The 72,089-nt window shown below is 42.4% G+C and overlaps 1 protein-coding gene across 1 annotated transcript; it reads right to left on the bottom strand.

Moving 5' to 3' along the window:
• Positions 1-19,044: 19,044 nt before the first annotated feature.
• On the bottom strand, positions 19,045-71,854 carry SAMD5 (sterile alpha motif domain containing 5). Its single transcript, XM_029943870.1, has 2 exons — positions 71,399-71,854; positions 19,045-19,350 (listed from the first exon to the last, which is right to left on the bottom strand). Exons 1-2 carry the CDS (start codon positions 71,852-71,854, stop codon positions 19,288-19,290), a joined length of 519 nt encoding a protein of 172 aa, XP_029799730.1. The 3' UTR covers positions 19,045-19,287.
• Between the last annotated feature and the right edge of the window lie 235 nt (positions 71,855-72,089).

Genomic DNA, 72,089 nt, shown 5'->3' with positions numbered 1-72,089 from the left:
TTCTCAAATTTTTTTCTAAGTTTATTTATTTATTTTGAAGAGAGACAGAGAGAGAGAGAGACAGAGAGAGAGGGACAGAGAGAAAGAGCGAGCATGTGTAGGGAAGGGGCCGAGAAAGAGGGAGAGAGACAGAATCCCAAGCAGGCTCCTCATTGTCAGCTCAGAGCCCTAAGCAGGACTCAAACTCACAAATCGTGAGCCAAAATCAAGAGTCAGATGCTTAATCGAACAAGCCACCCAGGCATTTCGTACTTTAGAGTATTTTGAAGACTTTTTTAATTTGGCGACATAATGGAACATTTTTTATTTATATTTTAGAAAGGGAAGAACAGTCAAGAGACTTATCTTCCATTTGTCAAAAGAATCAACTAATTTTTTTTCTCTAATTTTTTACTTCTTCCAAGTAAATGGCTAATTTTTTGTGCTTTTTGGTTCCACATTTTTTACATAATTATCAGGTAATTCATTCTAGAGCAAGAGAACCTTCCATAAATTTCTCCTGCTCTTCACTGTACCACTCAGTGGTGCAGAATGGCGGTAGGTTACGAACTAGTTTACGAGCAGTTTTTCATTTCAGTATTGAGCTGATGGTTCCTGCATAAAAATTACCTGTAACCTTCTGGATCTATCTTTCAAGTAGTTATGCATTTGATTTAATATGCTGGCCCAGGCATATTAGAGTCAGCTAAATATATGGATTGTGTGTGTCAGCTCTTTCTCATAAATAATAATGCTGTACTTTCTCTCTCAAAACAATTGGCTGTCACAGTGACAACTGATTGCATGAAAAACAAAGAGTCTCTTGTCATAGATCCTTAATAAGTTTTCAATAATAAAAACTAGAACTTGGTAAGCTCAAAAGCATAACAATTACATTTCTGTTGTTGTGATTATAGTCTGAATTCTCACATTAATTCCATGCTGTGTGTTTAAATTCTCTCATTCACTGAGGATTGTTGATGAGACCAGAGACGTCTTGTAGTATTTCCTTCGATATCTAGCTAACTATTGTATTGGATTTAGCAACTATTCCCTTCAGAGCCCTGATACGGCATCTGGAGAAACAGCTGTGCAGTTTCATATCGGGGAAATAGGCATGTAATGAAATGTTTATGTTTAAAACTAGATATGGATTTTATATATCCTGTTCCTGTTTAATGAATATGTTACTTTAAGAAATCATTAAGTATTTTAATGTTTAGTCATATTTTCATTTTGCATAACAAGATTTTCACAGAGGCCTATGCCACCCAGATCCCAACACACCCTGAAGACTCAAGGCAAGTGTGTTTTCTAGCACCTGCGAAGATGCTGTTTCCACAGCTCACTGGGGCAGGCAGGATCCGTGGACCCTGTTTCACACAAACAGGTGCCTCTGGACAGAGCCCTGATCCAGCCTGAAGCCTCACTCTCAGTGTAGGGCTTTGGCACCCTAGAGGTTCAAGGACGTGTTTTCACGGATTCTTAAAAAATTAAAACTTGCCATGCAAACCACAGAGAGCAAAAGCCAAAACAACTACTGTGCTTGTGTCCTGCTTTTAATTTAGCCAAGAGGGATACCCAAAACTCCTCTCCCTTCCAGAGTTTCAAAACTACTGGTTGCTGGAGATCCTCCAAGTGACAGCGGACCAGGCAGCTGTCCCAGAGTCCCACACCAACTTCGGGAGCACAGCCGATCTGGATTGGGACTCTTCCTATGAGCATATTTGTGTTGTTAGCTCTATCAAGGTCACTTTAGGAAAACATAGAACTTTAGACATAAAACTAGTTTTGTCAAAACCAGCACTGAGGACCTGTCTCAAACCATGTGCTGAGCCCATTTACTTCCCTGTGGGCACCTGAGTCCTTTCCACCTGAAATTGAACGTTGTCCCTCCCACTGCCTAGGGTTGATGTCTCCCCTCCACCTGTTCCTGGACCCCAACCTCCCCCTTCTCAGGAGCCCCGTCCCTGGATGATCTCCTCACTCTCCTTCTTGCATCAGATCTCCAACCACGCTCTGCGGATTCCTCACAACTTGATCTACCCCGGGGTGCCTGGTGGCTCAGTTGATTAAGCATCCGACTCTCGATTTCAATCAGGTCATGATCTCACAGTTCATAGATTCAAGCCCCATATCAGGCTCCATACCCCTCCTCTGCTTGTGCATGCTCTCTCTCTCTCTCGCTGTCGCTCAAAAAGAAATAAGCTTTAAAAAAAAAACTAACCAACTTTCAAAATAAAATCCACAAACCTCTCCACCCATCTCTCACCTTCTCTAGCTCTAGCTACCCCTGCATCCTCCCCATCCACAACCAGCATTTTCTAAGAGGTCGACAACAATTGCTGTCTCTTTTCTCACCTCCCACCCAGCCCTCGTAGCCATGTCACTTCTCCCCAGAGTCTGTGCTTTCCATGTCATGAGGCTGAATCTAACAGATACTCTTCATTCTTACTTTGACCCTTCTGCAGGATGTGACACTGCTAAATATTCTTTTTCACAGAATTTTCTCTTCTTTTGGTTTTGGTGAATGTCTTCTTTTGGATTTTTTCCTCTTACCTTATTCAAAGCTTCCATTCCTCACCCATTGCATAAATGTTGATGCAATGGCTATGTTCTTTCACTCATGTCCTTCTCTCTTTTTCCTCTGCACGCTATCCCTGGACCATCTTATCCAGTTCTGTGGCTTTGGTTAGTACATGCCAATTACTCCCAACTATTTCTCTCCAGAAGAGCTCATTCTCCAAAGGTGCAGACTTATGGCCCACTTCCAACCACCTACCTCACCATCATGACCTCAAACTCAATGTGTCCAAAATGGAGCTCATCACCTTTCTTGCCCTGAAAACAGACCCCATCTCTGGTGTCCCATTCATGAATGAATGCACCATTCATAGACTTGCCTGCAAGGTCATACACAATCCCTCCCTCTCCTCTCCCCCCCAACCATTAACACCTAGGAGTCATGACAAGGACCCATGTTTTTTTTCAGGGCACACTTTTGTCTAAGCAGAGCTACCTCTTCTCTCTTGCAGTTCTTAGCCTCAGGTAGCCTGTTTGGAGAGGGAGAGTGGGGGAAGAACTGGTCTTTTCCTTGACTAGAGAATGGCACGAGGCGGATGAAAATAAAAAGCCAAATTGGAGCTTTACCCCTGAGGCAGCATCTCTTTCTTGCCTGCCACTGTGACTACAAAGCCACACGTAGACCAAGCATGACCAGCATGCCAGGATGCCACTTTCCTGCTCCTACTCACCTAGATCCAGGTTAGTATTTAAAAAAATCATAGAGGCGCCTGGGTGGCTCAGTCGGTTAAGGGTCCAGCTCCGGCTCAGGTCATAATCTCATGGTTCGTTGGTTCAAGCTCCATGTTGAGCTCAGTGTTGACAGCTCAGAGCCTGGAGCCTGCTTATTTTCTGTATCTCCCTCTCTCTCTGACCCTCCCCTGCTTGCACTGTCTCTGTCTCTCAAAAATAAATTTTTTAAAAACCCATTAAAACAAATCATAGATTTGCTGCAAAAAAAATAATTCCAGGTACTTTAAAAAGTGGAGAAAATGGAAGACTTTGCTCAATATATGATTGTCAAAGAAAAAAAAGGATACAGAATTGGATATTTTTTATGAATATCCAGACCTATACTAATGTATTACCACTAGCTACAAAAATCTATTTAAATTAAAATTAATTTAATTAAATGTGATTTAAAATTGCATTTCTCAGGGCTCCTGCATGGCTCAGTTGGTTAAGCGTACAACTTCAGCTCAGGTCATGATCTCATGGTTCCTGGGTTCGAGCCCGGGCTCTGTGCTGAAAGCTCAGAGCCTGGAGTCAGCTTCAGATTCTGTGTGTGTGTGTCTCTCTCTGCCCTTCTCCTGCTCACACTCTGTTTGTATCTTTTTCTTTCAAAAATAAATAATCATTAAAATTTAAAAAATAAAATAAAATTGTGTTTCTCGGTTGTATAAGTCACATCCCAAATGCTCAGGAGTCACATATGTTATGGCTACTATATTGTACAGTGCAGAATAAAACACTTCCATCACTACGGGAAGTGCTACATGATGGTGCTGGCCTGGAGTAATAGAATTAGACAAATAAGAACGCTATATAAAGTAAAGGGAGGGAGGATATAATGGATATAATGAGAGGAGAAGGCCAGTGGTGGATCTGCAGTGAAAACAGCCTTACATTTGGCCTTAATGGTCTCAGGAGAGCGTCTCACAACAAGGAGGTCTTGGGGACGCCCAGGGAAGGACTGCTCATGAAGGCACAGGATGACAGCATTCAGAAGAGCTTGAATGATACTAGCCCTAATACTACCACCCACTGGGTTGTCCTCAGAGGACCCCACTGCCCTCTTCAACGGCCTGGGCCACAGGTATCACTGCTGAAGTCCAGGCTTTCAGAAGAGGCTGTTGGTTCTGAGCATACCAAGATGCTGCTAACAAGTATACCTAAAGTGGCCGTTTGTACATGATTGGCAATTTTATGCATTCAGCTCTCCTACTGTAACCAGAATCTTGTGTATTTGCATTCTGCTGTGCCTCATTGAGTGAAAGTGAAAGCAGTAGCCAGCACGTCAGCAGGATGCAGGTCCTAGCACTTCGAACAGTACCTGGCACACGGAAGGATTCAACACACATTTGTCACATGGAAAATACGTTGAGCATGCAAATACCATCAGTCATATACCTCAAAAAAAAAGTTTAATAATATCCAGCCTATAAAGAAAAGTATATCCTCTTAGTAAATTTAAGAATTGGAGGCCTGCTTCCAAGCTATGAAAGCTGTATCTGCCCTCTTACTCACCTTTTCAATCCTAGACTCCAGAGCCACTGGCCAATGTCCATTCTATCTACCACCAAACACCATGGAATTTTAACCCTTTAGGCATTTGCTCATGCAGCTCCCCGATCTGGGAATCCCTCCCTCCCTCAATAGTCCCAATGCGATCCATCTTTGAAGACCAATCACCTACATGATACACATCTTCTCTTTACTTCTGCTGTTAAGTACTAGGAATTTGTCTGGCACTAATGGCACTGTGTTTTCATAGAGCTTGAGTCCTATGCACATCCACTTCCTCCTACACATGGCAAATCCTTTGTTCATTCCTCCTTGGGTGCCCTTGGAGCCCAGTACAGTACTTGCCAGGCACACTGCCTAGTACTTTCTTCTCGAACCTGGGCACCTAGGAGTTGGCTGGGCCTCTGTCCATTACACAGTCTTAATAACATCTTTGTCAAACATGAAAATGAATTATGATGATGAATGCAACCAGTTATTGGTCTTTACTGCATGCAAAGCACTACAGAAATAGTTCATATAATCCCCACAGAGGTGAGGGAACTGACCCATGGCCACATGATTTAGGTGGCAGAAAGCAATTCAAATCCATGTCCAACCCCTTCCTTACCACTGATACACTGCCTTATCATCTGTAGTAGTATGGACTCATTTATTTGTTTTCACTTTGTAAACATTATTTTGGATACTATGTGAAAGATATGAATGATTATTACCCACAAATAACTTTCAATATCTGCCATATGCTTTACCATGATTATTAACTTCCAAAATTTTAGAAGCATTTTTACTACAAAGTGTAGGCCACAACCTGTTAATATTTTGTCATTTGCCAACCAGCATTTCCATCAAGAGAAATATTGGACTAAATTTTTTCTACAACTAGATAATTCCTCGGGATTATTTTTGAATAATGCAAAGAATAAACTCATCCATTCTTATACAGGTATATTTATTCTCATATAATTTTTTAGAACTGATATGATTTCACAGCTTCCTCGGTACTCCAAAGTGAGAAAGAGGAACATTGCCCAGAGCAAGTTACCCTCCTAACTTAAAGAACATTCTCTGGAAAACTGGGGATGGAAATGAACACAATATATTTGTTGCTCGGTATTATGTCCTATTTATGAAGCCACATAAATTAAATAGACACAAACTTGTCTACTAAAAACCCAACTAAGTGGTATAGTATCAAAATAATTAAACCTTAAGCAACTATTAATTTGAGTCAAAAGATCCAATGAAAAGATTAAAAAAAACTCGGGGCTTATGGGTGGCTCAGTCAATAGAGCATGAGACTCTTGATCTTGGGGTTTCAAGTTCAGCTCCACTTTGAGTACAAAGATTACTTAAAAATAAAATAATATGGGGGGCACCTGGGTGGCTCAGTTGGTTAAGCATCTGACTTTGGCTCAAGTCATGATCTTGCGGTTCTTGAGGTTCTTGAGTTTGAGCCGCATGTCAGGCTCTGTGCTGACAGCTCAGAGCCTGTAGGCTGCTTCAGATTCTGTATCTCTCTCTCTCTCTCTCTGCCTCTTCCCTGCTCATGCTCTTTCCCTCTCTCAAAAATAAATACACTTTAAAAATATTTTATATTTTTTATATTTATATTTTTTATTTTAAATATATTTTAAAAGTTTTTAAAGTGTATTTATTTTTGAGAGAGAGAGAGAGAAAGAAAGAAAGCATGAGCAGGGGTGGGTAGAGAGAGGGAGACAGAGGACCTATAGCAAGCTCTACCCTGATAGCAGAGAGCTCGATGCAGGGCTCAAACTCACAAACCGTGATCTCATGACCTGAGCTGAAGACAGACGCTTAACTGACTGAGCCACTCAGGTCCCCCAAAGATCTTTTAAAAAATTATAAAATAGTGGGGTAATAAACATCTGACAGGCAATAAACTAAATGCATGGCTCTTTCTTGTCCCTTCTTATTATCTCAGTTGTATATAAATTTACTCGATGAAGCAGGCTTTGTACAAGTGTTTTAACTTCTCCCAATGGTATGACAGAGTCAGAGGCTTTGCCTCATTCCTAATACTGCATTTAACAGGTCTATTAAATTCATAGATTGGACCTTTGTAATAGGGCACTTGATGCCAGAATATAGCCCTGGTTGGCTTCTTTTTTTTCTAATTATTAGTTGAGATTACACTATGGCTTATGATAGAAAAACACTAAACACTAGATTTACATATACATATATATTCAGTCGTTACATGCTTGTTTTGTTAACTCATTCATCAAAATTACATACAGCCGGGCTATTTTTTTTTTTTACTGAAAATGGCTACTTTGGTTTATATCAGTATTCTCTCTGGGGATTTTAAGTGTAAGTACAGATTTAATTTTTCATTCAAAAAGCACTTTTGTGCCAACCCTTTCCTCACACCTCCCAAATTCAGAAAATTGCCAAGATTTTCAGAAATATATTTACTCATTCTTGAAATGTACTTGGAAGGAGATTAAAGTATGGAAAAATAAAAGCAGATAAATAGGACTTGTGGGCTAAAAGAGATATCTGTAATTCATTTTGTTGTCAATTCCAAGAAAGAGAGAGAAAAAATAGGAAGGAGGGAGGGAGGGAGGAAGAAAGGAAGGAAGGGAGCGAGGGAGGTAGGTTTCCATAATTTGAGGCAGCAATTCTCAAAGCCATACTTTAATCAATTACATCCATCAATTATTAAAGAAACTTCTTTGTCTTAACATGTACATAAATATTACCCTGTTTTGTATTTGGTGGAGGCAATGAAATAATTTTCCAAAAGGAGTATTTCTCATGCAGACAATGGAATTTTATTCAGATAAGACTATTGGAAGTTATGGTTTGTTATGTATCCAACTGGATGGGTATGATTCTTTAAAATACAGAAGATATTAGGCAGTCTCACCCAGAGGCCCAGTAAAACTTATCTGGCCACGAAATTCCTTCCATTTAGTCATCATGGAGAATATTTCCAGGCAGTAGAAAGTACTGAGCATTGGTATAAAGCTACCTACTCTTTTTCTAATTTAAAAAGAAAAAAAGGGGAAAAAAACCCCAACTTTTAAACATTGTTACTTAAGACAAAACAGGGAGAATCAATTTGTGTAACTGAAATGCATGCAGGGGGGTTAAAAATTCCAAAATGTTAATTTTCTTCTCAGAATCCATAAGGCGATTTCAAATGACAGTTTAATACTCTTTAGGGAATGAGAGAAGAGAAAGCAATGTAAAATCAGTGTGGTAAAAATTAGTTTCCCTTTCAAGCACCTAATATATGCAATATGCTGTATCCATTAAGATCACTGGTGGCCACGGCAAGTTTTCCTCTTACAATTATAAGGACAATAGGATAACAGATGAAGTGAACTTCCTAAGGTATTTAACTCTGAGCCTTAGTTTCTTATCTGTAGAATGGAGCCATAACACTAATTACTTTACTGGGTGATTATGAGGCTTCAATGGAATTTGTATGGAACTTGATCTGACTTGTGAGTGGACTTGTGTTCTTTTTGTTTGTTTGTTTGTTTTTGTTTTTTGTTGTTTTAATAATGCCACCCAGTAGTGACTCTAGAGTTTCTTTCCTCCTGGTCTCAAGGCCCCGCCCCCTTTCCACTGTACCACACAAACACCGAGCACAAGGAATGGAGGCCTAAACTCCCGGAGACATTGAGAAACTTCAAATACTTTAACAGGATCCCGATATGTAGAGGCCAAATAATAAATTTTTAGCAGTCGCTTGGAATTCTAATTACAATATAGAGTTTCTCTTACCCTAAATGATTAGTGAGAACAAACTCCTACTTCCAACAGTAGGCAGGTATACTGTGCTCTATCCACAGCCATTATTATTCAAAATTAAAATACCCAGTGCACACACACACACACACACACACACACACACACACACAGAATATTACACAGCCAGAAAATGAGACCTTGCCATTTGCCACAGTATGGATAGACCAAGAGGATATTATACTAAATGAAATAAGTCATACGAAGAAAGACAAATACCATATGATTTCACTCATATGTAGAATCTAAAAAACAAAACAAATGAATAAACAAATTAAAGGCAGACTCAGGCCTATAAATACGGAGAACAAACTGATGATTGCCAGAGGGAAGGGGGCACAGGGATGGGGAAAACTGCTGGAGGAGAGTGGGAGATACAGGCTTCCATTTATGGAATGGATAAGTCATGAGAATAAAGGCACAGGAAAAGAATATAGTCCATGATACTGTAATACCACTGGGTGGGGACAGATGGTAGCTACACTTGCAGCAAATGCTGTGTACATAAGAGAAATTGAACCACTATGTTGAATCACCTGAAACTAATGCAACATTGTGTGTCAGCTCTACTCAAAGGTAACATTTTTTTAAATTAAAACACCCAAATAAATTATTATCATTTCCTGAGGCAAGGTACTAAATTCTATAAAACAAATAAATTTTAAATCATTGTTTAAAAACTTCCCACCAACCAGGGGTCTCCATGAAATACACATTTCAGTAAGCCAAGTGTTATCAATATGTAATAGGTGTCTACGGAATAAATCACGTAAGAGACCCACCGGAAAATAATGCTAGCACAGACTCAACTACAAGAAGAAACAAAAGACATTTTTATTCTGAGCCTGAGGCGTTCAAATTTTGTTTGAGATAAAATTACTGCTACATAATTATCAACAAGGCAGGAGGGTGGAAGGCAAAACGAGATGGGTGGGCAACACTCCCTTGGAACTTGATAGACAAGCAAGTTTCACGGATTTGAATGCACATGTCTTCACAGACATGTATGAAACCAGGCCAGAGAACAGGACGTGGAGAACTACAGCAGCGAGTGATGTAGTGGCCATGTCTGCACGTGTGCAAATGTGACGGCCAAGCCACAAAAGCCCATGACATTTCAGCTAACCATTTAATAACCATTTGAAGGAAGAATGAACTCCTGTCTGAAAACCTGCAGACAACTTCGGGTAAGATCAAGAAAGTGCCAGCATTCAAGCTCATAGACTGATTTGGATGAGATCCAAAGATGACAAGGTCCTCTGGGACTGCTACCTTGACAGTGCACCTGCTGGCCAGATGGTGACACTGTGGAGACAACAGGAGCAGGGACTTGAGGGACCTGAGCTGAAAGCGATTCAGAAGATTTGGTCTTTAAAAAAAATCATAGGATTACCTCCCATGTACTTAGTGTTCTTTTATTTTTATGTATGTCTGAATGATAAATCATAAACATCTGTGTATAAATATACCTAAGATAGTTCTTTTGAGAAGTTGAAAATAAAAGTCCTAATTGAGGGGCATCTGGGTGGCTCCGTCGGTTAAGCGTCCGACTCTTGATTTCAGTTCAGGTCATGATCTCACAATCTTGGGATTGAGTCCTGCATCAGGCTCTGGTGCCTGCTTGGGATTTTCCCTCTCCCTCTCTCTGCCCCTCCCCTGCTGGTGATCTCTCTCTCTCTCTCTCTCTCTCTTTCTTTCTCTCTCTCTCTCTCTCAAAATAAGTAAGTAAACATTTTTTGAAAAAGAAGAAAAAAACTCCTAATTGAAAACCATCCAGAAGCATTCCTTTTTGCCCATGGGCACACATTGGTGGTCTTGTCCTCTAGGGCGTCTCAGACTTGATGAAATGCAATATATTTCATACCTTCCTCACCTAGTCTAATGACCTTTCAAACACCTTCTTGTAGGACAGACCCTGCTCTTTTCAATCTGCCCTCTCCTTCTTATTTGTGATCCTTATGTTTGGTCTCATCCTAAATTTGGCCCCATTAAATACAGGTTGAGAGGACAGGCTTAAAGTTATACTGTTGAGATTCAAACTCCAGTGTTCCCAATTCATGGCTGTGTGGCCTTGGGTCAATCAACAAAACCCATCATTACCTCAGCTCCATCATCTTTAGAATGGGAATAATGACGGTATCTACCTCACAGGGTTACTGGAAAGATTAAATGATAAAATACATGTTAAGTGCCTTGAACTGTCCTGGGCACAGATCAATGTCCTTTTAAGTGTTAGCGGTTCTACTTTTTTTTTTTTTGGTGTTTATTTACTTATGTGTGTGTGTGTCTGAGAGAGAGAGAGAGAGAGAGAGCTCTCGCAAGTGGGAAAGGGGCAGCGAATTCGAAATGGCCTCCATGAGGACAGCAAAGACCCTGATGCAGGGTTCAAACTCGAGAACCATGAGAATATGACCTGAGCCGAAGCTGGACGCTTAACCAACTGAGCCACCCAGGTGTCCCAGCAATTCTACTTTTTAATGTTGTTGTTTTGTAATCAATTCCAGAATGTGAGCTCTTTTACTAACTTATCTTGAAAACAATTCAAGCTCATGAGTCCTAAACCTCTCTCCTCTGTCCCACGCCGCCCCTTCCAACCTGCCAAAGATACTGCCTAGCTGAATATGTGAAGGAGTCCTATTTCCCCAACACCAGACCCTCTATGCATTATCTTCCTTGTTAGCATGTTCACGTCCCACAAGGCCTCTTTGATGGGGTGTTATCAACCTCAGTTTTCTGGTGGTGCAACAGACTGGCAAGGATTTAGTAACCTAAGGTCGCTTGGCCACATGCCAGGGGTTGGGATTTGCATCCTGGGTCTTGTGAGTCGAAAACCTTCATGCTCTTCCCCCTCTTCCACATGAAGCATGCTCATCCGCAGGACGAAAGGCAAGGAACCTCGTCACTGGACACCTGCCAGGTTCCGCTTACATGGCAAGCAACCCGGCCAACACTCAGCAGCTCTCTGGGATTCAAACCCAGATCCGAACACCCTGGGCTGACTTTTCTTAATTTCTCCACTCTTTGTGTGTGTGTGTGTGTGTGTGTGTGTGTGTGTGTGTGTGTGTGTATCGGTTAGAAAGTAGAAGTGACCTTTAAGAAGAAATAATTATTTCCAGGGACAAAATCGTATGTTCACATATTTAAATATATCTAAAAGGGAGTGTGTCCAAAACGCAATCTAAGACAGAAATTAATGGTTATGTAGGGAAGGTATCAAAATATGTTTGCATTTTCTCTGGCAGCATACCACATGCTAGCATGGATGCCATAAATACATTAATCATGGTTTGATTATTTTTAATTGCAGGAATTGATAACTATTTTATTAGCTTTAATTGCAGGAAAAGATGATAACCCTCTCACAATTCAGATTTAAAAAAATAAGGCCAAACAAAATTGTAATTCAAATCAGTGTGTCATTTTTAGCATTTTCATCTGCCTTCACAAATTGCAATATTTAATACCTTCTGGTACAAGAAAACCTAAGCAAGTGTGTAAATTTTTATTTTATTTTGTTTTTAATGTTTTATTTTATATTTGAGAGAGAGAAAGAGAGAGAGAGCATGAGCAGGGGAGAGGCAGAGAGTCGGAGACAGAATCTGAAGGAGGCTCCTGGCTCTGAGCGGTCAACACAAAGCCTGATGTGGGGTTCGAACCCACGAACAATTGAGATCATGACCTGAGCTGAAGTCGGACACTCAACCAATTGAGCCACCCAGGCAACCCATGTAAAATTTTATTTTATAAATTATTTTCATTTATAAAGAGGCCCTGAGAACACCACCACCACACCCCAAGGTGAACTTCTGATCAAGAGAAGCCTGGTTTCCAGGGTTTTGAGGTGAAAGGCAAGCTCTCCTCCAAACACAAAGGCCCCAGGTCTCCTGAAACCAGGAAACACCCCACTAGAACCAACTCACGCAACTTCAGGGTTTGGTTTCCTTAGGCTTTAGTCCTTCACTCGTGTGTCAATGTTACTGAGCACCTGCAGTGTGCCGGAAAATACACCAGGAACTACAGAAGTACAGGGAACATGAGCGACGACAAACCTAATGGACTCAGAGCCTCGTGCAAGTCACAGTAGAAACCAGACCACGTCACTCTGTGACTTTCTGCTGAAGAACGTGACATTCCACAGACACTGTTGCCTCAGCCCTCCATGTGTGTGTCTAGATGATACTGTTCCCGGGACACATTCACAGACCAGAGAGCAGCAGAGGTATAAAAAGTACGGGGACTAGACAGCTACTCACCAGGAAAACCAAACCTGCGTTGAGGGTTTCCGATTTATAGGTCAGGATTTAGAAAAAATTAAAATCTATATTCTTCACTTGAAATGGCTATTTTTGTAAACGTGGTTATGTAGATTGATTAATTTCCAAGATGGAGTTGATGTCAAGTTGATTGAACTCAACGGATGTAAAAGAATGCACGCTGAATATATACAGTTCACCATCGGTGCTCATTATTCACCCAAGAAACAGACGAGAGCCCACAGACATCCTGTTAATGGTACATGGATATATTTGAAAGCAGAGGAAGTTGGCCAAAAAAGTGTCCAAAATTACACAAATACGCTCTGTCCTCAGGGTAATTCTAGGAGGGGGAAAAAAGGAAAGTTTTTCATTTAAAATTGTTCAAGAGGACTCTTTTAAATTAAAAATCCTCAGTGGAGCAGCATATGGCCTGGAATGAGACTAGAAGGTATTCATTTTCCAGATTCAGATGAAAGACTTTAAAAGCTGCCTTATGTGAAGTGATTTTATTAATGATAATAAACCGTCCTGTTCTTTCAAACATTCCTTGGGATCTCTGCTTCATGCATGCAACTCCCCATTTTAGAAAATACGTTTTAGTGTTGCCTGCCAATATCACGGACTTTTGTAAATATGCTTGATAGACCAAGGAAGACTTGAAGCCTAATATTGTAGAGCTGAAAGATGAAGCTTGCATAAAGTGCTGCTGGCCCCCGTAGAGCCCTGCGGCTGCTCCGAGTTTTAGAATGGGAGTAAACGTGTTCCGAGGCGATGTCTCAAAAACTACGAATCTAAGTGGAAATTAAGGCCAATCTAGAGAGATGAGTTTCTTTTGAAGATGCCACGGATCTCAATAGGTAGACTTTCCAGAATCTGAGACCAAAAGCCAGGAGTCAGAGCGTCTAGGGGAACAGTATCACATCACAAACTCCAGGCTCTCCCATGGCTGAACCAGATCATGTTATCCTGGGATCCTTTTCACTTCTGACATTCTAATTGTTACATATTTCTTCCTAATATTTACCCTATGTCTTGCTTGCTTTAAATTTACATTCTGCTCGCCTTGGATTCAGTAAGAATAAAAACAGCCCTCCGTCATCACCAAACATATCATACATAGTGTTGTTTGTACAGAACCCACAACACTACTGCGAATTTTTAAAAAATTAGTATTTTGGAGCTGCTTATCATGTGTTAATTATTGTGCTAAGGTCTATATTTATTTATTCCATTTGATCAAGGTCCGGAAGCCAGAAAGTTGAATCCAGTAGATTCTAGATGTAACAAACCCTGAGATGTGGCTTATCTGTGGACGAATCACACCCGGGGGTGATGGCTCTTCGAGGCTGTGGGAGCCACTGCAGAAAGGTCACATGTGACCCTGCCTACCACCTAACAGATCCCGCCACCCCACCTCCCATTCTGGTGAGCCGCAATTACTGGTACAAAACCTCATGCTATGGACCTCAGGAGTACTTTTTCAGTAGGAGGTGGGGGTTGAGAGGAGAAAGGCACAACATACACACATATAACACTCACACAAATGCACCCACGCACACACTGGCATGATTTTTCCGCATTTTGCATGGTGTATGGGGAGCCTTGCTTTCTCCTGTCTTTCAGGTTGGAACTCTGATTTCCCGTGCTACCCATAATGCCACATTACCGTAAACATTTATGTATCGTCAATTTAAACAGCACACATACTCTATGCCATTCATCGAAATGTGAACGATTACAAAAGAGGCCAAGGCGGAACCGCTGTGAAAGCCATAACATTTATTGAAGAGCGGACATATGTTTGCAAATCACAGCGCTGCGTGGGCATATAATCCACGGTTCGTGATGCTGTGCCAATTAAGCTTTTAATAGAGCCTTCTCATATAGTCCCTTTCAAAAACAATTAATGAAAGCGGGGGGAAGGTGTCAGTTGCAAGTACATTTACAAAAACCAAACTGCAGCCTGTATTTAGAATGAATCTGTGCTCAGCTACTTAGATGTACACATGGTATTTGGACCGATGCACACATTTCAGGGTGGGCAGGACTTTTCAGTGACAACTGGCTGGAGTCATCCAAAAGGTATCTCAGAATATCACCAAGCTTAGAGACCAGCACAACGACTACAACAGAATTTCTACCATTTGCCCCAATTAATACACCACTTTGCCCTGAGGATATTCAATTCAGCATTTTATTTTTGGAATAATAAGGGTAAATTCATCTGACAAAGGGCACTATACAGAACACACTTCTCATTTAAGGTCGAAAAGTTGATGTCCTTCCTTTTGTACCAGTGAAAGAAATTTTGGTCAAATCGTCAAGGAAAAAAATAAATACCACTCAGCTCTTAAGTTGGAATTTAACCTCCCATTTTCCTCTGAAAGTTATCTTTTAACAACAACAATAAAAAAGAACTTCATTTCCAGGAATTTAAACAATTTAAATGAAAACATTGAGGTTGATAATTCAAAATAAAAAGCCCTATTATTCATTTTTTTGAACTACCACTCTTTTTCTTAAATGTTTGCCTTTCATGGAAATATCTGTCATGGTGATTATGGAGTAGAAATTTGATTTTAGATCATCAGAGATTAATAATCGGACACTAACGAGTGTTTTGTAATCAAAGAATCCGATGGCGTAAAACGTCTGATGTAGGAATATCTAACTGATGAACACTGAGATTGCAAAAAGTCTAGAAACTTTAGAGAGAACCTAGCTGACTGATGGGCTTTGCTCTGTGCAACTTACTTTGTTTAATACGGTATCTGCTATGGCTTTAGTCGAAGCACAAGTTTTCAGCTGACTTCTAAGCATCGCCTGTTACTTGGCCCTTGGTCTGAACTGAGAACTGGCAGTTGAAGTTAAGGCTCTTGCTCATTTCCTGTATGTGTCTCTGGATAAAATATCCTACTCTTTATTCTTCATTTGACTTTGAAATTCAGAAAACTTCTACCTGCCTGAACTTATTTTGATACCTAATTTAATATTACATGTCCAAATTTATATAAACCAAAAATTTTGTCTAAAAGTGTAATTTTCTTTAGCCTTTCTTTTTGCTACTCTTCAATGCCCAGGCAAGGAACCTGTTTACAGCACTCAGACTCCTTCCAGAGAATAATCTGAGTTTTCTGGAAGGTGCTTCCTAGTCATCGGTGCATGACTTTTCTCTTCACATAGAAAAGTTTGCTGATCCACCATCATCTGCCTGGTATCTTGCCAGATTTATTCCGGAAGAGTCTATGGGGAAATGCCCATTTGCACTCCTGATTTGCAAATCACAGTCACAAAATCAGATGAAAATGCACATATGCTACTCACTAACCTGTACACCAAATTTAGAAACCTAAAGCTATAAAAAAGAAATATCTTCATATGCATCTATGTGACTATTTCCCCAGCCTTGAAAAGTGCTGGCCTTACACATTTGCTCATTGTTTTTAAAAATCACATTCTTTTCGTTCAGTCGATAAACATTTACTGAACTCCTGCTGTGAGCGGCCACAGTAACCTTTCTTTCCTTTCTAAAAGAAAGCAAAAAGGCCTTGTTCAGTGGGTCTAAGGCAGCAATAAGGTCATGTCAATTTATGCTGGAGTTTTCTAGTCAGTTTTAAGGTAATTTCATTCATATGAGAGGAAATTAAGAAAGTAACAGAGTAACAAAATGGAAGGAAGAAGGCACTCGGTACCTACTACCTGTCAAGCACTGGACCAGCAATTCTGTGGATGTTTGGTGCAGAAATGCTAAGCCTCTTAAGAATTATGGAAGGTATTTATTTTTCCTATTTTATAGACAAGGATAAAAAGCTGTTGATTAGTTCAATAATCATTCAAGACCACTCCCCATGCTACACTATAGTTTATGTTCTAAACAGACTCCCTAAAAGGCAATCAGCATGATTCCAAAATTTGAACTAAATGCTGGAGAGCTCCAGAGTAAAAACTCAAGGCTTACTGTTTTCGTTGTTGATTTCGCAACACAAGATGCTGTAAACTTCTCTGGACTGAGAAACCGCTTGAGTAGACCTGTTCTAATTTGCTTCCATTCCTTTAGTAGGAGGGAGCCCTGGACATTATGCATTGCCTAAGTCAAGAAATAGTTGATGTAAATAAAATCTTTCCTTCCTCAGCCTCCAAAATTTTGTAATAAGACGAACTGAACAAGAGTTTTGCTATAATCTTCCACATTCCTCAATGTTGTGAAACAAAGTCTCCATTTAATGTCTCTTGATGTTCTAGGAAATATAAATCAAGATACTCCTCTAGTTCTGATACTGTATTTGTCTCTTAGCTACCTACTTTATCTTAAAATATTAAGGATATCATAAATACTAGATAAAAGGAAAAATGCTATGAAATAATTACTCATCTGAAGAGTAATTATCTCCAGATACCATTCATGGTTAAGACTCCTTCCAATCTCTTATATTTTAACTCTTACTTCATTTAATGCAAAAGAATTAATGGGCTTCCTTTAATACTTCCCTACTTAAAGTTTTCTTCCTCTGACTTTGCGTAAGAAGTCTTACAAATCCATTGGCTAGTTCATCATTCTAGACTGTGACTCTTAACTTAGATGGAAAATCATTATTTGTACATTCCAATAGCAGACTCAAAGAGATTTAAATGTAGCAAGATAATGAAAGTTAGATATTACACAAATAGAAAATAAAACTTTAAATGACCAGAGTCCCACCCCCTTTTTTCCTTTTGGTTGCAATAGATTGTATCATGATGCCCGTGGTGAATAGATTTTTTAGAAATTGCGTCCTTTCTAGCAACAGTTCAACAAATGCATGTAAATGTCCATCTGTGAAATAAATCCACCACCGTGCTGCATCTAGAAATGAGGTCTTGAACAGGAAGCCATTTATTATCACAATAAATAATGTCTGTAATCTATACAGACCCCCCCACTCCTTTAAAAAAAATCTAGCTTGGAAATTTTAAAGACTCTGGTTCACTTTTAAAAAAAGACAAAAGGTTGACTGGAGTATAAGCCTTACTTACTGGCAAGCTACACATAGTTGAAAGGATAATTTATACATGTTTTTGAGCTTAATCTCCTTGCATTGTATTTAAGAATGAGACTGATTTTACTGTGTCTAAATTAATCTCTAGAAGTAGATAAACTATGTAAACCTTAGATTTTTTTAAAGCAGGACTGTAATAAAAAATGCCCTTGGAGACCATAACTGCTCACCTAGGGACCAGTATGCACCAGGAAGAAAATGAACGGAAATTGCTTTTCCTCTGAGGGTCTCCCACTCTTACGAATCACAATGCTGATGCAAATGTACATATCGTGTATATTTCCAAGACTTCCAAGCAGTGCAGGAAGGATTCTGTAAAGCAGGGCTGCTCAAGGGCTCTCAGAAGCTGCTTGCCCCGGGAGCCTCCCATGAATCTGTGTCTTGTTTGATAACTTTTTTGCAATTAGTTTTGATCCCATCAACGTGGCTGTGTTTTTCTAAGCAGGAAATAAAACAACTGACATTCAAAGGCAAGAAAAGTAACGATTAGAAATATTCCAGATTTGTCTTCATTTCCTTCCCCTACTGTTTTCTACTCTCCTTTCTGGCTAGGGTTATGTGGCCAGCGGTTATGGCTGCCTCCCTGCCCCCACAGGCCTGACCTCAGAAACCTGGGGACTAAGGTGGCACTGGGCACAACACTGGTATCAGCCATCCCCAGGCAGTGAGGGAAATTAGCTATCAGGTTACACAGCTGGCTCCTGCCGGGCTTCTGGGAGAGCAAGACATGGTTACTGGTCCTAACACTAAGTTTCAGCCAGGTTACATTCAAAATGAGAAGTTAGAAAAAATGGTCTTCCCTGGGTAATGTTCCTTAATTCATCAGCTTTATGATTCTACCTATATATGAAATGACTATTAAAAGCACCTTAAAATAAGAATTCCATCACCAAACTATTCTATATTGAATTCTATAAAAAAAAAAACCAACTTCAACCCATGAAAATATGGTCCTATATGGAGCAAAAAGAAGATGTGTGTTAAAATGTAAAATGAAAGCTACTAATTCTCAAGTTAAAGGCTAATACAAAGATGATATCACGGCGAGTTAATGCCAGAAACCTGCTTTTTGTCTTACATTACACTTACAACTAGTTACCATCCAAATGCCTCAGGCAACCTCATTTATTTTCCCCAAGATCTTAGAGAATGGACAGGAGAGTTTCCAAAATACGCACAAGACCTTATCTCAAAACTGAACTTCGTTCTTCTTTATGTGATGTTTCACTGCCTCATTTCTAGCTGTTGTAAGTTAGTTACCCAGTATACTAAGTCGATAATTCCAGAATTTTTCCAAGCAAAAAGTTAAGCTGATGAGTATTTCCAGGGTCATCATCCAGTCCCTTTTTTGAAAGAAGGTTCTAAATATGCCCTTTTCCAGTCTTCAGGCACCTCATCAGTCCTCCACGAGTTCTCAAAAATGATATCTAGCGGCTCTGTGATGACTTCGGCCAATTCATTAAGTACTCTAGGATGCCAGCCATTGGGACCTGTGGATTTGAACATATCGGGGTTATTTAGGTTTTCCTTTACCCAGTCTTCCCCTAGTCCATCATGGATTCCTGCTCCTAGTTTTCTTTTAGGTAAACTCCAAAACCAGTGTGGGACTCAAATTCATGACCACATGCTCTACCAACTGCCGCTCCTATGTTTAAGTCACAATTGTCCTTTCTGGTTACCATATGGACTTTTGAAAAAATATCTCTTTTTTTAATGTTTATTTAATTTTTGAGAGAGAGAGAGAGAGAGAGCGAGCGCGAGCGAGCACAAGTGGAGGGGGAGGCAGAGAGAGAGGGAGACACGGAATAGGAAGAAGGCTCTAGGTTCTGAGCAGTCAGCACAAAGCCCAACACAGGGCTTGAACTCACGAATCATGAGATCATGACCTGAGCCACCCGGGCACCCTTGAAAAAATAGCTTTAAGTCTCTGTTTTTTGAATCTATCAATTTTCTCCTTGAAGCTACTAAATGAAAAATGTATTTTTTTTCAGGCCTAAGTCTTGTTTGTCTTGTTTTAAAACGTTGTTCTCCCCCACCTTTTATGTTTCTTGGAAGAACAGGAAAGTCAAGAAAAAAATGAAATGAAAGTATATCTTGCAACAGTTTTTCTCCTTAAATCACCTCACTCCCTACTACACTGGAGTGTCCTCAGGAGCCGAGTAACAACCGGCACACTTGGAGACACTCTAAAGGCCACCTAGCTCATGCTCAGGGGTTACATATCTATTCACTTTTTTCTGCAAGTGCTAATTCAAAACGCACCTTCTGAAACAGAAAAAAGAGTCACAATCATCTTTAGTCAGAATCCTTTGTATGCATACACAGTAACTTTTTCACAGAGGCATGTAAAAAGCGTAGTTGTACACGAGCTGGAAAGAGATCGAGAAGGATTTCTTAGGAAGCAGCCCCCTCTTGTAGAAATTGCTGCCATTGTGTGGTCATCTGTGCCGCCATTCTGGGATTGCTATTACACTAATTATCACCGAGCTGGGATAGGTGTTGACAGTCTTAACCCCTTCTTTGTTACAGGGAGTCCTCGGAAACGGAGAGCCAGCAACAGATTACAGTTTCCTGCCCATATGTCGCCGTGTGCCCCAAGTCCCCTGACACATCTAGAATAGACGGAGGAGAGGAAGCAAGGAAGGATGCGGAGAGGAAGAATGAGGACACCAGAGTCAGCCACATGCCATCGGATGTGACGGGCAGACCGGGCCCGCTTGGATTCAACTGTTTACTTGTTTCGTTTTGTTTTTCACTTCAAACAGCTTTTGGAAAAGGTTGAATCAGTTTTGTGGTCCTTTGTTTTGCCTTTCTAGTCTCCATCTCTCCAGCCTCGCCCCTAGTTTTATCACTTAAAGCTGTGTTATGTGCAAAGAAAAAATCATATTGCAGACATCATTAAAAGGCTCTTTTAAAGAATAATTCTGCACATTTCTCTAGGGCACAACAATTTGTTTTAGCACATGCCATTTTCACCCCTGCTCAAACAGCCACCTGCTGATGGCAATATGTTAACTAATATGTCATTATTAATTAGTTTGGTAATACCATCCACCAACTGCATCTAAATGGAGAGGAAGTATTACTATCCACGCTCAGAAAGTTTCCTTCTCTAGGGAATCAAGCTCTTCCCGGGCCTTTCCCCCTCTGTATTTCTAAGTAACAATATCATACTACTAATTTATATATTCAAATAGTCATTCAAATAAACTCATATCTAAGCCAACGCCTCTATTAAGACCACTTTCTGCTATGAACTGTGGAAAAGTAACATTCAATCTATCTTGACAAACTTTTTTTTTGGAGGGGGCTGGGAGTGAGGGGAAGTTCTGTAGAGGAGGGAAGTCACCCTAATATAAAGAAGGCAAGTCTAGGGGTACCTGAGTGGCTCAGTCGGTTGAGCATCCGACTTAGGCTCAGGTCATGATCTCATAGTACATGGGTTCGAGCCCCACGTCGGGCTCTGTGCTGACAGCTCAGAGCCTGGAGCCTGCTTCAGATTCTGTGCCTCCCTCTCTCTCTGCCCCTCCCCTGCTTACTCTCGGGGTCTCTCTCTCAAAATAAAGACATTAAAAATTAAAAAAAAAAAAAAAAGAAGGCAAGACTGTTGGGTGTAATGCTGTACTAGGTGAGTTAATGAAAAGGCATTCCACCAAAAACTATATTGACTATAGACTGCAGGAGATTGCATTTCAAACAGAAAAGGCAGAAGAGCCTCGGGTTACAGCATTAGGCATTAGCCGTTGGGCATTTCTGAGAGGGCAGGGGAGACCCCAGCTAGGATCAGGGGAGAGTCCCAAAGGGAGGGATAAGGCAGCATCCTGAGGACATTCTTCCTAAAATGAAAGATTCTCTGATGTCGCCCCTGCTAGATACAGTTCTGTCTGAAGTCAGAAAGACGGCCTCATCTGCCTTTAACGGGCATTTTTATTCTAGGAACCTACAAAAAGTAAGGAAAATGCCTGTGGACAGGTTCTCACCAGCAAGGGCAGACACCTTCCATATTAGCAAACCCCACTAAAGACGTGGACTGTGAAATCATTCACAAGCCTAGCATCAAGCTGACAGCCTCTGAAACCTCGTGTGTGCCTTCGCTTCGACAAAAACAAATCACATTCATTAAACAAGCCCAGCCTTGCATTTTGCTATAGTTTTTTTGTTCTTTGGGGGAGAAGGTGGGAGGCAGACAAACAGGATTTCCGCAGTTGGGTCCGCGGAGAGTTTCGAGATGTGAGCAGTCGCGGGGAGCAGTAATTAGCGCAGCACATGTTGCTTCATGATCGCAGGGAAACGTCACTGATTGCTCTGTTACAAACGCGGCTTCACGCTCTGGCAGCTGACACGCATCGTGACGTCCCTGATCAGGCCGCTGATAGAGCCCCCTCTTCGTGTGGAATAGAAATGAACAGGTTTTGAAAATTCTGGCCGGCTTTACGGGGAGACGGGCTGGCAGTGAGTCTTACCGGCAGGCAGGCCCTGCCAGTCCGGCCTCGTTTCACATGGCTGCCCCGCCCCACGCATTTTTCATATTTCCTTCCCTCCCCCCACCAAATTATCTGGCAGATGCCTATGAAGAAAAAAGCCCTTTCTTCACTCTGAGAAAAAGAATAATCTGTTGATATGTATTTAGAGGCTTCTTTGGAATATGAGGTTGACAAAAAAAAAATTCATGCATGGAATTGCTTCAAATCTGGTCCTTTCTCAAAACATGAAAGCCAATCCTAGAAACAATAAATAGTAGGTTATATTTTTGGGTCTATTAATACTCCTGAAGTTTTGCTATTTTTAAAGGCAGAGTCTACAAAAAAGGAATGCCAATGGTTTGTAACGTGCCAAATCATATCTCCCTATTTCTAGGGAAACGCTGCAAAAAAAAAAAAAAAAATAGAAAAGAAAAGAGAAAAAGGTTTCTTGCCCAGTTGGCCTCATTCTCCCCTAACCTGCCTTTGAGTCTGCGCACAATCACAGTTCTTACATTACGGCCACACAAACCTAATTCTTGGGCGGAACCGTGACGTTTTCAGCTGTATTTGTTCTAGGCTACTCTGGCGAGTGGGAGGGGTGGAGGGAAAGTCTGTCACTTCACAGATATTTGGCAATTCTCCTAATCTACGTTAGAGTTCCAAGCCGAGAAACAGAGGGACAGCCAAAGTTATTTAATGAATAAAGAAACTATTGTCCTGTCGTTGAAAATCAGATTTATGAGATTACATTTTTCCCTCAGTTGATTACTCTGAGTTTTAACTGATTTCAAGTCTGTTACTCTTTTTAGCTTGTGATTTACCCCCTAATTAAAGGCAATCAGAGCTATATGGAGGGTACCCGATTTAGACTTTATTTCTCTGTTGTGTTATCATTCTAGATGTTATAGCTCCGCTGCAGATAGAGAGCCAACAGGCAGAAACTCTCCACACTTAGGTGTTGGGACACAGACATAAAACTAGTGAGTGTATATTAATAACCCGTGCTGTTTCCTTACAATGGGGGGGTGGGGAAAACTCTCTCAGGAAAAAGTTAATATTGATGGTACAAATGCCACTTCCTCTCCTTCTGGATGACACAAGGGGCACAGAGCTGAATCTCTGGGTGGTCTGGTGACAAGATAAAAGGTTTTGGGGACCTCATGACTTTCTCAAGTTTACCAACATTCAGCTACATCACATTGTCTATCATGGAAGCAAGGATGGTTGGAATTTGCTTAAAGAGACAGGGCTTAAATACAGCTTCGTTTTAATTTATTTAATTTATTTAATTTAATTTTTTAATTTTCTTAATGTATATTTATTTTTCAGTGGGAGGGGGTGGCAGAGAGAGAGGGAGACACAGAATCCGAAGATAGGCTCCAGGCTCTGAGCTGTCAGCACAGAGCCCGATGCGGGGCTCAAATTCACAGGCCTTGAGACCATGACCTGAGCCAAAGTTGGAGGCTTAACTGAGCCACCCAGGTGCCCCGATAGCTTCGTTTTAACTGTAAGGGCAGAAACCACGTTTCATACTTCTTCATATCTCCAGGGGGGGCATCTATATAACGTCACACACACAACTATTGCTGATTGACTGGATCATCCACAGTATAATGTTTACATACCATTCCTCAGTAAACTAAGTTCCTATTGGAAAACATTAGTCTAGCAGTCAGCTGAGAGAATATTTTCCTTTGCTTATACAACAGAGAAAACGTTTTTAATATGTGTCCACTCCACCAGTGAACACACATATGTATCTTGATGGTCACCTTTCAGTTCCACAAAAAGCCTGGGTCCCTTCAGCTGCTGCAGTAGGAGAGGCCAAGGCTGCCCCCCAGACCCCAGTAAGCTGGAGGATGCCTTCTTACGTTATAGAATTAGCTGCCATACATGTCCTTTTTCTGCTAGATTTCCTAGGGGATTCTACAGACTAAAATAACCTACTTCAGAATGATCTACGTATATCTTCTTTTTTTGACTTTAAAGACAGACACCGAAATGCTATGTAAACGGTTCGGTACAACTATGCTCTCCATCAGCTGTGGCGTGTCCTTGCTAACTACTGATTTACCACCTAGTCCCTGGAAGCGCTGAAGTGGGAGATGAGAAACTGCACTGCCGCTCACCACCTCCTCTTGACCCACACGGGCTCTGAACCTCACTCAGGACTTCCTGGCAGATTTTTCAGCAAATGGAAAATAGACTGGAGACCCTGGAAATTTTCCTATCCGCTTATTATTCAGAAAACTCTCAGGAACAAAATCAGAAGTTAAAAGACAACAGAGTCTTTGTTTATACTATCCTCAGGGCACTTGCTGATTTTATAATTCTTCCAACGGAACAGCTATGTAAAGTCCCAATTTCTTAAAAGCACTTTGCTATACTCATCACCGAACATTCTGGATATGCTAAATTCCCACACACTGAGAGCAACCCGTGGAGCTGTGGTCTCCGAGCTCCGGGAGACCAAGTTCCAAGGCCCCAGCCTCTCTCAGGGTCAGAGCCACATCTTATCTCTACCAGGAAGAAGTTATCAGGATTTAGCTACTGGGCATTCTGTATTGTTCTTTCAATAATTTTATAATAATTAACAGCTGTCACCACACGAAGCTGGGGCTGGGTCACCGCACTTTGAAGACGTTGGCTAGTACAGCTAAGAAAAATGGTAGCTGGAGGAGACAGTGTTTTGAAGAACAAAGAGGGAACCTGGGCATATTTACAGACTGAATGGAAGGATTCCATGGAGGGAGACCAAACAGCAGAAAACAAAGCGGTAATTACGGCTCGTAATTATTACTTGGGACAAGAGTAGATATCCAGGGGAGGGATTAGTTTTAGAGGGAAGAGGGGCAATTTCCTCATCAGAAACAGAGGACCAGAACAAATGGGCAGGAATCTTCTGCCATGAAGGACAGACAGGGATGGAGCTCACGTGCGGCAGGGTGCGAGCCTCAGTGAGGACCAGGCCAAGGCTATCTGCAGGGCAGAGGGGAGGTGTGAGGGGCAAGGGCAGGGTTTTATGGAGAGGGGAGGGATCTGAAATAGCCACCAAGGGAACAGTGGCAGGAGCTGAGCATGACAGGTGCAGTAGGGCAGACCTGGTTGGACCGGATTCCACGGAATTATAGTGAAATGGGCTTTAACAGTTTTTCTGTTTATGCCTCAGAGTCTCCAAATACCACCTAAAATAGTGATCAAGACACAGGCATAGAGATGAGTGATACCAATCCTGAACATAAATAATCACACATCCCGTTGTGTGCTCAATACCTGTCTTCTGTCCTCCGGGGCAGCTCTTCGAAACATACCTGGTGGGTCCTGTTGATGACCGTCTTAGTCCGTTCGGGCTGATACAACAGAATGCCAGAGACTGGGTGGTTCATAACCACAAAGTCTAGGAAGTCCAACATCAAGGTGTCCGGTGAAGGCCCTCCTCTTGGTTCACAGACACCATCTTCTCGCAGAAGGGCTGAGGGAGCTCCCTGGGGTACTTTCTATAAAGGTGCTGACCCCAGCATCGGTGCCTCATCCATATGACCCCATCACCTCCCGAAGGCCCTGCCTCCAACTACCATCACACGAGGCATTAGGTTCCAACACATGAATTTTGGAGAACACAAACTCAATCTGCAGTGATGTCTGTCTCTGACCAGACTCAAGGCTGCTCACTTAAGCGTTTTCATCTCTCAGTCTCTCTCTCATCTACCTAGTTGCAGTAAAATCATCCGTTATTATGTACTAACGGTCTTTGAAGACACCATTAGCAGTAATTTGTTTGTTCTTATTTTCATTATCACTGATATAATTGCCCTTACCAATATGTTTATAGTACATACTATAATTATTATTACCTGCCTACCCGGGCAACAATAAACAACCACTGATATTTATTAAGTGACCTTCCTCTGTGCCCGGCACTGTGCTGAGAACATCATATATTTATGCAAAATCTCCATTACTTCTCACCATAAGCCAAAGTGATGCCTATCACAGACCCAGTTTTACAGATGAGGAATCTGAGGCTTTAAAGTGTAGGTAACCTGCCTGGGTTAAAGTGCTAGTCAGCGGCAGAGGGGTCTGTCCAAGAGCAAAGCCTACCCTTATAAAAATAGGTTTGTACCCTATTATTTTTAATTTTTAATTTTTTTAACATTTATTTATTATTGAGAAACAGAGAGACACAGAGCATGAGAAGGGGAGGGGCAGAGAGAAGGGGAGACACAGAATCCAAAGCAGGCTCCAGGCTCTGAGCTGTCAGCACAGAATCCAATATGGGGCCTGAACCCACAAACTGGGATCATAACCTGAGCTGAAGACGACACTTAACCAACTGACCCACCTATTTTAAAATTTTAAATTTGTATTTTAAATATTTTAAAATTTGTATTCATTTTCTGAGGGACAAAGAGAGAGGGGGAGTGAGTGGAGGAGGGGCAGAGAGAGACAGAGACACAGAATCCAAAGCAGGCTCCAGGCTCTGAGCTGTCAGCACAGAGCCCAACGCAGGGCTCAAACCCACGAACCGTGGAATCATGATCTGAGCCGAAGTCCGATGCTCAACTGACTGAGCCCCCCAGGTGTCCCAAGGAGGTTTATACCCTATTATTTGTGGTTGGGAATATATAATAAATGGTGTTCCCCAAAGTTCACATCATTCAGAATGTGAACTTAGAAACAGGCCTTTGCAGAAGGTTCAGGCTCTCAAGATAAAATTATCCTGGATTTAGGGCCCACCCGAATCCTAAATCCAGTCACTGGTGTCATTATAAGATGAGAACAGTACACAGAGAGACATGCCCAGAGGAGAAGCCCATGTGAAGACAGAGGCAGAGAACAGAGAGAGGGGACAGCCATAAGCCAAGCGACCTGGGGAGTCACCCGAAGCTGGAAGGGGTGAGGAAGGATTCTCTCCTAGAGGCTCTGGGGAGCATAGCCCACCCAAGACCTGATGTCGGACTTCCAGATTCCAGAACCATGAGAGAAAAAAATTTCTGTTAGTTTAAGCCACTCAGCTTGTGGTATTTTGTCAAAGAAGCCCTCAGAAATTAATACAGAGCCCTCTCACAGAAAGATATAATTTCTCAAAAGCTCTTAGGAATATTTTTAATCACTTCATTGTTTTAGGCAGCACATGCAAATGTGATTTTAGGCAAAAGGTATTTTTATTCAGAATATTAAATGCTGAGCATAATGCTTACTTAGATATTATATGTAATGTCATTCATAATAAATAAGGGAAATTTTGCTTCTTCATATTAAATAGATGATGCAAATGATTTAAATTAATTATATAAAGAAAAATATGACTTATAAAAAATACATTAAAGACGATACACTGTGTTGATATGTGAACTCTGTGTATATTAAACAGCAGACTGAGATTCAACCATTTGCGACAGCATCAAAAATAGGAAATAATCAGAATTTGAAATCATTGCTTTTCTTTTGCTTAACGTCCACTGGTTTATTATTTATTTGAATATTTATGATCTGCTTTAAATTGAGGACAAGAGAAAGGCTCACTGGCTATTTGCAAGCATTTCTCTATAACTAACAAGGCATGTATGTGGATATTTTCATGCCCACTGAGTTAAAGTTGAACATAATGGCCCAAATTTTTGTTTTAATATCTGTTATTAATTTAATGTGCAAGGTAAGCATATTTGAGCTCCATGAGATTTTCTTTTTAAAGAGGACAATATTTAAATAATTTTCATTATAAAACACCTTTAAAGATCTATAATGAAATAGTCACTATTCCCAGCCTGGAAAAATTTTTTGATTTCTCTGACAGCTTAGAATTCTCCAGCCAGAAAATATTGCAATTTTATATTAGCAGTCACCAAACATTTAAAACACTGAGGATTCCAAAGAGCTTTTGTTGATGTGGGTGATAACTATTGATATTTACAGTATTGAACTCACAACTGAGCAATGTTTGAAATATTTAATTCATTTAAAAATAAAAATAGTAAGTGCATTACATGTTAATTTAAACAAGATTTTTATGAAAAATATATTTTCCCCCAAATTAATAAGCACAGCATTAGTTTTCATTTTTGGACATTTATTTAATGGCTGGATTGACAGACTACTGGATTCTCACATCTTCCCCATTTGATCTGCAACAACGTGTTACTTTAGGTGAAGTAGCTAAACAAAATCTAGCCTCAGGCAGATGCGTCAGTAGGAAAAGAAAGATGAAAAAAAAAGAAAAAGGAATTTTTTGATAGTTTTTTTATCTTTATTAAAAAAATTTTAATGTCCATTTATTTTTGAGAGAGAGAGAGAGAGACAGAGTGTGAGCAGGGGAGGGCAGAGAGAGTGGGAGATACAGAATCTGAAGCAGGCTCCAGGCTTCGAGCTGTCAGCACAGAGTCCGACGCGGGGCTCAGACTCACAAACTGCGAGACCATGACCTGAGCCGAAGTCGTACACTTAACCGACTGAGCCACCCAGGTGCCCCTATTTCACAGATTTGGATAGATAATTGTAGATATTATTTTTGGTATCATGTCAAGCAACTTCTTAAAAGTCATTGTAATGTGAAATCTGAAACCACATCAATGAATTTTTTATAATCTGTCGACTACATTAAAATTACTGGTTTTCTTTCTTTTTTCAATGTTTCTTTTTGAGAGAGACAGAGACAGAGAGACAGAGCATGAATGGGGAAGGGGCAGCGAGAGAGAGACGGAGACACAGAATCCGAAGCAGGCTTCAGACTCTCAGCGGTCAGCGCAGAGCCCGACACAGAGCTCGAACCCACGAACTTTGAGGTCATGACCTGAGCTGAAGTTGGACACTTAACTGACAGAGCCACCCAGGGGCCTCTGGTCCATCTTCTTTTAATGGACCTCTTCCCATATATGATTTGGTCATTTACAAACTGGTATGTTCATGGGTTATGCAGATCTTCCAAACATTAACACACATCATTATTCCATATCAAAGAAGTAATATTTGTAAATGTCACTGCCCATTTCATCAATAAAGCTTTCAATATTGGGAAACTGTCAATCTCACTGTGACAGATAAAGTTTTCCAAAATGTAATTTTTATTTGAATATTCAAATTTTAGCATCAGCCACAAATATCCTTTATTCACTTACAACAAGTTATCTGCCAAATACCCAAGTCTACAAACCTCGGTCTGTTTCTCAGTCTGTTTTTCAACTGAAATGATATTCTGCGAATAAAGCAGCCAGTTCAGCTAGTAACTCAAGCAAGAGTGGACTTGCTGTACAGAGACCAGGTTCACACACACTTCCGTTTGCACGGGGAGTCTTTATGGGTATGTAGGAGAGAGAAAATGAATTTCCCCTACCCTCTAAGTTATTGGTTGAACTCCCCGCCCCAACCCTGTAATAAAAGAGAGACTAACAAGAGAAAAACAATTTAATTTAATATCGTGTGCATGAAGGCCCCAAAGCTACTTCTTTGTCATGGGGAAGTGACAAAAGCAGGCTGCTTTTATACCTTTTAGGCAAAGAAACAATAAATGTGTAAAGAATTGACAAGGCAAAGAAGTTTGGGCTTAGTCCAGTATCTAGTAAAGAAGTATCTAGGTTTGTTTACAGAGCCTTTTGGCCTTGGACTCTCTATCTCTGATGGTAAGGAGGGCTCCTTGCCTCCTGGAGAAGAGGCTATGTCCACACAGAGATTTATTTTCCATTCTCAGAGAGACAAAGGACAGTCGGAGCATCCTTCCTGCATCAGCAGTTTCTGATGGAAATTTATCTTAAAGTAATCAATATGCCAAGGGGATATTACTTGGGGGCCCCCTGCCTCAGATCCCCATCCAACAGTTTTCCTTTTGTCAGAATGTTTTCAAAAATGTGCTCAGAGATTGTTAATAAACATACTAATTTCTACTGCTTCATCAAAGATATTTTAAGGCAGGTGACTTCCTGGGGCATGTACAGGTGAGGGATACAATAAGCCCTATTACCGCTGGTGTCCCTGCCTTGACCGGCACCAACGGGCCAGCATTTTTAGTCGCTGTTGCTTTTGTGCTACTGGTGCAAATACCCACGTGGCAATAAGGGCAAAGAATGTCACAGTGTTGCTCTGTAGTAATTATTCCCTTGCAGAGCCCTCAAAGGGTCTTGGACACTCCTAAGGTCTGTGGCTCACACTTTGAGAACCACTGCTCTGTATCACTTCTAGACGCAAGGGTCAAGTGGAGATCACAAAATCAGCACCGATTGCTGACCAACTCCTCGATCTGGAATAGAATTCTGCCCTTTGAAATAAAAGCTCCTTCCTAACAATTGCTCTGTATTTACCCTCCTGGCTCCCTATCGGCCTCAGCCCCATGAAACTAGAAAGTCTGGAGCCTTCCTGCCATGCAAGCAAGTGGACTTTCCTCTCCTGTCTGGTGAGAGAGGCTGCAGAGAGCGCAGATCTGAGGGGGTCGGGGCATCTCTAAGGCGCTGTGCGTGCTGGTTTTCACAGGAGCTTTCGAAGTCACTGGGCAATTCTGCACACAGCCAGCCTGCCGCATCAGAATGCCCACGGCCCCCTGGCATCCCATCCCAGCTTCCCGAACACTGAAGCGTGGCCTCCACTGGGCCTTGACCTCACCTGCCAAATTGGAATGGGCAGGGAAGCAAGGCAACTGTCATAATCCTCTTTAGCAATTCCTTGCAGAGCATATTTGCATGTTTAGTGGCAGCCAAAATGAAGGACTGTCCAGGGCATCTGTGCCATTTGCTATCGCTCTACCTCTTCTCTGGTGTTGGCAGGGGAAAAGAGGGACACTTTCAAATGTCTCACAAAGGCCACACTCTCTGATGCCATCACTCAGAGTCTCAAAGACCATCAGCTGATTGCTTTAAAGGAACAGTATTTATAAAGACAGATGAACAATCCTCAAAATGCTGGTCTGGCCAAATGAACTCTGAAGATGCATGAATGGGTTCCCAATGCCGCAAAATATGTAAATTGGGCTGAGTTCCATCACACACTGGATGGACGTCTATACCACACATGCTTGCTGCTAGGAAGTGATAGTTCCAGAAACTATGGGAAGAAAGCCCAGATCAATGGACTTCACAGTTACAGTACAAGGAAGCCTAATGTCACTGTGTCCAGAGCAAGCCCGGGTGACTGTGTGTGTGTGTGTGTGTGTGTGTGTGTGTGATGCTGAAGGTAGGGATAGGAAATGGAGAACACACAGGGGTATACTCCCTGAAATAAAACCAGCCTACCCTCCAGGTAGTCCTCAGGAGCCCATCTATTCCTTTCTGCCTGGAAAGAAGTGAAATGCTCTGCACGGGGGGCGGGGGTGGGGAAGAGGGTGGGTCCAGAAGCAGTGCAGGACCAGAGATCCAGGCTCAGAATCTGAAGAGAAACCCTAGGTTTACTGCATCCTGGATGGGTGCCCGTGGGCGCAATACTTAACCTAACCACTCTGTGCTTCAGTTTCTCATCTATAAAATGGGAACAACAGTAGTACCTACATCTCAGAGTGTTATTAGGAGCAGTAAACAAGCTACCTAATATTTCAAGACTATTTAGAACAGTATCCGGCACAAGGTAAGCCCATACAAGTGACTGGGTGTTTTTTTCCTAACACTAACCCCGAAATTCTATTTCTTTGTTCAATCACTGAGTGATATAAACCCACCCCTAAGGAGGCACAGATACTTAGGCACATCTGCAGGAAAAAAACAGAATGGATGTGAGGCAGCATTAAGTTAGTCATCCACAAATGTTATTAGAATAAATCATGAGTAATGTGTATGCTTTAAGCACTGTCTAGCCATTAACTTTTAAATACTTCATTTAGGTTTGTGAAGCATGCCCTATAGAACAAAACCACATCATAGTGTAGTTCCCAGCTTGTTCAAGCACAGAGACCTCTTTAATTATTTTTAAAAAACATAGTACAACATAGTACCCCACCCCCCCCACACACAGGGCATGTGAATAAAAAAGTAATTTTACTGTTACATATATTTTTACTTTCCTGCTGCCCTTTAATTGAGAAGAAAAATACTGTTTCAAAAGTGACCATGAATTTAAGGACCTCTTCACATAAATGTATACAAAACACATTATTTACATTGAGATCCAACTAAGAATGTGTGGTGCCCACATAGGTTCCAAGACTTGTGTTAATTCCCCAAGGGTCTGTCTCCTTTGGATTAGGAGCAACTTTTCCAGAGGAATCCATGCGTCAGAAGCTCAGATCGCATTCTTGGAAACATGCAAATGTATTAAAATGAGAACCGGTTAACCAAATGAAAGTCAAAGCCCAGAACCCCAGCTTCAGTGGCACACTGGTGGCCCTACATTCTTGCATTGGTTAGCATTTGCCAGGCAAGACTTTTTAGAGCAATTGTTTCACTAAGTTAAAGGCCAACATTTTTTATGTCTTAACTCAGAATGGCTTGCTCTACCCTTCACACAATCTTCCACAGTTGGGCCGTACAATTTTTCATTGTTTACTCCTTCAGGAATCCAACCCACTGCAGCAAAGACGTTAAACAGAGAAACAGATAATCCCATGTAGTTTCTGCAGGAACCATGCCTGTTTCCAGAGATAATAGAAAGGGTCTGAATTTCCTGGAACTAATACAGATCCGTGGAATCCTCCCCAAGCAAAAACACTGAGGCTCAAAAACACTGAGGATTGGATACTTTTCAGAAAATTCAAAACAAGGATAACAAGGGATTTGAGAACTCCCCACTGCCCCTTCTGTTGATAGGAATTTCTCCTATAACGCAATTCCAAGAATTAGCTTTTGTTCCCCTGGTAAAACGGTATTTAAAATAGATATATACATCGACTGAAATCATGTTTAAGAACGACTTCTTGTATGTTTCTCATTTCCTTCGACACCAAATGTAAAATAAACTTCCACGTTGCTGTATTTTACTACCACTTTAAAAGAGGAGTTATTTTTATTTTAAGACATAATGTGCAAAGCCATGCTACTTAACACTACATTATATTCACAGATCATGAAAGTTAAATACAGACACCTTGCTGATTTCCTAATATAGACTCAGCTAAGATTAGTTATGCATCCGCCACCTTAACATTCAGATTGGGGGGGAGAAAAAGCCTTAGTTAAAAATCACACATTGCATTGTAAGTGCTTAGATTTTCAAGGTTCATTTAAGAGCTTCACAATCAAGAATTTAATTATGTCAAAAAAAGAATGGTATCTTCTTAACAGGCAGGATTACATCCCCCTCAACCTCTCCTTACCCCCTCCAATGGATCATTATCTTTAACCTCTGTGGACTTGTTTTCTGATCTATGAAATAAGGCATTTGGTTAGGTGATTTTAAGATACCCTCTGGTTCTATCATGCTGCGATTTTAAGATTTCTAAGGAATAGAGTAATGAGGAGGCAAAGAGGAAAACAGAGCCAAGATACTATGGGAACCTAGCCAATTCAATTCCTAAACAAGGTGATATTTCCCATGATGCCAGACAAATGTCCCACTCCACACTGTTGGGGGGACTGGTAACTGGGCTGGCGGGTAACAAGGCACCCGAGAAAAACAGAGACACCAAAACCTCAAGTCTGCTTTAATATTTGAACATCTGCCTCACAATACACTACTCAAAAAATCACTAACTCTCAAACACCATGGACGAGGGCGTTTTGGCACCTGGACGGACAGAGAACTAATAATAAGAGATTAATCTGGGGGGAGCAGGGAGGGGGAGGTCTTATTTTTGGATCAGCAAATCTAACAATAACTTCCAGGCTGAGTAACAAAGTGGTAATGCTTTGCAAGTTTCTATAAATGCACAGTATAATCCTTCCCACTGCTGAATTACTTAAATATTTCACCCCGGTGGTAGACTGTGCTCTGATTGGTTGATTAAATGGAGGTCTGGCTGGTGAAGGGTCCTGCTCCCCTACCAAACAAAGCCTAAGACAAAGGCTTGCGTGTAGGTAGTTTATTTGGGAATGTCATCCCAGAGAGTAGAAATAAGGGGCAGGGGACCATGAAATAGAGGAAGGAAAGCCAACAGAAGGAAATGCATCTCAGAACTGTGCATGTAAGCGAAGAAAGAGGGAACCGTTGAGACCTGAGAATTTATATTGCCCATTTGTCAAGGTGTTGCCTCATGGGTGTTAATTTCCCTCCACTTCCTGTTTATACATGTGAGTACTTAGCTCACATAGGAATGCATGACAAAGCCAGAGAAGCCCCTGGACATGAAGCAAGAAGCCCAGGCATATGCCAATGAGCTCTCAGGCTGCACCTATGCACTGCTAGCCTGTGCAGAACTGCTTGTTTAGCAGTGCCTGTAATATGAACCAAGGCCAAGGTGATTTGAACTGACATTCACAAGCATCAGGCATGGGCAGCAGTCAGGATGGGCCAGTTATGCAACAGTAACAAATGCTCCCATGATGTCAATGGCTTACAACAACAAAGGTTTGTTTTTCAGTCATGCTACAAGTCCAATGTGGGGCTGCTATGGTTCTGCGCCATCTTCTTCACTCCAGGACCAAAGGTGACAAAACAGTCTCCATCATGAACATTGCCAGTCACTATGACTTGAGAGAAAAGGTGAAATTTGTGAACCATGAATAGTTTTGTGAAGCTTTTGCCCATAAAAGTCCACCTTCTACTCACCTTTCATTGACCAAAACATGCCATACATCTATTCTCAGTTTAGGGCTGGAATGTATGATACTCCAGTTGGGGAGGGGGGAGCGAGGAGGGTGGGAGTGGGGGCAATACAGGAACTGGAGTAACTAATACAATCTAGCACACTACACCTTCACTTTCAAGGGAGAAAAAAAACCAAGGATAGGAGGAACAAATCGCTTCAGGGAATCCTGTGCAAATTCTTTTACAGCACCAACTTTTCTTTGGGCACATGGCCAGCCACTGTTTAGAAATATGAAGTCCCGGGGCACCTGGGTGGCTCAGTCAGTTAAGCATCTGACTCCTGATTTCAGTTCAGGTCACAATCTCACAATTTGTGAGATCGAGCCCCGTGTCAGGCTCTGTGCTGATACAGCGTGGAGCTTGATGAGAAGTCTGTCTCTCTCCCCTTGACCCACCCACCTGTTCTCTCTCTCTCTCAGAATAAGTAAATGAATACTTAAAAAAAAGAACAGAAGCTTTAAAAATAAGAAAACAACAACAACAAATGTTGAATCCTAATCAACGAAAGCAGATCTTTTACCAATGAGAGGGGAAAAAAAGATGATGGGCGATTCCTCAGAGGGAAGTATTAGAAATTATCTACTTCTTATGCCATAAATGTCTTCATTTTATAGACGTTGAGATGGGGTAGTTCTCAGAAACCACAAATCAAGTGACTTCTACGCAAGTTCATGACAGAGCTGGTACGAGGCTTCAATTCTCCGTATTCCCATTCCAGGGCAAAGCTCAAGGAAACAGTACAGTTATAGCTTTATATTCAAGTTACCTGAAAGGTACCTAGATTTCACAGGAAATATATATATATTTTTTTCAAATGTAACAACCTAGCATAACAATAAAACAATTTTAAATAGCAAGGTTAGCCCTACACTGACAGCATAAGGTCCAACCTAACTTGTTAATAAGCATTCCTGTGAGCGAGCATTTTATGGTCAGGGTGCTTTTTTACCAGCCCGCGGCCCAGAGACATCAAGTGCTTTGTAAAAACATAAGAGGCATCAGAATTTGGTTGGATGAAATGACCAGGAGGTGAAAAGGCTAGACGGGCGTCACTGAATTAAAGGGGGTCTGTCCGTATTTAGGAAAGAAAAATGGAGCCTCCAGGCCCTCACTTTACTTGATCTGCCTCACAGGCCCATGAAGAAAGGGTGCCAGATGGTTTCATCTGGCTATTTAGTCAATCGGTATTCACTGAGGACCTACCTACCACACGCACAGGACAGCCTACCACAGGGCTTACAGGGAAAATCTGAGGCAGCCAAGGTCCCCCCGACCCTCGTGGGGGGCACGCTCTAGGGATGGGGTAGAGAAAGCAGAGAGGAAACCATTAGACGTGCAGATAACCAAAATCATTTCAAATTACGACCTATCCTGTCTGTAAATCTAGCAAAACAGTGACATGGTGGTGAGAGGTGGGGGGCCAAGCTGTAAATGAGGTTCTCTCTGAGCAGACAATACGTAAGAAAATTTCAAAAGCACTTACGTAAAAATCACAACATGGTTTTCAGTAGCAGTTAGCAGCAGTATCCTATAAGGGCTATTGTTCCTTTATTAGAGATCTTTGGATGACTTTTACCTTCTGTGCTCTCTACCTCCCGTTCCCCACTAAATCTCTCTCTTAATTGGCCATGACTATAGTTCTTCAGGTTGTATTTATTAAATGCAGTTTTATGATTATGGTTCCTAATTTAAAAATCAAGCAACTAAGCTTTTTATATGCCCATTACGTAAATTCAGTTGCTTCTTAAGTATTTTCTGTATATCATGAAGCCTTTAAAAGAAAATTCATCCTCTCTCCTCACAAACCCCAGCCACCCTACCAGCATCTAATTCTTGTTGCAGAAAGATCTCTAACCCTTTCAAAACCATACTTTTGGGCAAAAATTAAAACTTCCTTTCTAAAGTATCTTGGGCAAAACCCAGGTCTTTGTCCAATGCCCGCCCTTCCAAGTATGGGTGGACCTGTGAATAGGTGACACGCCACTCCTTTGATCAGGCTACAAGACAAAAGCCAGATTCTTCCAGTGGGCCTAATCTAATCCTAGTGTTTTAAATGTTTTTTAATGTTTTTTATTCATTTTTTGAGAGACAGAGAGAGAGACAGTGCGAGTAGGGGAGGGTCAGAGAGACAGGGAGACACAGAATCCAAAGCAGGCTCGAGGTTCTGAGCTAGCTCTCAGCACAGAGCCCGATATGGGGCTCAGACCCATGAACCATGAGATCATGACCTGAGCCAAAGCTGATGCCTAACCGACTGACCCACCCAGGTGCCCCAATCCTAGTGTTTTAAAAGCATAGTGTTTTTCTGGCTAGAAGACAGGAAGGCAGAGAGACTGACCCAACACCACCACCACTGGCTTGAAGGTGGAGAGGCTACTTGGGAAGAAAGGTAGTTGGCCTCTCAGTGCAGGGTGGTCCACATCTAGCAGCCAGCAGAAACCTGGGGACCCTGGGTGTGCAGCTGTAAGGAACTGGATTCTCTCAACTTTGAGAGCTTAGAAACAGATTCTCCCCCAAATCCTCCAGATGGGAGCTCAGGCTGGCTGCTCCCTTGACTGGCCTTGAAGGACCCTGAGCAGAGAACCCAGTCCAGCTTGCCTAGAACGTTGACCTACAGAACTCCGAGATAATAAACAAGGGTTATTTTTAGGGACTAAGTTTGTGGTGATTTGTCATGCAGCAACAGAAAATGAATAGATGTAACCAGATTTATCAACTGAAATGTTCTACTATTAAACAGCTAAGTGGTTCTTTCCCGCCTTCAAAATGTGCACCATTAATTCGAATGAAAGGAAGGGCATTCTCTGGAAGGAAAGGGGAAGATGGTCCGTGCTGGAAAACCAGGACCCAATGTGGGACAGACCAATGGGAAGCTCTGGATCATCTACCTCCCTGGTTGCAATGTAGCACTTGGGCTGCACCTCCAACTACTCTCAAGGAAGGAAAGAGGTAAACACACTATGAGAAACTAAAATGCACCAAGCCACAAGTGAGGGGGATTTGGATACAACCAACAGATTTTCTTTCCTATCCTTAGTACATGGGATGGGGGAGAGAAGAGAGAGCATGACACTGTTGATCATGACATCCTTGTCATGCCTTTATGGCATTTCTCCAAGTATAAATTCACATGATTTCACATGCATGCAGGGAGTTCCAAAGCATTTACATAATGTAGCGGAGACACTGCTTGTCATCTAATACCCCTTCCCCCCACCTTTTTCTTGACAAAAAGGAAGGCTACAGTTCCCAGGCTCCTCTGCAAATAGGTGGGAGACATCTGATGGCACTCCTGCCAATGGGATGGAAGTAGAAATAACTGAAGTCACTTCCAGGCCATATTTTTTTAAAAAATATCATGAGTCAATATCCAGTTCACTTGCCCGTGAAGAGGCCGTATGTTGAGATGATAGCCGCTAGATGGAGGGAGCCTGGATCCCTGAGCCACTGGATGGAAGAAAGTATCTGCCCACATACACTGGACTTTGCATGAGCCAGAAACAAGTATCTGTTAAGGTGCTGAAAGTTGGGGGAGGGGTATTTTCTTATTACAGCCTAACTTCATTACGCAATAGTCCATCTCTTATATGAATGTGGGCTCCCTCTCAATACTTTATTCCACTGAGCTCCCCTTTCTTCCTGCGAGGATGTGAGAGGATAAAATGCCTATGTGATGAGGTGAAAGTGAGGTGAGTGAGAGACACTGTGACCTGGCATTAGGTTGCTAGTGACCTTGTGAAGCTACGTCAGAAGGAGGGTCACCTGCTTCCAGACCGAGATGAACTGTGGGTGATGCAAACCGCAGACAGCAAAACCACAGATAAGGGGAGGACTACTGTCTTAACCTACCCTGAATAAATCACATATGTTTTCTCATTTGGTTCAATTTAACAGGTTTCGTCTTTGACTTTTTCTTGATTTGGTACAACAACCAAGCATTTACACAAGGACATTAACACAGGCATTTGAATATCAAATTTAATTACTGTAACAAGAAATTTATATTCTGACACATGTGATATTTACACTGGATGATTTCTGTCTTACATAAAACTACAAGGAGGAGCATATAAATCCTGATCTTTTGTATATATGTGCATATATGCTTACACACATGTACATTTTCACAAACACAATAGTTATTAATAACAGGAGTGATGGAATAACAGTAGGAACCATGACAAACTCCTTGCAAGGCCACATGACAGTGCGCTCCTCCAGGGGCGCCTGGGTGGCTCGGCTAGTTAAGCAGTCGACTTTGGCTCAGGTCAAGCGTCTCACGGTTCATGAGTTTGAGCCCTGAGTCCAGCTCTGTGCTGACAGCTTAGAGCCTTGAGTCTACGTCATATTCTGTGTCTCCCTCTCTCTCTGCCCCTCCCTTGCTCTCTCTCTCAAAAATAAATAAATATTTTTTAAAAAAGAAACAAAGTGTGCTGATCCTTAACTACCTCTCAGTCTCCCATGGCCCCCACCCCCAAATCAAGAGAAGGGCCCACCTCTCTGATCCTTTCTAGCCTACACCAAGCAATGTCAACCTGGAGTACGAATAAGTTTAAAACAAAACCCTAGCATTTGTTTAACAGAAAGAAGGACTCGCAATGAGAAGTAAAAATCATTTCCCCGAATACTCAGAAACGGTGTTAACCACTTATAAACCAGGAAGCAGAAGTGAAGGCTCCAGCCTCGTCCAACCCCATCACCCGTTTCTCCACTTACTTGAAATGAATTTCAAAGGACCTAGGAAGTGACACAGGGCTAATACATATTCTTTAATGTACAAGATTATAATTAACCTAACGTCTGTTTCAAATTTACTATTATCTATTAAAGAATAAATAATTTTACAGCTCTCTAATATAGTTCTCAAGCTTTAAATCACTGACCATAACTAATAAGCAGCTTAATAGCAAGAATACCCTAAATAGAACCACAGACCGCAATTTCACTGAGCATAAATCATCATCATTTTTAATGCAAAGGCGACAGCAAATCTCTGTAATTACTGGGTGCATTTTGAATCACTTTTATTATTACTGCACTGGCCCCATTAAAAATCCAAAACACTGAACTGCATGGGATATAAAACTGGAATTATGATGCCCCTACAAACTCTAATTGAAATCCATAAATTTCCTACTAGTATTCAGAATTATTTTGTTCCCAAAGAATTTCAGCTATTCAGAATTAACTTTGAGAGCATTTGCTTTATCTAGAGCCATAAGTAAGGAGATTTTGGAAGGTCAATTGGAAGGTCAATTCTGAAGCAAAACTATTGGGATGGTTTGGGAGCGCCTGAGACAGTCAGTTAGGCATCTGACTGCAGCTGAGGTCATGATCTCACGGTCTGTGGGTTCAAGCCCCATGCTGAGCTCTGAGCTGACAGCTCAGAACCTGGAGCCTGCTTTGGATTCTGTGTCTCCTTCTCTCTGCCCTTCCCCACCTCATGCTTTGTCTCTGGAAAATGAATAACCTTAAAAATAATTTTAAAAAACCTACTGGGACAATTTCTTATTGATTCAGGATTTTACATTTCTCAAGCAAACCATATATGCAAAAAAAAGAATAAAAAGATAAAATAGAATATACCATCCACCAAAAAATATTAACTGGCACAGTTATATTTTCCAGAACCACTGCCCTGCCTAAGGAAGCTAACCCCTCTGTGACAACTGGGGTTCCTACAGACTGTGACATCAGCATTCATCGCCTTTCTAAAATGAGTGGCACTTGGGTGGCTTAGTCGGTTAAGTGTCCAACTCTTCATTTCAGCTCAGGTCATGATCTCATAGTTCATGAGTTCCAGCCCCACGTCAGGCTCTGAGCTGCCCGTGAGGAGCGTGCTTGGGATTCTGTCTCCCTCTCTTTCTGTCCGCCCCCCCTTGCTCTCTCTTTCTCAAAAATAAACATTAAGAAAAAATTTTCTTACTTAAAATGATAAAGATACATCACTAGATTCACGAAAGGGTAATAATGGCAACATTATTTGTGTGCATAATAAGAAATGATCACAGGATGGAATATAAGCCATGGGGGGGGAAACGGTGAAAATATTATGCACATAACTTTCTGTGTAAATTTAGTGGCTAATAATTTAATAACTGCCTCATCTATATTCCATAAATACTGGACTTCATATGAATGTATGTATATAAATAGAATGTTTACTATTTTACATCATGTGGCTGAGCACGTAGTATAATCATCCTATTAAAATCAAATTCTCTATCCGTTGACTCTTACTAATTTGCCTGATGTCCACAATGGAGGTTACAGCCTGGAAAACCAACAATTTTCTTATAATAAGGTTGTGCCACCATAGGGAGCCTTTTTGTAAATTATATGTCTTATAATTTTCTATTCACAGCACACTGACATCTTAAGGGCCTTAATCTCCCTGAAGGATCTGTATTTTAAATATCCTTTTTCTACTACCTTTAAAAAGAGGATTTCTCTTCTTTGAACACTCCAATCCCACTCTGCGTGCACACTTCTATCTTACACTCTCCAGGACTGCCTCTGCTGCTCCCCCCTCCCCACATCCACATCCTTTCTGTTATCAAGGCCCAGAGCACCCCATCCTAAAGAATTCATTCCCTTTGTTCTAAAGATTATTTTTAAGGGGGCTCAAATTCGCAACCCTGAGACTGAGTCACATGCTCTACCAACCGAGCCAGCCAGGTGTCCCCTTTCTCCTTATTCTAAATTCTTTCTTCATTTAACAACCATCCTGATTTCCCATCTTTGCTGCCTTAAGCTCTCTTTTAACTTATTCATTTAATATTTCACAAATTTGTCTTTCCTTATCAACTATAAGTTCATCAACGGGGACCCTATCTTAGTGCTGAAGCATTCAAACAAACTGTCCATGATTCTAAATACTTAACACATGCACAATTTCAGTACTAAGTGTCCACTGTCAAATTATTTAGATCTAATTGTTTTGCATTCTGGTCATTATACTCAATTTGCCTGAAAGGAAAATAAACACATAAACAACAACATCTATTCAGATAGTGACTTTAGAAATTAAAGTTTTCTCATTTCCATGTAAGTTCAATTAACATCTTTTTTCTTTTCTTTATTTTGAGGGAGGGACAGAGAGAGGGTGTGGAAGAGCAGCAGAGGGAGAGGCAGAGACAGAGAATCCTAAGCAGGCTCCACACTGTCAGCACAGAGCTTGATGCGGGGCTCGAACTCATGCACTGTGAGAACATGACCTGAGCTGAAGTCAGATGCTTAACTGATGAAGCCACCCAAGCACCCCCAATTAACGTATTTAATTCAGATTTTGCTGTTAGAACTTTCTCCAGAACAGTCTTGTCTGCCATGATGCTCTTGTGTGAAACTGTAAAAATGAATCTAGATGTAAAAATGTCTGCTGGTGTTTAAACAAAGCAATGCAAACAAGGGCAAGCCACACCTCTCTGTGGAGAAAAAGGATTTTGCAGACAGAAGGAACGTAACTTCAAATTTACTGTTGTCATTCCATGATCTTGGGACACTGGTTCATTGGTTTAAAAACCTGGGATTAGAAAGTAAGGTTAGAGTGGCAGCGATCAATGATTCTGGCCCCCAGTGCCGGAGGGAGGCTGGGTCCTGTTCCTTGTCCTTCAGAGAAACTCTTTCTAACTCTGTGTTCAAGTGTGAGACCCCTTGTGAGATTCTACCTCCAAAAAAGTTTCTACAGGAAGACTGAAACCTCCAGTCTTTTTGCCTCTGACGTGCATGCCTCTGAAGACGCCCTCATTAGATATAGCAGAAAACTCAGGCTGGGAATGTCAAAGGGCTCCTCTCCTCAGGACCCAAAATTAAAGTAGCCAATGGCCGAGCAGAGATCTGCCTGCCGTATTCCACCTGCGGTTCCGCTCCCCCATTCTGGGTGCAGAAGGTCATCTCTACAGTGTGGCAGGAGGTGAGCTGCCCCCCTCCTAGCCCTCTGTCATGGTCTAGGCCATGATAGAAGTTGTACTGAGGCTTGTGGTTAATTCTATGTGTCAACCTGGTTCGACTATGGTGCCCAAGGTTTTGGTCAAAAACAATCTTAGAGCTGGGGTGCCTGGGTGACTCGGTCAGTTGAGTGTCCGACTTTGGCTCAGTTCATGATCTCATGGTTTGTGAGTCTGAGCCCCACATCAGGCTCTGCACTGACAGCTCAGAGCCTGGAGCCTGTTTCGGATTCTTTGTCTCCTTCTTTCTCTCTGCCGCTCCCCCCCTCACTCTCTGTCTCTCTCTCAAATATACACAAACATTAAAAAAAAAAAAACCCTAGAGGTTGCTGTGAAGATATTTTTAGACATTTAAATCAGTACCTTGTGAATAAAGCATATTATCCTGCTGTAATGTGGGTGGGCCTTATCCAATCAGTTGAACAGCTAAAGAACAAAGACTAAAGAAGGAAGAAGGAAGGAATTCCACCTCTGGGCAGCCTTCGGAGTCAAAATGACAACATCACTTCTTCCCTGGGTCTCCAGCCTGCTGGCCTGCTTGGCAGATTGCAGACTTGCCAGCTGGCACAGTTGTGGGAGCCAGTTTCTTAAAACCAATCAGTCTCTCTCTCTCCCTTTCTTTCTCCACGTACCCCACCCCCACCCTACTGGTTCTGTTTCTGTAATACAGGGCTCTTCCTCCTGCAGGATTCACGGTGACTCCCTCACAGTCTTTTGCCACCACTCATGCTCTTGAGAATCCTGCTCCCTATCTCCCCATCTCCATCTGGGAGCTTGCTTGATCTCTAAATGCTCTGTTTGCTTGATCAAAGGCAGGTCTACCATGAAGTCAAAGCCTCGGGGCTTCTTACCTGGGTTTTCCCAGGACTCTTACCTAACTGCATATGCGGTTCCTTAAAAGGGGCCCCCTCAATTTTCTAAGCTTCATCACCATGAGCCCCAGCCCCGGTGGGTTGATCTGGGCTCCGGCATTGGAGTCTGAACTATGAATGTCACAACCTTCTGGAAGTGCTGCCAGATCCCTTTCCTGCCCAGCGCCTGACACTACCCCGGGGCCCGGCTCTGCTGCAGGTGCACGCAGCATGGAGAAGAACGTAAGACCACACTTCACATCACAGCTCAGAGGTTCATAATTAACTGAAGTTAACCTTCACTACCCCCTGAATCTTAGCTGTAACCATAGTAAGGCCTCCTCAGTGGGGCCTGCTAAGTAGTTGAAAACAGGCTCTGGGTGGGGCCCCAGGGGGCATATGCACATATACATGTTCATACATTTATTATAAATTTACGGATATAAAGGATGTATAACACACAATACCCTTCATACCCCTTGTTGTGAATTCTGTATCTCTGATTCCCACAGAATACTGTTGATGATTTGGGCTGAACTCATCATTTTTTTAAATGTTGTTTTTGACAGAGAGAGCACCCATGAGCATGAGCGGGGCAGGAGCAGAGAGAGAGAGAGACATAGAATCTGAAGCAGGCTCCAGGCTCTGAGCTGTCAGCACAGAGCCCGATGTGGGGGCTTGAACTCATGAGCTGAGCCGTGAGATTGTGACCTAAGCCCAAGTCGGATGCTTAACCAACTGAGCCAGGCAGGCGCCCCTGGACTGAACTCTTACATCAGGAGTCAACCCATATGATCATAACGAGTATAGCTAGGACATGAATGTTGGCTGATACGCTCGTCCACACTAACGAGCAAGATGAAAATGAAGGCAAGTGTCCGTCTAGTCTACATTCCGCTCGGCGTGCCACTCACTGGGTGCGTGCCCGGCACCAGGCCAGGTGTCTTCGGGCCGTGGGGCTAGAGAGACGAGCGAGACACAGGCCTGCCTTCACAGCTGAGGGAACTAAGCAGACTCCAAACAGCAACTATCGCACTCATAATCTAAAATTACAACTTCCTACTGGAATTTCAGGCAAAATATTTTAAGTGCTTGGCCAGATTCACTTCTACAACTTACATAATCATAACTGACTTTGATGACTGTGGTGTACCTTTTGCATGTGGACTGAACTTTATTCACATAAACTAGATTAAAGCATTTTTCTAAGACCATGGAACAAAAAAGAACGGAGCATTTTAGAGCCGGAAGAACCTCTTTGATCTCCAAAATTGAAAAGAAAAAGAGAGAGAGAGAAGGAAAGAGAGAAAGAAAAAGAAGGGAAAGAAACAAAGAAAGAAAACTCTTATTTTTAAATCCCTGAAAGTTTAAATGTCTGGGATAATCGAAATATATATTCTGGTTTTCTTACAGAGACTTCTCAAGCCAAGAAAGAGATACAGCAGGAAAAGAAAAAGGCCTGTGTTTTATACACAGAGCACTATTTAACACGCTGCAGTCAAGACAGTTTACAATTTTAAGTACAACTAATTCCAAACGAAAGTAGGCCAAGTTCAGAGGTTAACTTGGATTAACTTGGATCTGTGCACCATGACCTTGTAGTTCTCAGAATAACAGATTAAGACATCAAATAGCAGAAATTGCAAAGGAGGCTGATTATGCAAAACGCCCAGGGCTGAGAACCCAGAACATGCCGCTTCTCCCAGAGTTTGGGAACCACCGGCCTGGCCTGCATCTCACTAAGGGCTCGCCTCCACCCAGACACTTTGCACGCCTACTCCCTCCCTCCCAGCGGGTCATTCTCAGGAGTCACAGCAAGTCCTTTGTCTGCAAGGTTTGCAGCTCACTGGTTGTTCTGCTTATTAAATTAATTACACAATCCTCAGAAACCACCACAAAGATTTAAAAACAAAACCACAAGCCGGTTGTGGCTGAGCAGGCAGGGGCCCGAGCTACATGGCATGTGTCGAAGATGCCAGCTAAGGAAGGGGTCAGTTGGCCCCAGAGGGCCCCGTGGGCTGCTTCACTTCGTACTTCTCTGCAGAAAGGAAATGAGTGCGGAGATGCCCTGTCACTTAGAGAAAACCGTCTGCACTTGCATGCTGCATGATGCACCCACGTCCAGCTCCCAGGTAAATGCCAAGTCAACTGTGCATGTGTGTGCATGTGTGTGTGCGTTACTATAGTGCCAAAGCACACACTTTTACTAACACCAGTGAGCTTCCCATCCATGTCGCCACTATGCAGAATTAAAATTCTCTGGTTAATTATTACTGAAGAGAATTCTCAAACACAAAGAAGCATTTCTCTTCTTGCAGCAAAACTCAGGTTTGACAGTGAGTTTTTTTTTAACAGAACCTAAATATCAGAAAAGTATCTTCCCCGTATATGTAAAGATGAGTCCACTTTAACAACAACAAAAAAAAAAACCACAATAAGAAAAAATACTGAAGAATACTGTATATATTTTTAAATGCCCTCTCAACCCATCTCTAACTAACAGGTTTCTTGCCAGTTTGATTCTTTTATTTTTTTAAGTTTATTTATTTATTTATTTTGAGAGAGCACACATGCACATGCATGAGTAGGGGAGGGGCAGAGAGAGATAGAGGGAGAGAATTCCAAGGAGGTTCTGCGCTGTCAGCATAGAGCCTGACGTGGGGCTCGATCTCATGAACGGTGAGGTCATGCCCTGAGCTGAAAACTTAACCTTAACTGAGCCACACGGGTGCCCGTAACTTGATTCTTTTAAATACCCAGGACTGTTATTTCTGCTACCATTTGCATTGAATAAATGGGCAAACCCTGAGACAATTAGTTTAGGACAATATGCAAACAGCCTGATATTACAAAGTATTCATAAGTGACCAAATCCTTTTTATTGGATACCTCAAAATATTATAAAATGAGCATTAGCACTAGCAAAATAAGTGGGACGCATTAATAATAAACTGCTTTACTCAAGGTAGAAATGGAGTAGCAGCAAGTACAAAAGGTCTAAGACAATCATTACTGATGAATGTACCTGGTGTTTTCCATGCGTGCTACCCTGCCTTTACGCAAAACTCTGGTAAGACTTCCTAGACTTTCTCTACAATGAAGCAATAATGGCATCGACTCCTTCTATCCTAATGAAGAAATAACTGACTTGTGTATACACCTCAAAGATAGTTAAAGTTTATACCATTAAGTGAATAAAATGTTCGATTCTGGAAGATAAATCCACCTGAATTATATTTAAATTGGTATTCATCAAATTCTTGAATTCAAGCCAAGAAAAGTTATTTTTGATTATTACCAGGGTGTACACAAGAATAAAAAGTACACCTTATTTGATAAGGTTACAAGAACAATAGTTATGATGTTTTTTAAACACCTTTAACGTGTGATTGACAACTTGAGACAAACTATTTCTTCACTTTACATAAATGTAACGGCCAAAGACTGACACTCTGCCGTCAGTTCCACAGTTAACACGCCTGTGAACAGACCTAACGTTTTGTCTTTAATAACAGCCAATGCTGAATACATATTCAATTAATTTACTGAGCATTTACTATGCATCAAGCACTGTGCTTTTTCTCCTGAATCCTCAGAACTATCTTATGAGGTAGAAACTATTCTTATATTTGATTTACTGAGAAGAAAAGAGTGGTGGAGAAAGGTTAAGCCACCTGCCTGAGGTCATACAGACCAAAAGTGACGGAGCTGGGGGCATCGGACTGGAGAGCCTGAGACCGCTCAACCATACTTCGTTGGTTATTCTCAAGCAGATGTCACAGAACTAGGCTATGAATTTACGTTCATGGTTTTGTTTCCAAACTTACATAATACTAGTATAATAAAGACGGCTCCCGGATTTGGTACCAACTAGGGTACGCAAAAGGAACTACCTTCACTGGACAACAATCTAGTTTCATCAACCTCTGAGCAACTAGCCCCCTAAGTCTTAGATTGAATGTCAGATTCCAACCATAGGCAACCCAGATTGATTTAAAACCCAACATCATGACTTCCTGTCAGGTGGTATGGAATTAACTCCTTAGGTCGCTGTTATGGGCTGAATTGTGTCCCCTCCAAAATTAGTATGTTGAGATCCTAGACCCGGTACCTCAGAATGTGACTGTACTGGATGTAAGGCCTCAAAACAGGTACTTATGGAAAAACAAGGTTCACAGGGGTGGGTCCTGATACACTCTGTCTAGCATCCTTACAAGAAGAAGAAATGAGGAGATCAGGACACAGACTGCACAGACTAAGGGGCCACCATGTGACCACAGTAAGAAAATGCTCATCCGTAACCGAAGAGAGAATAGTCAAGAAACCAAGTCTGCCGTCACCTTGACCTCAGACTTCCTGTCTCCAGAACTGTTAGAAAATGAACGTCTATTGCTTAAGCCCCCCGGGCTATGGCATTTTGTTATGGCAGCCCTAGCAAATTAATACGGTCAGCAATTAAATCTACATTCAACCCTGGCAGGGATTCCCTGTTCCTGAGTTACATGCTTTTGACCAATAAAAACAAAAAAATCAATAGCCATTGGAGCCACATGGACCAAAAAGACTTTTAAACCAAAGCCAGAAGATGTAGGGTATAATACAATACAATAAATGGGTTATCTGTGGAGAAAGAGATTAAGAACTTCTGAGGAGAGAATGGGGAAGAAATCAAACAATGGTATAAGTAAAAAGAAAATTTGTAAAATAAATAGGTTTAAGTAATTCTCCAGATCAAATATATCTGACAGGTTCCAGTCAGTGGAATAAATCCTAATCCCCAGCATGACAGATAAGTTTCTCAACCACTGAGTCCGGGCCCATGCCTCACCTTACACCATGTAACCACTGGCCCCCAACCAACCGGCACCCATGATGGACCACTCACAATCCACTTCATGTACTTTCTTTACTCTGAGGCTTTGCTTATGCTATCTCGTGTGCTCATTCAACAAATACGTGCAACAAGATGCTGAATATACAACAGCTTGTAAAAATAGGTAAGATCCTTGGGGCACCTGGGTGGCTCAGTCAGTGTCCAACTTAGACTCAGGTCATGATCTCTCAGCCTGTGGGTTCAAGCCCCACGTCGGGCTCTGTGCTGACAGCTCAGAGCCTGGAGCCTGATTTGGATTCTATGTCTCCCTCTCTCTCTGCCCTTCCCCCGCTCGCACTCTATCTCTCTCTTAAAAATAAGTAAACATTAAAAAATTTTTTAAAAAATAGGTAAGATCCTTGTAGAACAATCTTGTTCCCTCTGCTTCCAGTTCCTAGTCCACCTCGTGGCTCTGCCTTGTGAAATCCTAGCGATCCTTCCCACCCAGGCTGTTCTCCAAGGTTCCTCCAAACGCCCAGTCACTATGAACAGTTCTTACTTTGGTCTCCTACAGAATTCTGTATATTTCACTCTGGCATTCACAGCATACTGAACTATTATGTATACTTACTTAATTATATATTTATTATGTATGGATTTGTGAATGTGTTTGTGTGTGTGTATGTGCATGTGGCTGAATCCAGGACTGATACTAACACAGATCTTCCTCTGGATTATAAATTCCAGTAGGACATAGTTATACTTTAGTTATCTCTTAATTCCCCACATAACACCCGTTGTGCTCAATAAATATTTGCTGAATGTAATTAACAATATCAGTGAAGAATAATCAGTAATATGGTAAGGCACAGAACTAAACAAAAATATGAAACTCACCAAACCCAAGCCTAAACATTTCTAGGTTTCCAATGTTTTCTCTGCAATTGTTCATGCTTTTCAACTAACTGCAACAAGCCTCTACCCTCAGGCCTGAACTCAGCCCCAGGAATTCATTCTAACAGGTCATCGGAAGAGTGTGGTGTGTAGGTGAATGAAATGTCAAAAAGTAGCCAGGTGCAGCCTCTGTGGCATATCCAAGGATAACGGCCAGAGCCGGACCTGTATCTGCTTGTTGGGAACTGAAGATTGGTTTAGAGACTGATCTCTTATGTCATCGTAAAACCAACAGGCTTTCCAGAAGGCACACTGGCTTTCTCCCCATTGCGTTTTTCTACCTGTAGACAAGCACATCAACAGACGGTTCCTGCCAAGAAGCAGAATTCGTGTCGCACATTCAGGGACATTGACAGTAACCAGTGTTTCCCTCTAACCTAGGCTGGCAGATGTTTCTCTCTTCCTCAGACTGTGACGCAGACAGGCATTGGCTGATTTTGCCTCGGCAGGAACCAACCACCGTGGTTCACACCTCAATTAAAACTTTAATGGCTCCCTTTAGGAGGTTCATGGCTGTGTCTTAAGTTTGACCTTTCCACTGTGACTAACAACAATGCCAAGCTGCAAACGGGAAAAAGTTAGAATCCTATTCCTTCAACCTCTAGCTTCCTGTACTTTATCAGTTGATCAAAACATCAAAGATCATTTACACAGATGTAGAGGACATCTTTTTTGTTTGTTCGTGTTGTTTTGTTTTAGTGTTCCATGACCTTTAAAAAACATATGCCCACTCCCAAATAGGCCAAACTGATGGCCAACTTGCCTCCAACACATATTCCTTAGGGTTCAGCCGTATCATCACCTCCTCCACAAAACCTTTCTTCCCTCCAGATTAGACACCTATTCCACAGACTCCCGTAACAGGCTCCCACACCTACTCATGCAACTTATCACAGGCAATGCATTGTAATCCCCTCCTGGTCTGTTTTCACAGTTTCCTGGGGGCACAGAGCAAGTCTTATTCTTCGAGGTAATTCTACCACACAACCCAATGTATGACATAACAGAAAGCACTCAAAAAACAAAACTCTGAATAAATACAAAAATGATCCTATGCAATGGTAAAATAGCAGCATTCATCTAAGTTCTTAGATCAGGCCGTCAACAACATGAGGAGCTCTGACCACTTTCACATATAGGAGCTAAAGCAGCCTCAATGTCCTCACAGAGAGCATTATTTGAGGAGTTACTATGTTATGGGAATTTTTCTAAGCCGTTTATGTGTACTATTGAATGGATGCTCAGAAAAAAAAATTCAACCAAGATCTGTAAGACTGATATCCCATTTTATAGACAAGGAAAATTAGGCATTAAGAAGCAAAGGTATGTATTCAAGGTCAACAGAGAGCACAGCACTACCACCTATTGCCCGAGTTATCAAAATCCCATTTTAAATCATTTCCTGAGAACCTGCTATACGGTCTTCTAGAATTTCATAGCATTTCTTTTTGGATGGGTTTGTTGATATAATTTGAACACAATAATTTGCTGTTTTTATCTTTTCAGCTCAACAAGTTTTGGCAAATGTATATACAGTCACGTAACTGTCATGCCCAAGTCACAATATCCTCAACGACCAGAGACCACCAGGGAGACCGAGGCACGCATGCAAAGGCAAAGGGCTTTATTACGGGCTTATAAGTTCGGGCTCACAGACCTCACCAGCGCAGTGGATCTGTGCTGGGAGCCCTGAACAAGGGCTGAGCAGGGTTTTTATGGGGTTTGGGGAGGGGGCGTACAAGAAATTGTGACATAGGTACAGTGATCCAATCAGTATTATCCAATATTATTGACAGCAGGTTTAACCATTCACGTTGTCTAGAGTGTTCCTTACTTTTGGCGGGATTCAATTACAACACTTAGAGTACCCATTCTAATGATATCTTATTGTGGTTTTAATTACAGGGTGAGCCTAGGGTCTTGTTTGGTGACTGTCGGGTTAACTTTAACATTAGGTCACAGGGTCCTATCTAAAGTTCCCATCTGCAGGCCTTGCCCTTAGGAATGTGGAGAGTGGTAGCCGGCCTTCCCTGATTGGGTGTTGCGAAGGTAGTCTCTCCTGCTCTAGACAATGTGTAACTGCCTGTTAGTTTTGGGGAACTGAAACCTAGGCCTTCTAGATCAGAGGGGAACTTACAGCCTGTCATGGAGTCTGTTTGGTTTAGACTTGTGTCCTTACATAACCATGACCAACATCAAGATCTATAACATTTTCATCTCAAAAATTTTCCACCTGCCCTCTGTAGGCAGTCCCTTCTCTAGCCTAACTCATGGCAATCACTGATCTCTGCCATCCTAGTTTTGTCTTTTCTAGAATATCATATAAATGGAGTCTGACCCAACGTATTCTTTTGTGGCTGGCTTCTTTCATTTTGCATAATGCTTTTGAGCTTTATCAACATTAGGTAAGTATTAGTGATGTGTTCCTTTATTTGCTCAATAGTATTTCATAGTATGGACACTCAACAATCTTTTTCCATTCACAAGTAAAGAGGTTTGAGTCATTCCAGTCTGGGGCTGTTTTAACTAAAGGTGCTACATATATACACAGCAAGTTTTGGTTATATATTTGGTTTTAACAGGCTTTTTAATTCTAAAACCCATTCTAATGATATCTTATTGTGGTTTTAATTTCGTTTTCTCCCATGGTGTTGAGTGTCATGTGCACAACTGAAATCCACATATCTTCCTTGATGAAGGTCCAAATATCTGTCCATTTTCCCAGTGAATTAGCTTTCTTCTTATTAGTAAATTTTAAGAGTTCTTTATCAGTTTTGTACTTTGCAAATTCTTCCCGGCCATTGCTTTGACCTTTTCTTCCTTAACAATACATTTTAAATATATCCCTTGACAATGTAACTTTTAATAAACTTTATTTTTCAAAACAGTTTTAGATTTAACTGAAAAGACAGGACAGAGGATTCCCCCATAAGCCTGCACTCAATTTCCCTTGTCATTGAAATCTTACATTAGCATGATAGATTTTTAATAATTCATAGCCATTGTTTAAGTTTCTATCTGGCAGTTTCAACATCTAGCCATTCCCAGGTCTAGTTTTATTGACTGCTTTTTCTCTTGATAGGTTGTTGTTGTTATTATTATTATTTATTTATTTATTTATTTTTGCTTTTTTCATTTGTAGGTCTTGTGATTCTTTTTAATTAAATGCATAACATTTTATGTAAATGAATAGCCAAGACTGAGGGAAGCTGAGTTTACTTATGGAATGGGCATATCTCTTCTGCTCTCAAGCAGGTAAGTCAAAATAAAAGGAGTTGAGGCAGCTTTGTATTTGGTGGTTGCTATAGGAACCTTCAGTTCAGCAAAGGCCATGAATTCCTCTAGCACTGCATTCCAGCCACCTTGTGTTTCGTGTGAAGCCTGGAGTGATAGAGGGTTTTTCTCAGTGTTCCTCCTCCACACTTACATCAAGAGGGGGCCTCTCTCTGTGCCCATGTCCTGCCCCCAGCTCTAGACTTGCTATCCCATGCAAGTCTCATAGTGGAGTGAATGGGATAATCTCCTGCTACAGTCTCTGTCTTTGATAGGCCTTGTGTACCTACACTTGAGTAGTATGGCTTTCTCCGCACTCCTACTTCTTCCAGGCATGAATGACAGTCAAATTCTACCTCGTACTGTTGGTGGCTGTTGGGTTCAAGCCTGCTCCTCCCCAGGTATGGTAGACCACTATGTAGTGATTTCCCACCCTCCCCTGGTACAGATAACATCTATCTAGTGTCAGTGCAGGGGCAAGAGCAGGCTTTCTGTTCCTATCCCAACAATTACCCATCTTTGCCCAGATCCAGGTGTCTGGGCAGGCTTCTTGCCCTCCCTCTGTCTGCGACAGCCACTGTGTCCTATGATAGAACACTGGGAAACTAGTGTCAACACCTCCCCACAGGCAGTTGATCATCATCTGCCAGCCTGGGCCATGGCGGGGGCTCTCTTGGGCTTCCTGCTCCACGTCTAATGTTTTCAGTGTTTCTCATGAGCATCTAATGGAGGCCTGTGGCAAAGAGCTGACAAGTGGATATAGATCCTCTTTGTGTCTGGGGGTCCTGAAAATTTGAAATTATCATGCCAGCTCATACTTGACCTTTAAGAATCCACACAAATTTTAGTCATTTTCCTCATATTTGCTTTAATGGTTGCTGACCCTCCCTCGCTTGGGCTCTGCCAAAGACAAAGGCTCTGTCCCTTCCCTCCTTTAGATCATGTGGTTGCCTTTAGACCTCAGGTCTCTGATGGGATGAAAAAGGGCATGATGTTGTAGGTTGTTCATCCTTTTCTCAAAGTTAAAGAGCAATGTTTTCTTATGTTTCTACACCCTATGTGAGAAGAGATATAGATTAATATCACATAAAACAATGATCCTACAGGAGGTATTGGTTCCACAGAACATTACAGTATAACTAAATACTTTCTCGTTATTTTGAAACTCCTCTTTCCTCTCTTCCCACAAAATGAAGTCACTATTCAGGATGTGAATCTTTTGTTCACACTCAGATGATCTGAAAATATCCTAGACATGTTTCCCTTAGAACACACATGATGTTCCTAGATGTAGCACGGGTCTCACTCTTATCAGAACCGAACAATATGCCAACGAATTCTTCAGAACAGACCTAGTCTCCCTTTCCCAATGAAGGTCTAGGAGAGAACCTGTTTCCCCAGATTTATATTTGTTAGTCACTGAATTTCAAACATTTGTTCTTAATTTTCATAGCAAAATAAGACCATTCAAAGAGGATACTTATTACAAAGGGTTAAGTAGATCTTCTAGGCAAACAAATCAAGGCTTGAATGCCAAAAAAGTATCTTTAAAAGTACTTTTTGTTGGGAGACTATGCTCAGTGCAGCAGCAGGACCACATACATGATTAAGATATTAAGGAACCATTTCCCCTTGGAAGTGTTCATGTCTAGGAAAACCAGCCTTATCACTTTGTAATCACATTTTTCTGTTATTTTTTATTTGATTTGGATGTGGCACTAAAACAGGACTACATACTAGCTAACTCATTTACTCAATGACTTTCAACTGTTTCCAAATCTTGCCTCAAACACCGCATATGCCATTATTGATATTTAAAAACTGCTGGAGTCTACGAAAGCAACTCCCATTAACTTCAGTAAGGATCCCGAGTAAGAAAAGACTCATCTGATTAAATGCCTGAGTTCCCAGGGGTGTCTGGATGGCTCCACTGGTTAAGCATCTAACTCTTGATTTCAGCTCAGGTCATGATCTCTACAGTTCGTGAGTTTGAGCCCTGCGTCAGGCTCTGCACTGACAGCGTGGAGCCTGCTTAAGGTTCTCTCTCTCTCTTTCCCTCTCTCTCTCCCTCTCTCTGCCTTTCTCCCATTCATGCTCACTCTTGCTCTCTCTCTCTCTCTCTCAAAATAAATGAAACACAGTTTGAAAAACTCTTTACATATTTGTTAGAAAAATAAAGTAAAAGAAAAGAAATGGCTAGTTCCTATGTTATTTACCCCTCTACCTAAAAGAAGGAAAGCCTCTGATCTTAAGAAGTTATCATAAACTAAAACTGCAAGGCATGGATCTAGCAAAGACATTATTATGGTAAAGGCTCCTGAAGGGCTGAACCGAAGAGAACCAATGTTTGTTTGCACTTTGTGATACAGTTGGAATCATACACAGTTAACGCTTGCTAATCACTTGGTCATCCTACAATAGAATACGCGACAAGACATTGGATTCCTCAACAGGAACTTTTCTTTCACCAAATTGGTGTGACTTAATTTATGTTTGACTTTCTTTCTAGTCTCCTTCTGTTAATGATCATTTGTAATATGTGTTGAAAGAATGAAGGCATTCTCTTTGACTTACATCAAATATAAATTATGGATTCATTCTATCATAATGTCTTTGAAATCTATACTTATCAGTATGCTATTATATTTTTTAAATACACCTGAAAATCTCAAGACATCCCCACTCCCTACCCCACACCTGCTTTTCCCCAACTGGCAGCTTTTCCCCAGCTGCCAAATCCCCAAAGCAGAGTATAAGCAGAATTGCCCAGTTAAGATGGTTGTGGGCTCTGGGGTCAGTACCCCTGGTATTCAAAGAAGATTTGCTAACTGTGTGACCTTGGACAAGCTATGTAAACCCTCTGAGCCTCTCTTCCCTCACCCATAAAACAGAGATGACAAAAAAACATGACCATGGAGGGTTGTTATGAGGATTCAATGAAATAACATGGTAAAGCACTCAACAAATAATAAATATTGACCATTATTAGATATTATTATTCTGCATATTTCAAAATGGTTTCCTTATGTTCTATCTGAAAAAGCTACCAAGGGCAAGAAGCTTATTCTAATTTGTGTGTGTCTGACTGAAAAAGGAACTCTAAGTAAGATGAAAAATTATATTTTAGCTTTCTAAACTCCATGGGGAGAAGAAGGGAGGAGGCTCAAGTAAGAAGAGAGGTCCCTTCCAGATGTGAAGAGTACAGTCAGAATATCCATAACTAATGGCCATATGGTTGGATTAAGAATAAATCTAAATTTCACAATTAATGAAATCAAAGCACAGGGAAAAGCTTTTCAGAATATGGGGTGAGTTCACTACCCTAGGGGCTCTTGCTTTTTCAATTTGCCTGCCTTCAAAAGAACCACATCACTCTCCCTATTTTTCCACAAACCATGTTTAATATAATTTAGTACATTCATCCCCAAAGAGTAAGATTGGGGGTGACATAGAATGTCCTACTTCCTGTCAAAGAGCGAGATTCATATGGCTCAGCAGTTGAAGCATGTTACTGTCCCGCTGCGTTAATAAGCGATCAGAAAAAGATCAGAGAATTCAGTTCACCACCATTTTCAAGGCAAGGATATCAATATCAGGGATCATATTAACAGAGGTAAGTACACTGGTCCAAACTGACGTGCCAAGATGTGACAGTAAAAACTCTGATTTAAAATGACACCACAATAAAACTCAATGCTGCCAACCTAACTCCAACTCTCCACCACCTCTCATTAATGAAGCACATCTCAAAGGAGTGAAATTACTTTGCATACCCTCTGGCCCAACTCTAATCTCTAATGGATGCAATATGCCTATCTTGAATCTTCTCCTACGATATAAACCTAATGAAGCCAGAGAGACGGTGGCTCTGGGTGATCCCTGATAGCAACTAATATACCATCTTCTCTTTCAATGACTCACGAACGGCAGTCACTAGAGCACCAACGTCGGAAGCAATTAACAACTTATCAAATTATCAGTTTTTTCTTCCACATTTAGGTAGAGCTGCTTTTCACCTTAACAGGATACACCGTAGGAAGCAAGTCTTCAGTTTTTTTGGCAGTTCTTTAGGTACATATTTTCTCTTCATAAAGATTATCGAGAGCCTTATTACTTTCTGGCCATGAAAATACTGCCCCTACTTAATGCAGCACTGCTTTTGTCAATCAAGAGTTTCCCAGAGGAGCTTTTCATAACCCAGCAGTGTTCCATCCTGTGGTGATACATGGCTACTTTAAAGTGGCTGTATCTTTATTGCCTGATTGATGGCTAGCTTCCAAGCGCTGGTGGGTCTTTTTCTGCAAATCCAGCTGAACTGAGCACCTGATAGAGGTATTTCCTCCAGAAACATGACATCCCTGTACTCCACTGTTAATTCTTGCCTCAATGACCTTTTAAAAAGTCATTCTATTTGATCTGTCAAAGAATGTTTAAATGTAAATCAAGGACTCGTTACTATATTTCTTACTGCATCTTCCAACTGTATCTCTGTTACACATTGGGCTGTTGTTTCTAAGCAAAGTCAAAGATTCAAATTGAAACGAATTTGGTCATCAGTTTCCTTTGTAAGTGTTTTCAGTTTAATGCAGAATCTGTCAAACAGCCATCATTTGTATCTTCCACTAAAAGGCTGGGGAAGGAGGGTCCAGGAAGGGAGCAGGTGCCCTGTGAGGGTTGGGGATGCAGTGGGTAGACAAGCGAGAGAACTCTTGGAAAACAGTCAAATCAACAGGGATTAGGTTAAACCCCACTCCCTACCCTCCTCAGAGTTTCTGCTCTGTGGTTCAAACACAAAATGTCTGCACAAACCAGAAAACCAGGCAGCTCCCCACAACTATGCAGCTATTGCCTGCTGAGCCCCAGGCTGTGGCACTGGCCCCACGTCTCCCCGCTTGTGACTGCAACTTCCGCAAAGCCACCGGCACAGTCAACTGTAACAATGTCATGACGATAACTGTCGAAGGGGTTAGCAAACTGAAGGTAAATGTCACACGTTATTCATGAAAGAAGAGATATGTAATGTAAAAGAAGCTCATAAACTGGGAGTAAGAACATGATCCCTCCTCTCAAACTCAAGTTGCTTTAGAAGACGTGCTTCATTACTGACCTCATCTCCATAATGTAGGATGGCTTAATTATTAAGAAACCTATTAATGCAATACTACATCACAACAGTAAGCCCAGTTAGAAAAGCACTGCCGATTATTTTTAAATTGTTGAAAAGGTATTTAATACACTCAAATATCCATTCCCAATCAAAATTCCCACAAAATTAGAAAAATGAAAACAATTTTTAACACTATGAGTATCTTATATTGACAGCCAATGAAAGAATAACAACAAAATATGTGCAGCATTTCCATTAAAATTTGGAATCAAACAAGAACACAGAAACAAAAGCTAGAATGCCTAACAAGCACATGGTAAAATTGTCTGTATGTGTGATTACATATAAGATTAGAGCTTCACCTTATCATATTTATATTTTATATCGTGCACCAAAATAAATTTCAGATGGATGAGAGAGTGAAATGTAGAAATGAAATGAACAAACAAAAAGCATAATGGGAGATATAGGTACATGTGAACTTATTTTGGATTTGAGAAGGGATTTCTAAGGATAAAAGTGATCACAAAAACAGAAATTAACTATATATATCCCCTACTTAAAAAAAAGGAAAAACCTAAAAAACAAATGATCAATTGAGCAAAATATTTTCAATGGTTACAGCAGGCAAAAATATTATACATGTTGTTGTGATTTAAGGAACTTTTTGAAAGTATGAAAAGAATACTTAGTTTCAACAGAATGGAAATGATGTGAACTATTTACTTCATAATCATATCCATTTTATAGATGAGACAACTCACGTTTAGAAAGATTAAATAATGTGTTCAAGTAAATGGTAAAAAACAATTCAAATTCAATTCTATCTGAGGCTGTACCTTCTATATTCCTCTAGTCTGAAAAAATTTGCTAAAATTATTGGTAAGGTAGAACACATAAGAGTTTTAAATTTGGGGGCATACAGTAACAAACAAACATAAAATTCTAAGGTAAACCACCATTCTGGGAAAAATCTCTATAAACCTCTATGCAATAGTGATTATTTTCCTTCATATATAAAGAGTTCTTGCAAAGCAACTAGGAGTAGTCTGAGACCACACAAAAAAACAGGCAAGCACCATGAACAGGCAGTACCTAATTATAAGTATTAAGAACAATAAATATGAAATTATGTTAACTGGTAATCTGAGAAATCTAATTCAAAGAGCAATGAAACACTATTACTCAAACATGACATCTTCAAATTACAAAAAATTTATAACCTTCAATAATTATATGGGTAAGGTTTCTACCCGATAAGAAATGATTACAAACTATGGTGTTAAACTAAGAGAGACTATGTCTTAGTATTAAAATCATTTGCAAATGAGATCTGAGATACAGGAATAGCCTGATCCTTTTCCATAACAGTTTTCATTAACAGTTTTATCTCCATAACACAAAATTTGTGCACATGTACAAAACATTCTTATATATAAACGACTTTTAAAGAAATACGTTGTATCACTATAAATTGCAATGGAGACTTTTAAATTTCATCTCGATCTGCTTCAGTGTTCTTCAATTCTCTGTTCAGATTAATTTTACATCAGAAATGTTTTCAAAATTTCATGATAAACATAATGACTTATCCGCTGTCAATAAGCACACCTTAAATCTGTGAAGTCCTCTTAGAGCTTACAAAAGAACGTCATAAATATATCCCATTTCATTCACACTACAACCCGGTGAGAGATGCCAGCACCCTTTACAAAAGAAATAGCTTCTCTTAAACTAAAATGATCACATTGCTTTATGTCTCCTGGGCAGGGCAGAGGAAAGCGCTCACCTCAGTTGTAAGCAATAAAAAGGAACCTAAAAACAAAATAAACCTTTTAATTATAAACATGCCCTACAGACAATTCTAAACAATGTTAGTGGTAGAACACTTCTCCCTAAAGAAGTCTTCGGTCTAAATTGTAGCTGCTGCAATTACTTACTGTTGAGTTTTAGTGGTATGTGTATTTACTTCCAGTTAGCATCTTTTTATGACCTGTCCTTTAAATGAGCACCGTGTTCTACATGTCAGTTAACTCTGAGAACTCCCAGTGATGCAACAGGCACCAACCCACGGACTTGGTTCACAAGAGTCCTTTTCTAGAATAAGTTTGTACAAGTGGTCACATGTCTCTTGGGCTACTATTATATACTCTAAACTAAACAGAAAATTTGAAATAAACAATAATAGAACCATGATTTATAAAAACAATGTAACAAAAGTTGAATTGCTTCAATTGTATGTTTCTTATGGGATCACTTAAGAGTTTTTGTGTTGAAAATTCAAAACCGTGAGACAGCACAAAGCACAAGTACTTTAGTTTGGTTAGGTGCAAATTTTATTTCATAGATAAAATACATTTGCTAAGTTTGAATACCTTATTTTTTAAAGTTTATTTAAACTCACAAACCATGAGATCAATACCTGAGTCAAAATCAAGAATTGGCTGCTAAACTGACTGAGCCACCCAGGCACCCCAAGTTTGAATATGTTAAAATTAAAATGTATTCTTTATTTTAATTGTTAATTGCTTTAAAAATAAGGAAGAAATCAAGGAAATCATTACTGTATACTCTCCCATGACTATTACATCAGATAAGTTTATCAAACAGAAGTGGGGTGTGAAAAATTCACACAGCCTGGGTGTCAAATATGGGAGAACACACGTCTAGTCTTATTACAAAGTTATGATAGATTCTAAGGAAAACATCTTAAAGTTTGGGACAGCTGTTCTTTGTGATTTGGGTAAACAAAACACACATACCAATTATTTTCCTTACATTTTGAACATGTTTCAAATGAAGTAGGTCCTAGTCTGTTTGTATTTATAACCTTATGGAAACCTAACAGGTTTTTAGAGCTCATCAGACCATTTATTTCAATTAGAAGCAGTAATGAAATCTCTTTAAACTATTAGATGTCACTTAATCTCTATGTAAGACAGATTGTATCCTTAATGTCTTTTGGCATGATCCACAGTTATTTACCCTTAATAGTTTTTATATTGACTGAAGGCGAGAATTCCTTTCCCATCCCTCCCAGGCCTCTCAAGCGCAAATCAGCAGTTGATCTGAAATAACATTTTTTCATAAAACTTAGAATATAGCTGCTAAAAACCTATCAACTCAAACTTGGGTGGTAGCAGTAAGTTGGCAAAGACTCCGGGCCATTTCCAGTGCTACACAGACTGTAATGTTGAGAGGCCATGACCATCCTCGCTATGGGCGCCGTTCTTCCCAACCCCTCAGGACACCCTTGTGTGTTTCTAGAACCAGCCCTAATCAAGCCCATGGCATCGGACTCTCCTTACTTTAAGGAAATTCATTTCAGAACATACATCCAGTGAACTGAGATCAGAGGAATTACATAATCTAAAAAGAACTGCATTTTTATCAAAACTTATTGCCTCTTTCTTATTTGTCACAGTAAACCTCAGATAACTACCTAAGAGCATACAAGGTTCATAAAGGCATTCTTTATTTTTAATTTTTTTCTGTTTTTTATTTATTTTTGAGAGCCAGAGAGAGACAGTGCGAGCAGGGGAGGGTCAGAGAGAGAGGGAGACACAGAATCTGAAGCAGGCTCCAGGTTCTGAGCTAGCTGTCAGCACAGAGCCTGATGCAGGGCTCGAACCCATGAACTGTGAGATGATGACCTGAGCCAAAGCCAGATGCTTAACCAACTGAGCCACCCAGGTGCCCCCACAAAGGTATTCTTAACACTTAACACTTGTCCCTGACTTTAGCATCTTTTTTTTTTGGTAACAGTCCCATTTATTATAACTTTAGAAAATGCAACTTTCTTTTAGTATAGTTTATTGTCAAGTTGGTTCCCATGTAAGTGAGAGGGAAAAATGAGAGCTCTGACTTCCATAAGCCTGATGAAAGCAGCCATAGAGCAGAGCTTTCTAAGGACTGCATGATGAGGACGGGAAACACCATACGATCCCCAGGAGACTACCCACACCCCGATCAGGCCTTTGCACTAATTGTCTATTCGCAGAGTCCATGACTAGAGCCTTCCTCTTGGCAAACATGCAGGGAATGGACGTTTGTGTTTTACAAAGCTTTGTTGAGGAGTTTCCATCCTCAGGACAGGGATATGCAGGAAGAGCGTATTTTTAAGGATTCGAAAGTAGGAAAAGGATTGCATTATAAAATCCAAAAATACTTTACACGTGATACCAAGAAAAAAAAAATACTCAATTTGTTTTCAGAGTCTGTCTTCCATTTCCTATTTTTATTGCATGTCAATACTCATAATTGTCAGATTTGATTCTAAATCACTTTCAGTGTTCACCCCAGGCTGGCTCCACCTTAGAAGAGTGAAGGCTTGCCTCCACTATGTTCTGAGGAGCGTCCGCATGCACCAGAGCTTCAGAAATGCTTTCAGGAATGCGAACGCTGTGGTCTGTCAAGTGACTCTTTTGAAGATTACGACCTAGGTTTAAGTGTCTAAATTCTGAAATGCTAACATTTTTACTTTTTTAATGTTTATTTACTGTGGGGGGGGGGTATACCAAGAGAGTCAGAGAGAACCCCAGGTAGGCTCCGTGCTGTCAGCACAGAACTCGACATGGGGCTCGATCCTGTGACCTATGAGATCATGACCTGAGCCAACATCAGAGTTGAACACTTAAGTAACTGAGCCACCCAGGTGCCCCTGAAATGTTTATACTAACAATTTTTTTCATTATTGTATCCTCAGGCAGGAAATGAATGAGCATCACTTGTATTAATAATCTGTAAACTCACTAATTACCCAGCACCCCTATCATCAAGAGGGAGACTGGAGCCAGCGGGCTTCTCTGTGCGAAGCTTACAGAAGACCGCCATGAGGGTGGAGGCTCTAGAACCTGAGCAAGACGAGGTGTGCGTGGCGGAACAGGAACTATCATAGGTGAGCGCTTACCCCGAACGAGGTCATGCATACGGCAAATGCTATTTTCCCAATGCCCAGAAAACCCACCATGCAAGGCCAGCAGTGCACCTTCAGTGGCCCACCCCCAGGGGCCATATCGACTCTCCGGTGCCTCTGTCATCATTTAGTTCACGGGGTTCTTGATCACCCATCCCTTCCTCTGGCCCTTACTGCCCCTCCATGCCGTTATTCCCCCCCAAGACCTAGAGAACAAGAAGTAACAACTACTCTAGACTTCGTGGGAAGAAATTTGCATGTCAGAAGGTGAGAAATCTGACACACACTGAGCGACCTTCTGTGAAATGTTCAGGGGTCCTGTGGTGTGGGGCATCTTGAGATATCCTTTTCTTTTTAAGAATTTTTTCATAAGTTTATTTATTTATTTTGAGAGAGAGAGGGCAAAGCAGGGGAGGGGAAAAGAGAGAGGAAGACACAGAATCCGAAGTGGGCTCCAGGCTCCAAGCTGTCATCACAGAGCCTAATACGAGACTCAAACCCACAAACTGTGAGATCATTACCGGAGCCAAAGTCAGATGCTTAAACAGACTGAGCCACCCAGACCCCCAAGATATCCTTTCTTAAGTCAGGTTAAGTTGTGCCGTCGGGCCCCTCCTAAGACCATAAAAGAGGCACAGCACCTAAATGGGTCTCGGGCCTCTCAGGGGCGACCTACCCCTCCCTGGGATGTGCTGCCCCTGTCCTTTTACCAAGACACTGAAAGGCTGCTCGTCCTGAGTCCCGCCCAGAACATGGGAAGGCCCTGTGCTGGCGGCGCTGCTGCTGGGACCACGTGTTCATCAGACCCAACGGTGCCTGGGGTAGCAGGTGGCACAGGCAGCGATGGCCTCTGCAGGCTTGGGCGACCCCTGTACGTAACCCCCAGCGCAGACCCCCTAGGGCTTTGGAGCAGGACCCTACAGACACCTTAAATTTGGGCCTGCAGCCTCCAGAACTGGGAGAGAATAAATGCCTGTTGTTTGCTGGGCCCCGTCGGTGGTACTTTGGGACGGCGGCAGCCCTAGGAACCGGTTACAGATGGCAGCCTCCTAAGTTCTGAGCTCCTCCGACCACCGCAAGAACCTGTGATGTAGTCACCGGTGTCATCCACTTTTAGTGACCCTGCATGGGGCACAGCTGGGACCTGAGCCCAGGTCTCACCCCGGGCAGCCCGGTGGGAGCGGCGGGGACACCCGTGGATGCGCTCCCCCCCCCCCCCGCCGAGCTGCCGCCGTGCACGGAACGCGCCAGTTCTCGTGTTCACCCACAGCACGCTGCCCCTGCCCCTCAGGACAGGTCTGGAGCGTGTGACGAGCAAGTGACTGCTTAGCGGGTGACGGGAGGGCAGCCGCCTGATATTTCAGGACGACTGACTTACCCCATTCGTGGGGGCCAGCCTGCCCACAGGGCCCGGACTGCACGCCCCCAAGGAAGAGCACCTCCTTAAAGGTGCACCCTAGTCCTGACCCTGCATCGCAGGTCAGCTTTTTATACATTTTTCTTAATTGTTTTTAATGTTTATTTATTTTTGAGAGGGGACAGACAAAGAAAGATCAGGGGAAGAGCAGAGAAAGAGAGAGAGAGACAAAATCCGAGGCAGGCTCCAGGTTCTGTCAGCACAGAGCGGGGGCTTGAACCCACAAACTGTGAGATCATGACCTGAGCCGAAGTCAGTGCTCAACGGGCTGAGCCACCTAGGCGTCCCAGAGGTCTGTTCCTTAAATGACTTGCCCACCCAGCCATTTTAATTCCCAGTTCCTCCTTCATAATAGGTAATGAGTAAAACATACCTTGATTTTAAATTTCATCACTGATAATCTGCATTCAAGTTTTGATCAAAGTTGATCCTTTTGTAAAATCTGAGACAAACCTAAGTGCAGAGTTCACCAACTCTTGGCATTTGTGGAAACAACGCTGAACTGTTTGTTTGCTTGTTTAGAAAGGCAGACTGCTGCATGCAGAGCCTCAGTGGGACGCGGCTGGAGTGTCGGAAGACTGCCGCCCTGCCCTACTTTCTCGTACAAATGGACCTGGAGAGCTTGTCTGGAGGCTCTGGGAGGGGAGCACGGCGATTCATATACCCCGGCCCCGGGAACAGTCCTCCCCGATCCTGGAAGGTCATCCTCTTAGACTCGGTGTGCAGCGTCAGGAGGGGCGCACATGGAGCAGTGAGGGAGCCAGGGGACACCTGCCTCGCCAGCCAGATCAGGCGAATGACCCCTGGCCATCAGTAGAGTGACAGATGTCACAGCCAGATCGCCTTCGCACCCTATTCAACTGTTATATGGTGTCACCACTGCATGTCAAACACTGCACTAGGCCCTCCAAAATACACATCCATTAATCGAATCCTAGGACCTGGCTGTTGGAGGGAGGTCATTAAGAGAAGTGACCACCAGTTGACCCAAGAGCTGGACAGCAATTGGAGGCTCCTCATGCTCATCCCTGTCTTTGGAATGAATACCAGTGAGCTACTCCATACCAGGAGCTACTCCAAGAACACGGCCTTGAGAGACTGTGTTGCTGAGACCATCTGGATGATGCATATGACTGCGCCCCATCAAGACCTCTACACAAACTTCTAAGATTCTGGCAGGCAGGCTGCAGAGAGCTCCTCACTGCACAGCACCCATGACAAGCCTCACTTGTCAGTTCCCTTGCTCATATCAGATCTGCCATCTACCAGCTGGACTCTCTCCCCGTGCTCTGTGTACAGGGGCCAGTTTCAAATTTCACCTGAGGAACTCTGGAGGGTATGTTTGTTAAGTAGATGGATGGACAGATGGACAGATGGACAGATGGACAGCTGGCTGGTAGGCTAGGAGTCTGTGTGTGAAACTCTCTAGAAAGTGAACTATAAAGAGCAAGAGGAAAGTCGTCTCTTCCCGGCCCCTTCTTTCTACCATGTTCCAATCGGTGACTAAAAACACAAAAGCCTAGAAGGATCTTCATTTGCCTAGGCTGTGGATATCAGAGGACATTGATTCGAGTTGGGAAAGCTGAACTTTGCCAGCTTCCAATCTGTCATGGATAACTTGGTGAAGGTGGAGGAATTCTTCGGGAGGAATATTTATGGGCATTTCAGCTCTGCCAGGACCCAAGGTGAAACTCTGAAGTTATCTTTGCCAATTTCTGTCTTTCCTGTTTAAATATGTCTTCTGTATCCTCACCCTGGCACAGACGCAGAAGCCCCCTGCCACCCGTCTCGTCTCCACACTCCTTCCCCCCAGGCCATCTCTCCCAAACATCCATTAATAGGCCTATTATCATGGGAGTCTTGTTACATGATTAAATTCACACTGAGGTGTGAATGAAGCCTAATATTCTTACAACATTATTAAATAAGGTTATACTAACTCACAGGTTTTCTTCTTTAGGTTTATTTATTTATTTTGAGAGGGAGAGAGAGCGTGCACACAAGCAGGGGAGGGGCATAGAAAGAATCCCAAGCAGGCTCCACACCGGCAGCACACAGCCCAATGCAGGACTCTATCGCACAAACTGCAAGATCATGACCTGAGCTAAAACTGAGTGGAATGCCTAACCGAATGAGCCACCCAGGTACCCCTAACTCACAGCTTTAACCGGTAAGGAGATATTTTTCAAATGAAAAAGTCAAGGAGCCTATCCCATCTGCTATCTATCCTAGGGCCTGCTTTCTGCTTTTCCAAGTCTTCTGGGGAACAGAATACCTTTATAGCCCCATGGCATCCCCCCCCCCCCCGCCCACACCACAGTCCAGAGCACTGGCAAACTTCACTGGACGTGATAAACTTATGCACAGCCTGCAATTTGCACCACATACATCTGCAGGACGAGGCGCCTTCCGTGCACGTGTGGTTATGCAATCCTATAAATACTGTGTCATGTTCATGCTTAGGCATAGCCATACGCACCAGATCATAACACCCAATACCGGTATATGACCACAACCTTCTCCATCAACGTCTAATCCTTCCACACACCCCCCCCACTGGTATCAGATAATGAGAGCTCCTCAATGTCACCCCGTCCAAGTTCCCAATCTCCTTGCCCACCCTTCCAGTGCTCTCTCCTGCTATGGAGAAGGAACTCCTCTCTTCCTAGAAGCAAATCCACCTTTTCCCTCCAATGCTTTGGGCACAATTCCCTCCCACCCCCTCAAAGACTTTGACCTCTTGGGTGTCTCCCTTTCTCTGGCTCCCTACCACCAACACTTACACATTTTTTAGTTCTTTTCATCCTTAAAAAACAAACAAACAATGACAACAACAACAAATGCAACCTCCCCAAACCCTTCCCATGGCGGAGTCTTCCCTCACAGTAGCCTTAGTTCTATCTTCTCTGCCAAACGTCATCATGTCAGCGGTATATCCAGACAACAGAATATGGCTCAGCCCTAAAGAGAAATGAGTTGTCAAGTCATGAGGAGACATGGAGGTGCCCTAAACACACACTGCAAAAGAGGCTAATCTGAAAGAACTATGTACTGTACGCTTTCAACGATGGAATGTTCTAGAAAAGACAAAACTATGGGAACAGTAAAAAGAGCAGGGGTTGTGAGGGGTCTTAGGGAGGATGAATAGTTGAAACTCAAGAGGATTTTTAAGGTAGTGAAAACACCCTGTATGTTTGTACCTGAAGACAACGTCTTTCTTCCCAAATGTGCTCTTCTCTCGGGTCCTCTGCCTCAGCAGAAGACAGCACAGTATCCTAAACCCGAAATCTGCATGTCTTCCCAACCTCTCCCCTCTCATTCCCATCAGCAAAACAGTCACCGTGTTCTTTCTGTCCATTCCACTGCTCCTCCCCCACTGTCACTACCCAGTCCAGGCCACCGGCAAATCTCTCCTGACCCTACAACAACCTAAGTTGTTTACCCTGCCTGATCCATCAATAGCCCTCCTCTTAAGATACTCCAAACGCCTAAATATGAGTCCCAGGCCATCAAGGACCAGCCACTGTCTACCTCTCCATATCTTGCCATTTCCTCCAAGCATTCTGAGCTCCGGCCAGACTGAATTCCCTTAAGTTCCTGTTGCCAGGCTGCACCCTCTGCTTCCTGCCTTTCTGGCCTTTGCACGTACTGTTCACTGTTCTCTCTCCTCTAGAATACTCTTCCCTTAGGATCCTTGCTTATATGAAACCTTCAGGCCAAACCTTTCCAACCTTCAGTTCTCTGACCAAATGCCAGTTCTGTTAAGCCTACCCAGACCCACCTCCCTGCAACTGACGTTGGACGCACCCATCCATGGCATCATGTGCCACCCACCAAAGCAATCGTATCTTTAGCATTTCTGTTCATTCCATTTCCTGTCTTCCCTGCTAGTCCAAGCTCCTTGAGGGCAGGCTTCTGCGTCCTGCCACGTACAGGGGCCTGGAGCCTAGAAGCCTGGCACAGGGAAGCTCGGTGAAGCACTGACGTAATATGTATAAAGCTAGACCTAGTCTCTACCCTGTAAAAATATAACCCCTTTCCACTGAGGCACAAATCACAGCAGTCACAGAAGCTAAGTACGGGACAGAGAAGGGACTCATCCTGTGCTTTTGGATTTCAAGCAGTGTTCCTTCTTTCCAAGCTCCTGGTTTTCCAGAGCTGCAGACTTGCTTTGGGACACAAAGGGGAACTTACTTTGAACGTACATTTTAATTACTTTCTTTGGAAAACCAAAGGGAAACTTACTTTGAACTTCTATTTTAATTACAGCCTTTGGAAAACAAAGAGGAACTTAGCTTTTTACTTAACATTTTAACTCACCATAGAGGGGGACCTGGAGACAGTTGGTAAGATGAACTCAGCACCGCAGCACAGCACCCCCACCATTCACTGGTCCTGAGGCAAATCCTCCACTCCTACCTTCCTCTTGGGTGATTCCTGGGAAAACTCCTCAATTTACTTTTCTCTCTAAAGATTTGCTCTTCCTGCCTTGCACGGATGACCCACTTTCAAGCCACCTAATATTCTTACCAAAATGCCAGAAAATAATCACAGGGATCAACGATGCAAATGACTATAAAGGAAACGTAAGGCACCCTTGAAGAAGCAGAATCCCAAATGCACGTAACGAACACCTACGCATTCTGACCATGACCTGAGCCAAGGCACCTGGAGATATTATAATGTGAATCACATTTTGAAGAAAAGTCCTAGCACTATCTGCACAGAAACAAGCTATGCCACGAAACAATTCTTAAATAATTTATATCCCCGAACTTTGGAGGCAATGCTCTCATAAGTGTCACATTCAGGACCACTAACATCACGTGGCATTGCTCACCTATATCCTCATTGTAAGGTTCATTACGTTTTAGTTCCTATTGGGTGTTTTGTTCTTATAACAAATATATCAAAACACAGTAAAAGAACTTTTTTTTTATAATTTAATTTGTCATCTCTATTTTTCTGGTCGCTGGCCGGAGCATCGGTGGAGGTCCAAAAACTCTTCTGTCCCCATTTTATTCTTCCATCAGTTTAAGAACCAGAATTAAGTATGTATGGAAAGTGAATGGGGTGCATCTTTATTATCAAGCATTGTCATAGGATTTATATAGAAGTTGAGTGAAATAATCATTTACATGGAAAGTAAACAGCATTCCAACACAAGGTGGAATTTTCTTCCATAAAATAACACTTGCTCAAAGGTACTACTACATTTACACAATGATCTAGGCGGGGGGGGGGGGGGTCAATCCAAAGCCTGCACCCAGACATTTCATGTCCATGGAATTCTCAACCACTTCTAAGTGGAACAAGAATCCTTCTCAGCTTCTAAGTTTGATATCTTTGCCTGTATTTTGAAGTATCAGAACCAAATGTGATACTTGCTACATCCCTCTTGTCTCCACCCCAGGCTCTCCTCTGCCCTCTTGCCTGTACACAGCTCTGTTCCTGAGTAATAAGCCCCCGCTAGTGATACACCTTATTCTCTGTGTCCCTTTCTGGCCAGGGTTTGACCTGTGTCCTCGCCACGTGCCCACCTGCTCACAGATTCTCCGTCCACACCCACTTCACTTCCTGGGATGTGAACCACAGGGGTCAGCAGATCTGACCTCTCTGGTCTGAGCCTTTATCCTAATGGTTCTGTCCCTCTATCCACACCACACAGAACTAACTCTACCTGCCTCTCTATTCCTCTGTTTGGGGCACACATCGGTTACATCGGAAACACAGAGTAACTAAAATATGTGTTTAATTTGAAGCAAACTGTCCTTCAGACCTGCCCTCTGTATATTTTTATAAAACAAATTTATACTCTCAAGTAAGTTCCCCATATTGCCTTTCTTGCAAGATCACATATGGATAATATTAAACCCTCTATTCCCCTCTATCCCATCCTTTTTACCAAGTTTTCGCTGGCCCTTCCTGAGCTGGACGTTATGACCTTTACTTAAGAACATAAAGAAACCCAAGTGACCGTAGATACCCCATGGTCCCTGTGAGGGTGCTGGGCGTACAGCCGCCCCGCCCCCCGCCCCCAGCTGCAGCTTCTTTGCCACCATTTCCCCCTGATCTTCTCTCCATGATTTCCAGCTGCAGTGCTCCCCTTCCCGAGTAAACCCAACCCCTGCGCTGCCTTACTCCTCCTTTCAAGGCTAAGACCCTCCACCAAGATGGCTCCAGACCCCTAAACGGAACAGACTCAACCAGAGGGAGAGCTCTTGTGTGAAAATAAGACTTTCTGTTAATTACTCAACGCCCAAATCCATATTTCCGCCTTCCTCACAGAGCACTTTTCCTAACTTCCCAGTTCCTTCCCCATACCCCCACCCTCCAGAGAATTCCTCACTGGCCACTGAAACTCTCTCTTGGATCATGCTCTCCCCTCCCAAGAGGGGAGTCCACTCAAGACTTTCTAGAACTCACAGGGGTTCCTACTTTGTGGCACCTGGATTAACAGTAAACCAAACTGGTGACCCAGCACAGACCTGGGCAGCACGCCCGCGGTGGCCCCATTATCTCCAGTGTCTTTAGCACGGAAGACCTCCCCGAACTTCAGCTGACGGAACTCATCCCAAGTGGACGGACATTTGTTTTACTCTTTCCCCCAGAATGTCCATGTCAGTGGTTCGCTTTACAGATGCGCAGCCGTGATGGGATTTGACTTTATGGGATTGGGAATAACAGGGCTTGGTTCCCCACTCTTTAAAGAGTTCGTCAATTTTCCTTAGGAAATTTCTCAAAAAGGTATGGAAAAGAACGAGAAGGAAGACCTACACCCATGTAGGTATGAACCACTCTTCTGCTACCTGTCAGGCTTAAACACCACCACAGAGGGGACCTGGCACTGTCCTTGGCTCCCGGAGAAGCGCCGCTCATCCGGTTCCCGACAGGTGCGCCCCAGACACTAAGTAGAGACTTGGTCCTGGTTTAGAATTGACACCTGGGTGCGGGATCTTGACTTCCTAACCGCTGGCGACACCAGGAAGAAAGGATTAAAGAGCGAATACAGAAAGAACAGAGGAGAGCATCCCAAATACCCAAAGCACCCTCGCCTCCCGGTCGTCACCTGGAATGGGCTGCAGCGGCTGGGCCGCGTCCCCTCCCGCCGGCGCCCCCCCGCGATCCGCGCGGCGCCCCCTTACCTTGCGGGAGTACGGCGGCTTGCTCAGGTGGATGCCGTCGCGGACGAGCTTATCCCTGATCATGATCTTCAGCTTCAGCTTGGGGTAGCTCACCAGCTCCCTGCTGCGGGGGGCGGTCGTCTGGCCGCGGGGGTCCCCGCGGGCTCCCGGGGCCGGGCCGCCACACGGCTCCCCCCGGCGGCCGGTGGGCACGGACACCGCGGGCGGCACGGGCGGCGGCTGCGGCTCCAGCGTGAAGTAGAGGCCGGCGGCGGCGGCATCCTGCTCCCGCAGCCGGCGCACGGCCTCCAGGATGCGGCGGCGGTGCGCGGGCGCCAGCACCCCGATGGCGTCCAGGTCGGGGTCGCCGATCTGCTTGCACACCTCCAGATCGTCGTAGCCGTTGTCCACGAAGGACTCCGCGTACTGCGGGAGCTGCAGCGCTTTCAGCCACTCGTAAACTATGTTGGTGCACATGGTGGGACTGGAACCCAGCCGGCAAGCACCGTCCCAGCGCCCGAGCCGCACGGGCGGCCCCAGTTCTTGGAACTTTTGATCCTCTCCTCCAAGGGGAAGGAGGAACCGCTGCGAAGTTTTCCGTAGGAAGGAAAGGAGAGGGCCGGAGCCGGAGAGCCACCAGCCGAATCCCGAGGAGGCAGAAGCGTAAAAGCGGCAAAGTGAATTCCCCAAGCAGCCTGGAGCTCGCAGGCAC

Source organism: Suricata suricatta, chromosome 7, assembly GCF_006229205.1.
Source record: "Suricata suricatta isolate VVHF042 chromosome 7, meerkat_22Aug2017_6uvM2_HiC, whole genome shotgun sequence".
In the NCBI taxonomy this organism is placed as follows: Eukaryota; Metazoa; Chordata; class Mammalia; order Carnivora; family Herpestidae; genus Suricata; species Suricata suricatta.
This window is presented reverse-complemented; position numbering and strand designations above follow the sequence as displayed.

Bases quoted from the DNA above. Each gene is read 5' to 3' on its own strand.
- SAMD5 (XM_029943870.1), bottom strand. From the start codon at position 71,854: ATGTGCACCAACATAGTTTACGAGTGGCTGAAAGCGCTGCAGCTCCCG. The intron at 19,351-71,398 runs GTAAGGGGGCGC...TCAAATCCACAG, and splicing joins AGCCGCCGTACTCCCGCAAG to GTCCCAATGGCTGGCATCCT.